Source organism: Cibotium barometz, chromosome 46, assembly GCF_041138505.1.
Source record: "Cibotium barometz isolate CiBa-2024 chromosome 46, ASM4113850v1, whole genome shotgun sequence".
Classification (NCBI taxonomy): domain Eukaryota; kingdom Viridiplantae; phylum Streptophyta; class Polypodiopsida; order Cyatheales; family Cibotiaceae; genus Cibotium; species Cibotium barometz.
In genome coordinates, this window is record NC_141091.1 from 32,362,980 (window position 1) to 32,435,068 (window position 72,089).

General features: G+C 41.1%; 1 protein-coding gene and 1 long non-coding RNA gene across 2 annotated transcripts in view; one reads left to right on the forward strand and one right to left on the reverse strand.

Moving 5' to 3' along the window:
* The first annotated feature begins 3,967 nt into the window (after positions 1-3,967).
* EMB1473 (Ribosomal protein L13 family protein) lies at positions 3,968-15,638 on the forward strand. The gene is made up of 4 exons (XM_086784000.1): positions 3,968-4,258; positions 7,750-7,938; positions 14,695-14,865; positions 15,168-15,638. Exons 1-4 carry the CDS (start codon positions 4,025-4,027, stop codon positions 15,282-15,284), a joined length of 711 nt encoding a protein of 236 aa, XP_086640126.1. The 5' UTR covers positions 3,968-4,024; the 3' UTR covers positions 15,285-15,638.
* A 55,369-nt stretch (positions 15,639-71,007) lies between these two features.
* Positions 71,008-72,089, reverse strand: part of LOC147612133 (uncharacterized) — a 51,297-nt gene continuing 50,215 nt past the window's right edge. Inside the window, exon 2 of the long non-coding RNA XR_015263656.1 lies at positions 71,008-71,345. This is a non-coding gene — a long non-coding RNA (uncharacterized LOC147612133). The remainder of the gene's footprint in view (positions 71,346-72,089) is intronic.

The following is a 72,089-nucleotide window of genomic DNA, read 5'->3' on the forward strand; positions in this document are numbered from 1 at the left end:
CAATTTTTGACCATTTTTGTGTCAGTTTAGCTTACTTTTTTGGATCTAGTTGAAACATGAGAGAGGAGAGATGAAAATATCTCATTATTTATGAGTTTAAAACTCCTCCACACATGTGAAATAGGCACCTCCTTCATGAGGAGAGATCCCCACATTGAGGTGTCAAAAATGCATCATTTCCTCTAAATATCTCTTCTTTTTTAACTAATAAACCTTGTCCTTAGTCAACTCTTCATCTTATGTGAGCGTTTACTCATTTTTGGGGGATTTTCTTTTATTCTTCAATTTATCTGCTCCCTACATTTGGATTAATCTTATTGGTCTATAGGAACCTTAATTAGAGCATAATTCAAAAATTTCTGAAAATTTAGACCCTTAGGCTAAGGTCCTTTATACCTATTTTTAATTAATTCCAATTGCACATTGGAAAGTTCTTTTTGAAATTTTGTTTTAAGGGAAACCATTTTAGACACTAGGAGGATTTTTATATCCAAAAATATCTCAATTTTGAATTATCTCTCTCTAGATATTTTCTCTCTCTAGGCCAAAACAGGGTAAAATAGGATTTTTCTTTTATTTTAGAGAGGGGAATAATTATAAGATCAGAAGGGGAGGTTCTTACACTTGCACACCTCAAAAGCCGGAGGGAGGAATCTTACAGATATAATCGATGGCTATGAGTCCCCCACACCCATGTGCCCATGTGAAGGGAGCTTTGATAGCTAATCTATTAATGGTGTGATATAAAAGATGGCTATGACCCCCCACACCCATGTGCCCATGGCTATGAGTCCCCCACACACATGTGCCCATGTGAAGGGAGCTTTGATAGCTAATCTATTAATGGTGTGATATAAAAGATGGCTATGACCCCCCCATACCCATTTGTGCATGTGAAGGGAGCTTTGATAGTTAATCTTGAACTACTCATTTGGAAGGTTGTATGCTAATCGAATCTTAGGTGTAAGAGAAAGTAAGGCACATAATGGGTGAGTGGATTAACTAGAGTGTGACTATGTAAATAAATTTTGTGAGCTACCTTTGCTCTAGGTGGTCCTTCGTAGTAAAGGTGTGGTAGGTGTACGTAATGTTGATTTTGAGCAATAATTTTTGCTTCAGCATCAATCTCAAATCGTTTGGGTGGCCCTATAACCTTGAGCCAAGGTGTCCATGGATAATGAATAAACTCTATGATCATTATAGTAAAGGTGGTCCTTCATAGTAAAGGTGTAGTAGGTGTGGACAATGTCAATCTCAAGCAATAATATTAGCTTTTGCATCAATCCAAAATTATTTGAGTAGACCTATAACCTTAAGCTGCCCATGTGTGGATTGTTATGCGTGTGGCTTATTTTTCAATATGTCAAATCTATTTGAGCCATCTAGCCTCCTAGGGGGCTCTTAGGCCACCATCTTTTGTGGACATGGAAACATTTGGCACGAAATTGCTCATGGCTACTCCTCATAATGGGGAATTTTAAATACATGATGAGCTCGGGTACATGAAGATAGAGTATTGATATTCAACCCTCTTTTGGATTGGGAATGTAGTATTTGTGAAGGTTCAAAATGCAAAGGAGTTCTTGTCTATCACAGTGCATTAGCGTCCATGGGTAAAGTCTATCAAACCCATGTGTGCACCATTATGGCAATAATGGTCCACTCAAGCATTTAGTCTATTTGGTAGCATGCCAAATCTATCTAAGCCATTCTTACACCATCTAGCCTCCTAGGCCACCATCTCAAAGTGGATGTTGGGCACCTCGAGAGACTACTCAACCATGGCTACTCTCCATATATATGAGCTAGCCTGCAGATTACAATACGAGGACAGAGACATGAATACCCTTTTGGATTAAAAAGTTAGTACATTCGTAAAGGCTCTTAATGAAAAGGAATTCTTGTCTATTGTTGTGTATTGGTTGAAAACTAGAGATGATGAACCACTCAAATGAAAGTATGTACCTAAGATGGTTTACAAAGGTCTAAATTGCTGAATTATATACCTACCTTAAGTGTACTTGTGCTTCCAAATGTGGATATCTTATTGTTTGATTTCACACTAACAAAATGTGGTCTTCTTTAAAAATAAAAGAATTGTCACGATCACGTAGAAACTTTGATCGAATACACAGAGTTGACGTTATAGGTCCTCAAGGTTTGGGTCCATAAGTAATGATATTATGTATGCGATAGAGAGCGAAGATAATGAAATGGAAGAGATGTAAATATTATAAGTTTTTGTTTTTTGTAAACAACATATTTTATACATTCCCACAATTTTAATATGAGCATGCGTGCATAACCATGTTACAAATGTGTCATTAGCAAACATAAATTTTAACCAATTATTATTTTTTCATTATTTATATAGTAAATTTATTTATCTTTTTTGAGTTTTTAAAAATGAAAAAGGAGTATACTAGCATATAAAATAATATGCCCCTTTGAAGTAGAATTTTGATTTATTCCATGTCATTTTTCTTACTTCCCACTCAATTCACAATTACATTACAAATTAATAATTTGGCATTAGATTGATTAGCGTCACTTTGGAGTTGATCCCATGGAAAGGTGTAAAGGTGAGGCCTCACTACTATTAAGGCATTGTAAAGGCAGAGAAGGTATGACCAAGATGGTTAATGTTGTTGCCTCCGCCATGAAGGTATGGTTCACTACCAAAATAGGTGCCATACACTTAAGGACTAATACTCACACACAATGACATGGCTAGGACTTAAGGAGTGGTTCATCATATGTTCGAGAGTTGCAAGGCCCACTTGGGGACTAGATAATCCTAAATGGGGCTCAAAGGTCTACCAACACCTTTTACTTTACATGATGGCTATTAGTGGTGGTACTTTGCATCCTAGCACGGTGGACATTTTGAGGGATCAATACAATTTGAACCTATATTCCCTTAGTCTTCCATTAGAGTTTTTTCCTCTCTTTGAACTAGTATCTTATGTATCCCATACAATTTGAACCTATATTCCCTCATTCTTCCATTAGAGTTTTTTCCTCTCTTTGAGCTAGCCTTCGTCATATCGTATATGTATCCCATCTAAGCTCCTATTCGAGGAGCCCCACCCCCACGAATAAAGGCCTCATGTATTGCAATTATTCAGCACATTATAGAATGCATTCAATCTCAATAAGTGAAAGCTCCTTGTGTGTGTGTGTGTGTGTGTGTGTGTGAGAGAGAGAGAGAGAGAGAGAGAGAGAGAGAGAGCAAGTTTGTTGTTACATCGTGCACACTTTGGTCTTCCTTCTTTGGTGAGAAAGCTAGGTTAAGGCGGCTATTTACACTACTGGCAACAAATAGCCGATCTTGAGAATGCTAGGCAGTGTTTGAGAAAAAACATAGGTTTATTTTAACTGCAAGCACACTCAATTTTGAGAAAATCCTTTCAAAAAGATGGGACAACCTCCTTAATTTGTTAAAAAAAAAGGTTATAATTTGATGAAAGTATGAAGAAATTGCTTATTCCCTATGAAAGCCACAAAGGAAGGGAGATGTGCTATAGGGTGTACCACTGAAGCATTAATGGAGGTTTCTATTCTGTTGAATGATAATCATGTGTCTTGGCAACAATCCTCTTTTGTATTGGAGGATGATAGATGGAATCGGTTATGTGAATTGCTAAATAATAGAGAATAGAGATGTGGGGGTAGGGATAGGATGTTGACAAGTGGCTTTATTTTCTTGGTTCGAACCTTCGATGTTTTTCGAAAGAGTTCGAGAGAGTGAGCTAGCCAAGATGGTCTTGCTGCACACGTGGCTTTATTTTGATGTAAAAAGCTTTTTGATGATTATATATATATATATATATAATTATTGGTTAAAAAAAGAAAAAAGAAATTGCTTCATCAATATGACCTCTCTCTCCTCTTCCATCAAAGGTTCAAATTAATTTGATTAATATTTAATTGCCTGTCTAAAGTATTTAATTGATGATAGGCATAAGTATCGAATTATTTGACAAGAAACAAGATAAGGTAAGGCAGGAAGACAGTAGCGGGAATGGCCATGGCAGCGCTCAACTCGGCTCCGGCCAACACCGCATCTCTGCATTCTTCCCTCACAGGGCACCCTCGCTTTCTTCTGCCCTTGAAGAAGAGGGCTGTGGCGGTAGTGCCTGCCTTCTCCACCTCGGGCGGCCCCGCCATCCGCTGCAAATCCGACACCCCCGTCAAGGGCCGCTTCATCCCCGCCGAGCATCGTTGGATGTATGAAGGCATCGAGAAAATGGGCCCTGTATGCTCTCTCTCTCTCTCTCTCTCTCTCTCTCTCACACACACACACACACACACACACACACACACACGCGGCTATGTTGCACAACCTGGATTACGGCCTTGTTTTTTCTGAGAAAATCTCTGATGAGAAGATTCTCAAAAGATTAGGGTTTCGAAGCTTTCTAGATAACTGGATTTTTAACAAATCTAGATATGAGAAGACAAGGGTTTTTACGGTAGGTCCTCTGAAGATATTGTGTGTCTTCAACAACTTATCCCATGCATTTTCCTTGTAGCACACATTGTTTAGGATTAGGCTGCTGGATCAAACCAACCATGTTTACCTGCTTCCACCACATGACTTGTCTGAGTTCTGGTAGAGTGTTTGAAGCATGTAGTGTTTTCTCCGAGTCCAGACTCCAGAGTATATGTGATTTACTCATTTTCCACAGAAGAGAATGACAGTCTGGATGAATGCGTCGTAGCGTTATTATGGTGGTTTAAGATAGGCCATTGCATTAGAGAACTTCATGTCGTTCACCTGTTTCCAGGCAACTGGCATGCTGCTCAGCTTGGAGCCAGTGTCATGGAGTCACTGGACTTATGCGCCTAGCCCATCAACAACCAGGTGCAAGCATACAAATAATATTCATGTCTTTTATAACTTTAATTCTGTAGTAATGTCTCCTTGTCTGGACTGTAAGACTGGGAGATGACTCGCCAACCCCTGGCTACCGATAGCTTTTTGAACTAAGTCATGGAATTGTTTCTATCAGAGTGACACTTTGGTGCTTACCAGTACAGTCATGCGTTACGAATCTTTCTTCAGTATGATGATAAGGTTATGAGGCCAGGAAAGTCCTTAGGGTCTGCATTCACAGCCAGAATGGCAAGCCCGTCCCATTTCCAGGAATGTGGGTCCTAAGGGCATTCCTGCTGGTTGGGCTCATTTTTTTGCTGCTTCATCATTACGAGACAGTATTTTCACCATTTATCCTCGTACAATTTTTATGCTTTTCCCTGTAAGAGAATTGATCATGCAGATCGGACGGTGAATTGATTCAGGCTGAGAAATTCCAGTTTTATCAGAATCCCTATGTAGAAGGTGGGTGTGATGGATAACCAGGATTGGACAACGGGGTGAGTGATTCCATTTTGTGTTAGGATGGCTATGTAGAACGTTGCTGTGCAGGACTGCTCTTAAGCGGACTGACTGTCACTATTGAGTCCAATGGTGCTCCGAAAATGACATGACACTCATATAGTTGGACCTCTGGAAATTCCAAGTGAGATGGAGATATTCTGGTTTGTGTATGTTGATTGTAATGGGCCTTCCCTTGAGGCCACAACCTACTATATAGAAAGGAGAGGCAAATGAAGATTTTTTTTTCTTTTCAAAATAGAAACCATGGTATAGTAATTTGATGACGCACCCCATGTATTATACCCTTGGACCGGGCTGTTTTAAACTTATTGCTATTTGTCTTGCATTCTGCGACAGTGTCAGATTTAGCAATGGACGGAGAATCGCTTAGATTAGGAACAAGGCTTTTTGTGCTGAGAAGTTGGTCCATTTGGACGAGGAAGGGCAGGTCTATGCCAGCGGTTTGGCCTTGCAAATGGCTCAGCCATTGGTGTTGATCGAGAAAAAACAGTAGCTGTGGAAAAAACCAACAGAATCTCTGGAATCAAGTGGATGCGGGTAAATAACTGGTGTTTGACAATTAAGTGGAGGTGGATGAGGAGGCTTGCCACTGGTGCTTGGAGGATGATGCGACATTTCAAATGCCAAATGAAAATTGATCAAGTGATCAACATCTGTTGGTGGTGCATGCCAGGCGGTTTTTTACTTACTTCAAGGAATGCTAATCATGTACCTGGGGGTCTCTGGGTTTGAAACATGTTTCAGCCATTTTCCATCTTCAAATCAGGGCATGTCAGCAGCTCCCTTGACAACAATAGGTTGTCTCCCCTCTGCAATTCTCATTTCAGGTCTGGTGTAATGTCAAATGACTTATTGTTTCTTTTTTTCTTTTCACCCTTCTTTTCTCTTCCCCATTTCCCTCCCTTGCTTGTTTTCCATTTCCATTTTCCTTCAACTTCTTTCCTTCCATTTTCTTTTTTTCTTTTCACCCTCCTTCGTTCTTCTTCGTTCCCTTGCTTTCCTCTTCCATTTCCTTCCAACTTCAAGTTAGTAGGAGTGCTCTTCATGGAAAAGGTCTTCCAGTATTATGGATTTTAAGGACTAAAGGTAGTGGTCCTCTTTGCAGCCATTTGTCCTGGTTAGTTGGGTATATGGATAAGGATTGTGGCATGGCTGCTCCATTGTTAGAACTTAGATTCTCCTCAAAGGTGAGAAGACTTGCAAACAGAAGATGCATGTTATGGAGAAGCAGTGGAGGCTTTCGACAATCTGAAGGCTATGGCTACAGACAATAACTTGCCATTTAGAATGCTAGATTAATGCAGAATATATTCAACAGCTTGGCGGGGTAATTGGTTCAGGAGAACGTTGTCTCACTATTCATGAAAGGCTAGCCTGGTAGTATGCATTTAAACAAGGCGTGAATACGATGATCTCTTTTTGGCTACGATGGGGTCTATGCATGTTGTGATGGATGGATATCTTTCAAACATTTTCTACCAATAGAGATACGGGGGTATGTAAGGGGTCTTGGTGAAGCCAGAGCTCAAAGCTCAAGTACTTTGGTATCATCATGTGTCCTCACTGCCAACGCTCCGACGTTTATTCATTTATCCTAGTGGTTCCGCTTCTGTTGAGTAAGTAAGTTTGGGATTTTTTTGTCTTACTTCTTAGTGCCTCACTGTAATTGAATGGTTTATCAAGCAAAGGCAATGTAATAGCAGAAGAGAACAAAAACGTTTTTGCTTTATTGCTCTGTTAAGTTGATCTCAAGCAAAGGCAATGTAATAGCAGAAGAGAACAAAAACGTTTTTGCTTTATTGCTATTGCATTGCAAGGATACTCCTTCCTTGCAAGTGAGGCAGCTCAACTTGGGGGCCTTCATATGCAGTAAATGTATTGTTTGTAGTAAGTTGGATGCAGGCTGATCTGCCCCTTTCCTGTCCGTCATTACTTTTTTCTTCAGGAGCAGCCTTTAGCTTTCCATGAAGGCCTTGATCCAGCCAAGAGAGCTGCTTAAAGAACGCCAGCATGCCCTCTGTGCATCCCCTTAAAATTCATTTTTTTCAAAGCGTGCCTGCACTCAAGTAGGGTGCTTGTAAATGATTGCATTGTAGGTGGTACATAGCAAGGCATCTCTAGTGAGCATTGTCCTTGGAATGATACCTGATGTGTGAAATATAATTGCGGGGGGAAACTCTAGCTCTTGTTAGTTTTGGTTCCACTAATATTATGTGGCTTATGATTGATCTTTATTTGCTTAAATAGTAGTGTTTGTTTTTCTTCTCTTTTTTTTTTTGTTTTTTCCTTTTTTTTTTGGGTTCTATAAACACCTCAATGTGCTAACTCTTCTTTCACATGGACAGGATATTTGGAATGAAAAGACATGGTATCCTAAGGCTGAAGATCATGTGAATGCTGAGAAGGAATGGTTTGTTGTAGATGCTACTGACAAGAGGTTGGGGAGACTGGCATCCACTATAGCTATCCATATCCGTGGGAAAAACCTTGCCACGTACACACCCAGTGTTGACATGGGTGCATTTGTCATTGTGGTATGATGCTTTCTCTGACTCGTATATTTGAAGTGTTTACTGAAATGCTTCAGATTTGCAAGGTGACTATGCCTGCTGGTGCTATGAATACTCTTTTAGGGTTAAATTTGATTGAGGTGGTTATGAAGCCCTTTTTAGAGAGTTAAAGTTGTTTGAAGGCCTTTGAAGTTTGCACACAATGAAGTCCGGCAGCCAATCTATTCCTTTTTGAAAGCCTTCCATACAGAAGGGGCTGGCTCTCTATCCCGCCTGGACCGCTGCATATATCCATTAACCCCTAATTGTCACCCCATCTCCCCTCTAGTGTTATTCCACATAATGGACTGCCTGTCTTATCTCATCCTTAATGCTTAGAATTGACTGCTGCAGATGGGATCTAAGCCTGCGTCGTGATGAAAGAAGCAAAGACAGGGAGGACATCCCAATATCTGCTTCAATGAAGGTTTTTTTAGGTAGCTTTCTCACTTTCCATGCCCATCAAGCTTGGGACTTGAAGGTTGTCTGGACGCCTCAGGGGTGGCACCAGTTATGGTGGAGGGAGGACCGAGGTAGCCTTGCCCAATAGTAAGACGTTGAGGTGCTTGGTTAGTGCTAGCCTTATAATATGGGATTACGAGTTTTCTATGGCAGAAGCAAGGCTAATTTTAATAGCCTTGCCCAATAGTAAGACATTGAGGTGCTTGGTTAGTGCTAGCCTAATTTTACCAGTTAGCTATTGCAGAAGCAAGGCTAATATCCCACTTCATTCAATGCATTGTGGGAGGCAAGAATTGGGCATAGAACCTCTCCTTGAACTCTTCCCATGATCTAACAGGATTCGGTGAGAGCTTCTCCCCGTAAGCCACCAATGGGTAGCAATGCCTTTCATGAACATGCTTACATGCTGGATCATGGATTCCCGAGTGAAATCGTTATCACCAAAAGCAATATCAAATTGGGCAATAAAAGCAAGTGCCTTTGATGCATCATATTTCCCATGATATGCGTCAAACTTCACAGATTTGTCTCCGGCTTTAAAGTCATGAGACTTTGATGCATTAGCCTACATCTCAACATGTTTTCTTGCATGTTTGTCCATTGGGACAGCCCTTGTGACTAGCATCATTTTAGGAACAAAAGGTGATGTATTAGGCATAGATACATGTGTCCACTATTGGGCACTGATGACATTAGTGATACAGAGAGCATATCTTGATACAGAGTTCTACACTCACTATTGGGCATTGATGACGTTAGTGGGGATGTCGTAGTATCTAGTCCGTACTATGTATAATGGAGTTGATAGTTATATAGTCTTGTGGGTTGACTACCATGAGTATATAACATGCACGTTCCTAAAAGGTGAATTTGGGTATGTTCTTGGATTCATCTAGGTATATAATTCAACCGTAATAGCGGACATGCAGATTTCACATTGTGAAGTTTTCGTCCGAGTTGCGGCCAGTTGATATTGTGCTTATTCTTTCTATCTTTAGCGGTGCATTTGTCCTATCAAACATATTTGCTGTACTAATTCTTTCTATTTGCTACTTCCCTTAGTGCTAGGCTTCATCATGGCTGAGTTTGCCCTGCATCTCTGGAGGTTTGATAGAAACTCAGTACAAAGGGCTTTGTGTGAATATATGCTCTTATGTGTGTGTGTGTGTGTGTGTTGTGTGTGGAGTGTGTGTGTGAGAGCATATCTCGATACAGTGTTCTATACCCACTATTGGGCACTGATGACGTTAGTGGAGATGTCGTAGTATCTAGTCTATACTATGCATAATGGAGTTGATAGTTATATGGTCTTGTGGGTTGACTACCATGAGTATATAACATGCACGTTCCTAAAAGGTGAATTTGGGCATGTTTCTGGTTTCATTTAGGTATATAGATACATGTGCCTTGTAAGCATGAGGCATGGCTGGCCCTTCAACACACATTGGTGCATTTTCACCCATAGCTTCTCTCACGAGCACACTCGAGGGCATGATTGCATGAGAGATACACGAAATACCTGCACCAACAAAAAATTGCAGCCCATGTTGCATGTGTTGTGCATGCATATTTTTAGCTGGCAATGGCATTTGACATACATTTTTACCACCATTGCCATAAATCTTGTATCCTTCACGGGCTACATAAGGTACTCCTACATGGCGTGAAGTTGCCGATGATTCCTCTCCAATAGCATGAGGATTCATCCTCTTAGACATAAGTTCTTGTTCGGGCACTTGTGGGGATACCAAGGCACGCGGGATGGTTGCCTTTTCTTCATAGGCATCCTTGGTACGAGCCAAGTAAGCACGTGCTGCATCCCTCGGTTGCATGTGCAACTCTTGAGCAATCATTGCCATTGTATGAACCATGTAAGATTTAGCTTTCTTGGCCTTCAAATGATCATGTCCCAATGGATTCTTGCGGTGGTAGAGCTTCAATTCTTCTTGTTGTGCATAAAGAAGAGCTTGCATACGAGTAAGTTCAGCCCTTAAGGCTATGGACTCTTCTTCCTGCATTTTCTCTTTGCCACGGGACGGCTGTCCCTCTTTTAGGAACGTGCATGTTATATACTCATGGTAGTCAACCACAAGACTATACAACTATCAACTCCATTATGCATAGTATGGACTAGATACTACTACATCTCCACTAACGTCATCAGTGGGTGTAGAACTCTGTATAAAGATATGCTCTCACACGCGCACTCCACACACACACACACACACACACACACACATAAGAGCATATATTCACACAAAGCCCTTCGTACTAAGTTTCCGTCAAACCTTCGAAGATGCAGGGCAAACTCAGCCATAATGAAGCCTAGCACTAAGGGAAGTAGCAAATAGAAAAAATTAGTTCAGTAAATAAGTAGTTCATAGAGCAAATGCACCGCTAAAGATAGAAAGAATAAGCACAATATCAACTGGCCGCAACTCGGACGAAAACTTCACAATGTGAAATCTGCATGTCCGCTAATACGGCTGAATTATATACCTAGCTGAATCCAAGAACATGCCCAAATTCACCTTTTAGAAACGTGCATGTTATATACTCATGGTAGTCAACCCATAAGACTATATAACTATCAACTCCATTATGCATAGTATGGACTAGATACTACGACATCCCCACTAACATCATCAATGCCCATGACACTATATACTTGATTCTCCCAAGATCAATATACTTTATTTGAGGGAGGGGCCAGCCGTTCCGGCCCATTGTGCGTCTCTTGTCAATTTAGCAAATTACTTCTTGTATTAATCATGTTGTCCATTAAATCTTGGTATATTTAAGTGTATTGATTAGGATTGTGTTCAACCAAGTTACATTGGTATTAGAGCATACGGTTCTCTTTCACTTCTATTGTGAAAGACGATAACCGTGAACACTACCTATCTCTACACTTAGAACACTATGGACAGCCATAGCATACAGTGAATGTTGGAGATGCTCATACAAGAGGCGAGGACAATGAAATGCATGCTTCCAATGCTTTATAGAATGAGCAAACTCATGTGGTGCACATTAGGGAACAAGAACATGTTGAATTTGGGCATGTTCTTGGATTCATCTAGGTGTATATATAGTGTCATGGGCATTTTTGACCAGATTTCCATACCAATGCATATGAATACATTATTGCAAACAATGTGGTTGTTGGTGTAGACTTGCAACTCACTCTACCCTCTCAAGTGCCCATGTTCCCTACCCTCTGCTCTCTATTGTTCCACCAACACATGGTAGCAACAATATGCAAGAGAGCACGTAAGACAAGAGAACACTATACAGGGTATGTGAACATGGAGCCTAGTTCCTCCCTTTTACTACTTGCTTCCATATTTAAGCATCAAAGCTTACCAATTGCAAGTAGAGTTGATGACAGCGGAAGTCTTCACAATGGAAGCGCTTGGAGTGTTGAAATCTTCGATTTGTCGCGATCTTTCACAAGACAAAAATCTTCAAGAGGATGAAGGGGAACCTTGGGAAAGCTTTCCCTATGGTTCAACTTGAGAAAGGAAGGCTGAAATTAGGGTTTTCAGTAAAAAGACCGACATCAGTGTGTGTGAACATAGGACTGGTCATAACTTATAAGTGAGGTTTGGTTGCCCAAAACTTAATGAAGTGTGTACACACTTACTTATAAATTAGTGCTAATTCCTAAGGCTAGGTTTTTGACCAATACTTATCTCCTGTCACATGCCACATAACCATGTCAGTAGACAGTTTCACACGCACGGTTCACGGGCGGGCGCCTCCTTACCCGGAACTACATGTTGGTCAAGCAAGCATGAAAACAACATGCAATTTCAATTGCAAGCAAGCACATAAAGATGCTATGCAATACAACGTTGGTATGGACAATTCCCGTTCATGAAACTAGACCAAAATAGACGTGCTCCAAGAAAGTACCAAAATAGACGTGCTCCAAGAAAGTACACAAGGTACCAGACCCAATGGAACACCCATTCTCCAGGCATTTCCGGCATGTACACACAAGCACAAGTCCTAATGGAAGTCCACAGTGTGGCATCAATCCACGACATATGCAACTGCCATGGATGCCAGTCCAATGTACATACATAATGAGAAAGCACATGTGGACCAATTGGGTAGCCAAATGGTGACATTGCGGTAGCGTGAAGTAGCTTGGTTACATAAGCTACTTGGAGATTTGGGGCTGCAAATCCGAGCACATATCTATGATCAACATCATGAAAACGTCATGCTACATCACTCCGTGTTGGCTTTCTAGCTACTTCATCAGGGCAGCCCTTGTGGGTGCCACATCTTTGCTGCTGTTTGGCCTTCGTGTGCTGCCCCAATCTGCCCATGCTGCTGGACAGCCTGTTTTGAGCTGGTCAAGCCATTCCAGGGGCTGGTTGTGCTGATTTGACGCTGTTGTAGGCGTCCATAGTGCCTGTTTGTGCCTGTGGGCGGTGCTCGTGACCAATCTTTTGAAGTTTACGTGACATAAATTCATCAACAACGTCACTATTGCTTGAATTCGTGTGTTTTTTGCTTTCCCACGTTGAGGGGACAAGAAGCGAGGTGCTAGTATGGGCACACTAGTTTCGTGTGTGGACTTGCCGGAACACTAGGGACGTGTTTGCTTCTATCCAGTGAGTAACGGAGAATTTTTGAGTCTTTCCCGACAGAAACATTTTCTATATGTGCACGATTTCAAGGTTCGCATTGATCATTAGGCTTTGCGCTAGCTTTAGACGATGCCAAGTGTGCAATGGAGTGACCGTCAGCACCGCTAGAGCCAAATTTTCAAGCAATTCGGTGGCATGATTGAGTATCTTCTAGGCAAGGCCAACCTAATGGCCGATGCATTAAGCATGAAAGGAACGGTTTTCTACATCCAATCCACATGGATGGAGCTTGTTGGTGCGGTACTAGAAGAGATGAAGCACAGGTACGTTGATTTTGATGAATTTGGTACTTAGTGGGAACATGCATTGGACGCTAGAAGACCATGCCATCTGTTGATACGTGGTGGTTGGTTTTTCTACAAAAGTCAACTCTGTGTCTTGAAGCAGTTTAGGGCAACTGTTCCCCATAATGCCATCACTGGTGGACACAGGGGCATGAACTCAATGTTGGAGGAAATTGAGAGGCAATTCTTCTAGCCCAAAATGAGGCGGCAATTTGTCAAAAGGTGAGCGTCTCATGGGAAGAAAGTGGGTTTGTTAGAACCACGGCAAATTTTTGATGGTTTTTTTCAAGATATCTCTATGGATTTTGTGACAAATCTACCTCCCAGTCTAGATAAGCATAACACGCAGTGTTTTTAAAGGTTGTTGATTGTTTTAGCAAGTTCGTTATGCTTATTCCTTGCAAGACTAATCCTTAGTTTTGGCATGATTAGGAGCGTTTTTAGGCATTAACTAACTTTTTATGGGAATTTTAGTATTTATCTGTCCAAGGACCTAGCTGACAACAATTGGGTAGTTGTAGGGGCAATTTCATGAGCCTAAAAATAGCAAGGGCCAGCTTAGTCATTAGTCATTTGATTCCTTGTAGGTGGGACAGATCATAGGCATAGATTGTTACCTTTTGGAGGCCATACTGGCTTGGATCTATTCTTAGGCATTAACCAACTTTTTGTGGCATTTTTGGTATTTATTTGTACAAGGACCTGGCCAACAGCTGTCGGGGGTAGTTTGTAGGGGAGCCTGTAAATAGCAAGGGCCAGTTCAGTCATTAATCATGTGATTTCTCGAAGGTGGGACAGGTCATAGGCATAGATGTTACCTTTTGGAGGCCATGTTGGCTAGGATCTATCTTGATACATATATACAGAAAACACTGTTTCGGCAACATCTCTCTCTTCTCTCTGTTCATCTTTACGTTTTGCACAATTCTTAAGACAGGTAGTTCTTCCACATGTTAGATGTAGTGGGAGGTACTGGTGCATGTGAAGCAATCCTAGAGAAGAGCAAAATATCCATCCCAGTTGAGATGCCGTTGTTTCAGTCCTTTTTAAGTCTTTATGTATGGAATCATGGCTTCAGTGGCTTGAGGGAATTTTTACTTTAGAATGGTGGATTCAATGGAATTTCACAATGGAAGGGTGAATATGAGGAGAGACTTGTGTCCCGGGAGGGTCGACATGCGAGTACTTACAAGGCTCAGCTGTATTGCATCTTGTTAGTCCAAGCAAATGCTTTTGACAGTGACAGTATGTATCACTGTCTTTATTTCACTGAAAGGCTGCAAGTGTTCAATGAGTGTGTGAGAGCCACTTGTTTGCTTTGCTTTTTGAAGGTGAATGCTGAGAAAGTTGCGGTGACTGGTAAAAAGCGAAGTCAAAAACTTTATCGAAGACATTCTGGAAGACCTGGAGGAATGAAAGTGGAAACATTTGACCAGCTGCAGCAACGGATTCCCGAAAGGATAGTGGAACATGCTGTACGAGGCATGCTTCCTAAAGGCCGGGTAAGTAATCAAGTTTTCATGTTTTATGGCAATAAACATTTTTTCTTTTATTGACGCACTTGAATTCGAATATTTATCTCTGGAGCATGCTTCCTGAACATCAAGATTTTCTTTAGGAAGGCACACATGCATTCAGCATACCACAGGTACATATGCTTGCCTGCACATGCACACAGCATACATCGCATGTGCATGTGCACACACTATGAGAGAGAGAGAGGATATCAATTTTTTACTACAACCTTTTAATTATAGAATAGGGTCTTACATGTCCTTTTCTCGTACGTGGATCTGACTGGCAGTTGGGAAGGCGGCTATTCACCCATTTGAAAGTTTACAAAGGTCCTGAACATCCACACGAAGCTCAAAAGCCTGAGCCGCTTCCTATAGTAGACAAAAGAATTCTCTTTGAAAAGTAAACAATGATCAAAATCTTTGCAGTCAAGGATATCAGAGTTTCATTGGATGGCCTCTTCGAACAAGAAGTTATGAGCTCAGAAAAGGATGGTTTTGCCTCATGGTCAAAAAGCCTAGGCATACATATTCTCTTTCTTTTGGGGGTTTTGCTTCATTTGGATTAGTTTTGTTATTTTCTGTAATCCTTCAGAGCAAGAATTGAAACACAGCACTGCTGCAGATTGTATTCACGTTTGTCCTTAAGAATGTCGATGCTGCTGATCAAACTTGCTGCTCTAGCCTTGAAGAGCTGAGAGAATTTCTCAGAAGTTGGTGCTTTTTTTTTTGTGGCATGTGAATTAACTTCCATTGTATCCCATATGTCTCTCCTATTAAGGTGTGCATCCGCCCTGCAAGTAAGAACTAAAGTCTAATAAAAAGTAGGAATGCCTCATCCATCATGCATACACCTTCAGATGGAAAAGCTGTGAATCATTAAAATGACAAATTTGAACTTCTATCATGAATGAGGTGCGGAGCGGAAAAAAATGTTGTCATTGATAAAGGTATGCATAATTATTGATCTTTAATAAGCCTATCTGTTATCATCTTTGTCATGAGTAAAGTGTACAGATGCAGTCATTGATAAAATGGGGAGCAGAGCCTGCCCGAAAGATGATGCTGTCATTGAAGGAGTAAGTTACTACAGCTTTACTATTCAAACCTCAACGTCTATTGAAAACCCTCTAGTAAAGGATAGTCGTGGCTGGATTCAGTATACCTCATGCAGTAAGGAGAGTCAAAACTACATGTGAAGAGTGCTCCAAAAAAATGTTTTTTTCAACCCTTAAAATTAAAGGCAATTCTTAGGCTGAACCGGGATTTAAACTTGAAAATCACTAGAAATCATACAAATGTCGGGATCTATAACTAAAATGTACAAACTTCAACCCCTAAAATTAAAACCAATATCGAATTTCAATCAAGATTTTTGAATTTCAACCTAGAAAACTACATTACGAACTGGGTTATGTGAGCATTGTACGTGAAGAGAATAGAATCTCCCTCGATTCTCAAGAGATCACCATGCAATTGAAAAAGTAGTGATCCTTGGTCTTAACCTCTTTAATAGAGCAGAGTATATAAATCATGTTGTCTGTTGCATTATGATCTGCCTTTCTTGTGTTTCTTGATGGTGGGATGAAACTTGAATTTTTTTTAATTGTATTTAGCATGGCACCTGACGTGTCCGCGAATATAGTCTAGCTCTTAAGTGGAGCCATCATCTCTTATTTATAGGAAGTGTTTCTAGTTAATGTGGAGATTCATGGGACTCCACCTCTTTTGTGTTTTCTCAATTAAACCTACCACTTGTAGATCATCAAGCTTTGCTTTACCTTGTGAACAAGCCATGTGCAACCGGAAGGATTGTACGTTGGTTTGTTATTCTACTTGAGTTTGAATTTGAAGTAACGGTAAAGAAGGAAAAAATGCACCAGTGGGCTGATCATCTTTCCAGGATAACTTCAGGAGAAGCACCCATTGGTGTAGATGATGATATTCTTGACGCTACTCTATTCTTGGTTGAGACAGCACCAAGATGGGCAGAACCCGTCTCATTCAAGTTTTAACGACAGGATTTGTTAACTCCATTAGTCCCACCAATGAAAAGATAATGACCTTAGAGTATTGTGCTCCTTATAAGCTTCTTTCTGGATGATTGTATAAATTGGGAAAAGATGGAATACTCCGTCTATGCCTTGACCCTGATCAATATGATGAGATTATCTCATGTGTTCATGTGAGCTTAGGAGGCAAACATGTCTCTGGAAAGGATACGGTTAAAAGAGTTTTGTGGGAAGGCTATTGGTGGCCAACACTTCATGCTGATACAGAAGAGTACGTACAAAATTGTAAAACTTGTCAACAAAGGAAACCCATTCCTCATGTGACTCTGTTTTAAGAAATTAGATTATCGATAATTTAAAAAATAACAAAAAACTTAGAGCATAAGCACTCATAAAATAAAAAATAAATGTGTACTTCCACAATTCCAACAATATTTCAATGATTTAGCTTGCTTGTTAATCATGGTAGTTTTTTTTTTCAGTGCTAAATGATAGCAAAATCTCTCTCTAAGGCTCGCACATAATTCAAAAATAGGATCTATTACCTAAAATGGAAAGGTTTATAAATAAATTAATCTCTGTATGTGTAGATTTTTAACCTTAGTTTTAGAAAGCTCAAGTTGACATTAAACTTTTTTTTTCTGTTTCTCATAAAAAAACTCATTTTTGAAAAACATTACATTTCGTTCTTCTTTTCTTTTTTCTTGTGTAAAAGAGAAATTATGGTTTTTTAAATGTTTAGTGGTCATTTTTTCAAAAAAAATCCATTCTTCGAGCATCATCATCCACCATAGCTCACAATTATCTCTATTAAAGTAGCTTGATATAAAACCTTAATATTCTAAGCACAATACAAATCCTAGTTGACTTGGTTGTTTGTGGATAATGACCACAACAAATTTGCATCTTCAATCAAATATCGAAGATTTAATGAAACTTGTGCAAGACGTAGAGAATAAGAACAAAGAGAATGGGATACAAATCAAGAAACAAGAGAATGAATCAAATAATCTTAGAGACAATTATGTCATTTGAAAAAAAACCCAATCGATGCAAGGGAATACCAAACGAAGCTATAAAAAATTGATAGCCTTGCGATAGGCGATGGTGCTAGAAAAAGGAGAATCATGGCTATAAGGTAAATAATTGAGTGCTGATTGAATAATTTACATTAGAGCTCCACAACAAACACTTTTCTTCAATGGTTGTATTTCAGGAATTATTTGATGGATGCATCATGGCTATAAGGTTAATAATTGAGTGTCGAATAGTTTACATAAGAGCTCTATAACTAACACTTTTCTTCAATGGTTGTATTTCAAGAATTATTTTATGGATGCATCGGGGAATGCTCAAACTTGTGCCCATAGTCTTTTGAAAGCTTGCATTAGGAAGAAAGACATCTTGGTCATTGTTCTCGTGATCCCAATTACAGGGGAATTCATGATATTTCATGAAAGAAATCATGAACGACATTGAGGGCTTTTAAGTACAAATGATATTTAAAATTCTTCTGATGAAGTTGGTATCAGTCTCACAAGGGCCATTGTGAAAGAGGTTCTTCACAAGCGAGGGATTGCAAGCCACTTTTTTCCACCTCCATACAAAGTTTCATTGGCAAAGAAGATACATAATGTAGAAGTAAGATCCCTTATCGGTAAGGATTTTTATATAGAGGGAACAAAAGCTTTGAAGGACAAATCAAAGTAGTATATGATGCCTTCAATAACATTTTCATGGATTTAAAGACGCTTTAATAAGTAATGATCTAATTTTACAAAGTGTCTCATGAAAGTATGATTTTAACTTTCCTATTGATCATGAAAAATCAAATAACATGTATTTCTAATAATGTGTTGCTCCCTAATCATAGAGTCTATGGGATTTGTCTTTTTTGTATTGAAGCTAGATAAGTGCCAAATTGTAAAAGGACATAGATTGGAAATAATTGGGATTACACTAAACGAGGCAATGGCACATGCAAAGGACAAGGACCATGTGCCTTCTTTTAGTGTTCAATTCGAAAAAGATAATTGGTGGGTTATAGGAGCTTTTGAGGTGTTGAAGGAGAATAATGAAATATTGGATTGGATGAATGGTGGTGAATAACTTGAAGTTTGAGGTATGGGTGCCTTTGCAAATCGATTGGCATTTAGGAGGAGATTTGGCATTTAGGAGGAGATTTGAAAACAATTAAATGTATGCTTGGTTGTGACACAAGTGCTACCTCCTTCCTTGAAGTTCTAGGTGTGGTTACCTTTGCAATGGATTGGCATTTAGGGGGAGATTTGAAAACAATCAATTGTATGCTTGGTTGTGACACAGTGCTACCTCCTCACTTCCTTTTTCTCTATGCATTAAGAAATCAAAGTATAAGTGCAAGAAGAAAGACTCACTGTGCGATGGATTGTTGGAGTTATGTCATGCAACTTGGAAGCACCACCAGATAGGGACACCAAGGATCTTACATGGAACCCCAACCCCATAGTTCCATCCATGTGTGAAAAAATGCACTTCTGCACATTACATGTCATGAGATGAGAATATTTGATAAGTTACTCAAGTTGCACATTGAATTTGCATTCACTCTATGAAGTCGGCTGCTCGATCCATGGAAGCAATTTCCAAAGTGGAGAACCTTCTCAACTCTCTAGGGGTGCATGGAGGCAACATCAAAATACTGAAAGACACAAAGATGTCCGAGAAAAATCACATTGTGGCATAACAAGCATCAATGAGTGGAGCATTGAAGGCTAGGTGTTTTTTTGCACAATATGTTGGGGAGAAGCTCTAAATTAAGGTGGGAGTTATGGAAAGAGCTATGCAAGTGTACTATTGATTGTGATAAGAATGCAAGTCTTCATAATAAGTGCACAAAGGTTTGGTCTTGTTTTGACAAGGTTTCATAATAAGTGCACAAAGGTTTGAGCTTATTTTGACAAGGTTTCATAATAAGTGCACAAAGGTTTGGGCTTGTTTTGAGAAGGTCATGTCAAGGTTCCATAATAAGCGCACAAAGGTTTCATAATAAGAGCACAAAGGTTTGGGCTTGTTTTGACAAGGTCATGTCAAGGTTTCATAATAAGCACACAAAGGTTTGGACTTGTTTTGTGACAAGGTCATGTCAAGGTTTCATAATAAGTGCAAAAAAGTTTGGGCTTGTTTTGACAAGGTCATGTTAATCATGATCTTAAGTACTATTAGCACAATGAAGCATATTCAAAGATCATGATGTGAGCCATTTTGAAATTAATAGGTTTGAAATATATTTTTTTTAAAAGAGAGGAAATAATATGATGTTGGTGGTATCTATGATTTTTTCTTGGGTCTTGTTGATATGCACCCCATAGCCCCCCTTGCCATAAATGTCCTTCAAGTATTTTTTTTGGCACTAAAATGTTTAATTAAGAAAACATTAGAGAAAAATATTTTTTAGATCTTTAAGTATTTTTTTGGACACATTGTTGGGCCTTCAAGCTCTTGCCAAGGTCTCAGGGGGTTGGATGGGCTAAGAAGAGCCCAGGCCAGCACGGGGTGACCTAGGCCCAGATAGGGGTCCCTATCTAGGCCCAGATAGGGGTCACCCTGTGATCTCTACTGGACCCATCCAACTCCCCTGAGGCCTTCGAGAGGGCTTCGAGGATCAATAATACGTCCAAAAAATGATTTGAAGCATGAAATATTAGATTAAGTTTATCATTACAAGAAAATAAAAAATGGGTCAAAATATTCTTCAAATATGTTTTTTTAAAGAATATTTCATTTACTTCACCATTACAAGATTAAGACATCAAAAGATTAATTTAATTTAAAATAGCTGGAATAATATTTCTATAAAGAACTTGATACAATATCAGTTTAGATTGAAAATTAGAACTACACTCTACTGTGATAAGAGGTCTTGTGTGGAACTTAATGTATCTTTTGAGAGAGAAATTGGTCACTAACATGTTTAATTAAGAAAAAAAACTAGGCATGGCTAGATAAGAGGCCTTGTGTGTGGCACTGGATCAATGTAGATGTTACTGAATTTAGAGAGAAATTGGGAACTAAAATGTTTAATCAAGAGAAAAATAAGGGTAAAATAATTATGATCATAAATTTGGGCACAATTTTTAACCCAAATTTTAGGCCTTAAAATATTTTCTCCTCCCTCTCCCATTGGTCCAAGCTTGATCAAAGAGGTCATTAAAATTAATCCTAAAGGGCCATATTTTCTCTAATGTATTCTGGCTTCATATGAATAGAATGTGCACTCCCCCCTCTCCCATTGGTCAAAGCTTGATCAAAGGTCATTAAAATTAATCCTAAAGGGCCATATTTTCCCTAATGTATTCTGGCTTCGTATGAATCTATGTCACTAGCTCTGAGCTTATAGATCTCCATATCTTTTGTTGCATCCACTGCATCTATTCTACTTTGCAAGGTCTAGAGTCTGGTGGCTCTAGCTACATGTTGTCCCATGGCAAAGAGATATTACTCCATAAGTTTTTGGAATTTTAACTCTAAACTTGTAAACTAATGTTGGAAGTTTAGGATCTCTTCCTACATTTGGGCTTTGTCAATATTAGCATGCATACAACATCTTCTTGGAGATCTTCAAATATCTACCGCAAAGCCGCATGATCTATTGTCAAGGTTGCCACCTTGCTCCAAATTTTTGGTAATTTCATCAGCTTAGGTCTGGATCTATCAAGTTCATTTTAAAAAGATTCCTTTTGAGTTGCCCTACACTGCATTGTTTGTATCTACTACACATTTCAAAATGTAATTGTTACAGGCAGCTTGTAGTATGGTAACATTCAACTTGTAGTAGGGCAATATCGAGTTGTCGATCTAAAAAGGTTACAAATTTTGAATCTCCGACCTACTAGGAGTTGAAGCCTACAGATCTTTAGTTATAATGAGAGTTTTTAGAGGGTCCTCTTGATTGACTTTTGATGACACCCTCTTATCCAACTCTTTTGTCACTTCAGGGTGCCTTCTCCTTTTTTTTTCCCTTTGTATGATAACTCTTCTTTAGCTTATTCCTTCTCCATTTTCTTATGAAACTATAGCTTTTTTGTGCCGCACCTAAAGCTTTTGTAATAGGTGTTGAGATTACAGTTAGCATACCCGGATACAAGAAATACACATATTGCCCAATTTTATCTTTGAATTTGGGTAAATTCTCTTGAGCTCCCCTTGCTCATTGATACAACAATATGCTTGCCCATGAAACTGACTTTCTTGGAGAAAATGAATAATACATATACAACCCTAGATCCTTCTTAGACATATATGAAACCTTAAGAGTGAGGATAATTATCTCAATGATGAGCTTAAAATGCAACCGAATATGGGCCTTTGTGTGATCGTGCAATTTATACTCCTTGCTGGACCCCTTGGTGCCAAAATAGAGCTCCATGTCTTCTTCTGTTTCAAAAGGGAGGTATATGGCTCCCTCTAAAGGCAGATGCAACACTTTAGCCACATAGTCTGAAGTGAAGATATATGCACACTGCATGGCTATCTTGACCACATCATCCTTCTGCAACTCAATTAACTACTCATTAACATCAGGGTTAAGTGGCATAGGGCTCCACGGTAGAGATGTAAACTACACATACCTACTTTTTGAGGGCTAAGTGTCATAGGGCTCCACGACAGAGATGCGGATAGACCTACTTTTCCAACCATCTGTAGTTAAAGGTTATGTTGATGTATCCAGAACTGCCAACCCCTATTAGATTTATGGGTTTCTTAAATTTCGTGTCAGTCTGTGCTTTCCCCATATCCCTCTAGCTTTTTGAATTTCAAACTTTATGCAATTTTCCCTCTAGCCTAGAGTTTTTGGAGTCTAGAGAATTTTTGTCTATAGGTAGACTATTCTTTGCATACTTTGTGCTCTCTACCTAGAGGGAGTTACCCAGCTACGTTCTACAGCTTTAACTCTGCTACTACCCAGATGCTCCAAATAGGTAGGTTCTCACTCACTCACTCACTCACTCACTCTCTCTCTCTCTCTCTCTCTCTATGTCATGTATAGATGAAATTTCTCTCTCTCCCTCTCTCCCTCTCCCTCCCTCTCTCTCTCTTTCTCTCTCTCTCATGCATAGATGAAAATTTTGATTGTAATCTCTCTCTCTCTCTCTCTCTCACACACACACACACACACACACACACACACACACACACACACACACACACACACACACACACACACACACACACACAAGCTCATTTGAATGCATGAACAAATAGGTGGTGCAGTATGTTGACCCCCAAGAAATCTGGTTGGTGTGCTCAGAAAAAGTTTGAATCAAAGGGTTTTGAAGGGAAAAGCTCATGTTCATTCTAGCCTAATAATACCCATAGGGTAATAAAATCAATTGGAACTTCTTCCTTTGAGCTAAACCTGATATATATCCACAAATGAAGTAGTGAATGATCGACACATGGGGCGACCTAGATAAGGTTAGTCAATGTGGCTATCACATCAGCAATCTAAAAGGTTGCTGGAAGGAGAAGTTCATGCAACTGTATGCCAGGATCTACCACTTAATGTCAATATTGAATAACGAAGTGGGAAAAATACTTGCCCGTGCCTTTGCTGCATATACAAGCATGGGATAGAGGTAGACTGGGGTGACTTTTCCCACAATAGAGATTCGAGGGCAGTCAACCAAGACAATTCAAGAGTGAAAGAGGAGCAGGATGGTGGGAAAAAGGCAGCCTTAAAAAGGTAGACTGGGATGACTTTTCCCACCATAGAGATTCTAGGGCATCATTCAGATAGTTGAGGTGTGAAAGAGGAGTAGGATGTTACCCCCAACATAGGGCTGACGGTGGGAAAAAGACAGTTTTAAACAAGTGCAACCAAGGAGCAATAGATGATCGTGTCCAATTGGAAGCAACAGCTTGAGAGTAGAAATGTAGCATTGAAGATAGAGCTTGAGGCTGCAAAAACTATAGAGTTAGACATAGCGAAGAAAGTGGCCTCATTACAATTGACATTAGAGTGGGTCAAAAATAAGATTCACAGTACTTAGTAGACCTCAAGTGCCACAAGAGCAGCAATGCAATTGGAATTGATGAAGGACTTGGTTGGCTTCGAGGAAGAATTGAAAATAGACACAACGATAGCCTAGACCAAGCTACAAGAGGCCATATATGCTTTAAAGAGAAGCTCACTGACACAATTAGATCTATGCAAAATTTGGACCAAACAATCCAAGGACTCGATGAAGTGTGGCCTACCGAGCGATAGTTCTAACACCTACTTCTATGAAAAATGTTATTGTCAAGATAGACATGCAAGAATTTGACTGTGTCTTTGTTGAGAAATGTGGTGCCATTGAGCACAAGGAAGAGATAGGGAGTAAGTTGAGTAAGCCAAATAAGATATTGTCTAGCAAGAAGACATTGAGAAAAGCTAAATTATCCCACATTGAGCTAGCAAAACAAAGGTGTACCTCACCCATATAAAAAGGGGCCATTTCAAGCCTTGAGGAATTCACTTTCCATAGAAATGGGATGTCACTTTCATGCATGAAACTCATAAAAACCCCCTATTTAAGTTTCTCAAAAAATAAACTATACCTCTTTCTAAGCATATGAGTCCCAATTATGAAATTCAAGTACCCCCTATTTAAGGTTTAAAAGTCAAATAGCAGATATTGATGGTTCCGAAAGGCGTGGACGCTGATGAAGATTGATGGATGTCGTTCTTTGAAATTTATGTAGAACTCTATCTATACACTTAATCAAGAAAAAAGGGTTATCTATATAGATGTTTCTGTAAAGGAATGCATAACTATGAAGATGATAAAAGTGAATAGATAGGAATTCTCTAGTGCTATACTCTTTAGTACTAAGTATTATTAGTACTATTAAACAATAATAATAGTACTATTTAATAATAATAAATGAAACAACAATAGGACAAGTAAAAGTAAAATTTATACTTTTAGTACTACTATCATAATTTAGTACTAATAGTATAATTTTGTACTAATAGAATAACTCAACAAATAGCATAATTTAGTACTAAAGGTATTTATTAGTACTATTTAGTACTGTTGTTAGTGGAGTGGCATATGAAACAACAATAAGACAAGTTGTAGTACTGATTATACTATTGGTTCTATTAGTGTAATTTAGTACTAATAGAATAAATTAGTACTAATAGATTTATTTAATAGTTAAATTTAGTATTAATAGTATAATGAAGTACTAATTAGGATTGGTCATATGGTAATATTTAGGACTGTGTAAGTGGTGTGGTGACATGTGAAACAACAAGAGGAAAAGTTTAAGTACTAATTAGTATAATTTCATACTGTGTAAGTTATATGATATGTAAGTTTTACGTACTAATTGATACTATTTAGTATTATATAGGTGGTATACATGTCACATGTATGATACAACAAAAGGACAAGTTTAAGTACTAGTTCGTACTATTGAGCACTAGTACTATAGAGTATTTTATAAGTGGTTTATGGCATGTGAAAGAAAAACAAGATAAGTTAAGTACTAATTAGAACTATTTAGTACTATTAGAACTTGTGATATACATGTAGGTATACTGTAGTTGGAAGGATCTCTGTGAGCTCCAAGAAATGGAGAGGATGGACTTCAAATTATTTCGTGCCAATCCACTTCGTGAAAATGCCTTTCTTATTTAGAGACTCCCTAGTATCCTCTTTCCAAAAATGTACAACACATTGAAAAACCTCAGGACTCAATCAGTCATTCTTGCACTTCCGAGACCACCAAAAGCCCATTTGAAATATGCTGCCTTTATGTCAACATGGTGTTTCTTCATATTACTCAAATGAATACGAAGAGATTTTGTGTAAGGTTCCTCCCTTTAAGAATGGGAGAAACACTTAAGATAGTCCGCTAAGTCTTATCTTGGGAAAAATTTCCTATTCATTGACACCTTGACCCTATAGAGATTCAAGGATACGATTCATAGGTATGACCTAGCTCTATCCCGCAGGGGGAGCGTGATTTCTTAAACATCAAATCACCCATAGGGCAATTGATCAAAAATTGGGCAACTACTAGACTTGATGTCTAGAGACAACGCTTTTTTCCTCATCTTATGCAAGGCACAGCCGCTGACCTAGTTTTCTAGAATAGAGTTGCCCAAGAATAGAGTTGCCCAAGAACCTAACTATCTAACGTAGGGCTTTCACTTAATCTATTGGAAAGCTACCCGACTAATCGGGTCCACCCATCTGTAGGATGGTGCCGTCAGGGCATTCCATCCTCCCACTTTCCACCCTACTCACGCATCAATTTGTTTTCTAATTAATACTACCACACTGTTTGACATAAATAAACATATTCCTTAATTAGGACCCTTCTTCACAAGGTTCGTTATAACAGCCTTCTTACACAATACAATCATACCAAAGACAAGATGCAATTATATAAAAAGTTTATACATGAATCCATTTCCATACAAGCCAATCCGGCTCTCTTATTCTTATTCTGCCGATGATCTAGAATTCGGCCTTCCAGCCTCTACATGCTGGGCAAAACCCTACGGGACCATACACCTCATCGTCGGCCGCTGGCGAGGACTCAAGCCGGCCTGTCGCCCTCTCAGGCTCCATCGCTCGATCCTCCCGCCCCTCAGAGGGATGTCTGCGCACTAGGGTGGGCTTATTTACTGCACTAGCCTGGGCCCTCAGGCAGCCTCATAATCTCTCGTCTCAATCGGCGATCCTTATTCTCCCAAAGGTATGAGGGATACCTTGGGCCATTCCCGGGCTTTGCTAATGACGCCGCCCGGCTACACAAGCACGGAACGGAGTTAGCGTTGAAGCCAAAAGAAATCTTGAATTCCAAAGATAACAACTTCAATGCAATTTTCTAAGTATAGCATTCACAATTCATGAAGATAGCAATTTCAACGCAATTTATCGAAAACAACATCACATAATTCGTAATTTCATATAACTTTTATGTCCTCGTTTTAAAAGAAAAAGACACCGTTCATTAATACTAATTTAAGGAAAATTCTCTTCTTTTGAAAATTAACCAAGCTAACCTGGCCACCGTTTCCTTGAGGGACTTGAAAAGGGAGGACTGGAGCCGCATTGGGCACATCTCCCTCCATCTCGTTGTTACGTGCGCCTCTTGAGGCAATATTTTTCCGTCTCCGGGATGAGGCCATCTTAGGCGTCGCCTTGTAGAGCTCGCTGCTGCGATCGAAACGCTTCAGTCGGATCTGAATTCCGACTGACTAATAGATTTATTTAATAGTTAAATTTAGTATTAATAGTATAATGAAGTACTAATTAGGATTGGTCATATGGTAATATTTAGGACTGTGTAAGTGGTGTGGTGACATGTGAAACAACAAGAGGAAAAGTTTAAGTACTAATTAGTATAATTTCATACTGTGTAAGTTATATGATATGTAAGTTTTACGTACTAATTGATACTATTTAGTATTATATAGGTGGTATACATGTCACATGTATGATACAACAAAAGGACAAGTTTAGGTACTAGTTCGTACTATTGAGCACTAGTACTATAGAGTATTTTATAAGTGGTTTATGGCATGTGAAAGAAAAACAAGATAAGTTAAGTACTAATTAGAACTATTTAGTACTATTAGAACTTGTGATATACATGTAGGTATACTGTAGTTGGAAGGATCTCTGTGAGCTCCAAGAAATGGAGAGGATGGACTTCAAATTATTTCGTGCCAATCCACTTCGTGAAAATGCCTTTCTTATTTAGAGACTCCCTAGTATCCTCTTTCCAAAAATGTACAACACATTGAAAAACCTCAGGACGCAATCAGTCATTCTTGCACTTCCGAGACCACCAAAAGCCCATTTGAAATATGCTGCCTTTATGTCAACATGGTGTTTCTTCATATTACTCAAATGAATACGAAGAGATTTTGTGTAAGGTTCCTCCCTTTAAGAATGGGAGAAACACTTAAGATAGTCCGCTAAGTCTTATCTTGGGAAAAATTTCCTATTCATTGACACCTTGACCCTATAGAGATTCAAGGATACGATTCATAGGTATGACCTAGCTCTATCCCGCAGGGGGAGCGTGATTTCTTAAACATCAAATCACCCATAGGGCAATTGATCAAAAATTGGGCAACTACTAGACTTGATGTCTAGAGACAACGCTTTTTTCCTCATCTTATGCAAGGCACAGCCGCTGACCTAGTTTTCTAGAATAGAGTTGCCCAAGAACCTAACTATCTAACGTAGGGCTTTCACTTAATCTATTGGAAAGCTACCCGACTAATCGGGTCCACCCATCCGTAGGATGGTGCCGTCAGGGCATTCCATCCTCCCACTTTCCACCCTACTCACGCATCAATTTGTTTTCTAATTAATACTACCACACTGTTTGACATAAATAAACATATTCCTTAATTAGGACCCTTCTTCACAAGGTTCGTTATAACAGCCTTCTTACACAATACAATCATACCAAAGACAAGATGCAATTATATAAAAAGTTTATACATGAATCCATTTCCATACAAGCCAATCCGGCTCTCTTATTCTTATTCTGCCGATGATCTAGAATTCGGCCTTCCAGCCTCTACATGCTGGGCAAAACCCTACGGGACCATACACCTCATCGTCGGCCGCTGGCGAGGACTCAAGCCGGCCTGTCGCCCTCTCAGGCTCCATCGCTCGATCCTCCCGCCCCTCAGAGGGATGTCTGCGCACTAGGGTGGGCTTATTTACTGCACTAGCCTGGGCCCTCAGGCAGCCTCATAATCTCTCGTCTCAATCGGCGATCCTTATTCTCCCAAAGGTATGAGGGATACCTTGGGCCATTCCCGGGCTTTGCTAATGACGCCGCCCGGCTACACAAGCACGGAACGGAGTTAGCGTTGAAGCCAAAAGAAATCTTGAATTCCAAAGATAACAACTTCAATGCAATTTTCTAAGTATAGCATTCACAATTCATGAAGATAGCAATTTCAACGCAATTTATCGAAAACAACATCACATAATTCGTAATTTCATATAACTTTTATGTCCTCGTTTTAAAAGAAAAAGACACCGTTCATTAATACTAATTTAAGAAAAATTCTCTTCTTTTGAAAATTAACCAAGCTAACCTGGCCACCGTTTCCTTGAGGGACTTGAAAAGGGAGGACTGGAGCCGCATTGGGCACATCTCCCTCCATCTCGTTGTTACGTGCGCCTCTTGAGGCAATATTTTGCCATCTCCGGGATGAGGCCATCTTAGGCGTCGCCTTGTAGAGCTCGCTGCTGCGATCGAAACGCTTCAGTCGGATCTGAATTCCGAGCTCGTTTGCTCACCGTATGAGCAAAAGAATATGGCGCACGAACCCTCGCTTGAGCCAAAAATCCCTTACTAAAGTCTACGCAAATGGGAGGGGGGATTGTGAGATGTCCTTAAGGCCAAAGGCAAAAACGTGGAGAGGGCTGGGAGGGGTTGCTGCAAGCCTCTCTGTAAGTCTATTCACACGGGGGGGGGGGGGGGGGGGGGAGAAGAGTTAAGGACACTGGCCTCTAGCAAGAGGGGGATGGAGGAAAATTGGCTTATCTGAAAAGAGCCAAATGAGGGGGTGTGAGAGGGGTGGCTGCAAGGGCGGCTGTACTTGCAGCAAGTACTCTACGGCGGTACGGACGGCAGCACAACAGGGCATACGCTACACAGAAATGCGTGCCGACCTCGGGGGTTTATATAGCTGAGGGGTGAGGGTACGGGCGCTGCGCAAAGCAGGGACGAAAGGACGGTGTACCTTCAAAGGCTATGGATCAGTGGCCTGCATGGGTCTACGGGAAAGGTACGGTGTCGGTTGTCTGTGAAAGAAGTGGTACGCATGTACATTATCCGGTCTGGGTGTCCACCTAAGGGTGCGCGTGGACCATACAGTGGGCGGCCGTCCTTTGGTTCTTGGGCGGCCATTGTACGGGCGCCCTAGTAAGTGTGTACGGACCAAATTTTGGGGCGGGATACCCAAATTTGGGACGCCCGCCTCGATTTGCGCGCCGGACCGCCCCGGGGGGCGAAATTTTTTTTTTGTCCGGGAGGTTCTCTTGGTCGCAGGGGTTCAGACCGTTCGTCAATCGGACGTGCGGTCGTGCATTTATTAAGGTTTAAAGGTCGCCGTTTTTTAACTAAAATGATTAAAATTAGCGTATAGGCTTGATCCGGTGTCCGTTTTGGATGCTGTAAAATCCTATATTAGGGTAAAATCGCGCGCAAATTCCAAATTTGGGCTCAAAATTTGAAGATTCAAAGTAGAAATGACTCAAATAATAAAATCATTGATATTTATACCATAAAAACTCATAATTACATGGACATTTCTTTATTAGTGAAGATGGGTACGTTACATCCTTCCCCCCTTTAAAGAAATCGAGATGTCCTCATCTCGTCATGAATTGGGGATAATCCTTTAAGAGTGTAGCTTCATCTTCCCAAGTTGCATCCTCTTCAGGGTAATCTTTCCACTGAACTAGATGTTCTACAAGAGTTCTATTTCGGAGTTGCCTTTCCCTAGAATCTATGATGCTACTGGGCTGTAATTCAAGGACTCCTTGAGTTGTTCATCATCAAGAATATGATCGAGACTGGGGACATATGGCTTTAACAAACTTACATGAAATACATTATGGACTTTGATATGGGCTGGGAGTTGGAGTTTATAGGCACTTTTACCTAGACACTTGATAACTGTATAAGGACCACAATACCTAGGGCTGAGCTTCTTATATTTCCCAAGTGATAGAGAACTTCGTTTGGGTCGCACTCGTAGAAGAACTTTGTCTCCTTCTTTGAAGATCCTTTCAGACCTCTTGTTGTCAGCATAATGCTTTTGTCGATCTTGGGCAGCTTTAATATCCTTTTGGATAGCCTTGGTTTGTTCCTCCATCTCTTCGAGCATTTTCCTGGATGCCTCAACTCTTATGGTCGGATCAGAGAAATTTAGAGGAGACAAGCATTCTTGCCCATAGAGTGCTTTGAATGGTGACATTCCTATGCTTTGATGATAAGACGCATTGTAGGCAAATTCTACCAGAGGAAGGTATTGAATCCACCTTCTGGGTTCCCGTCCACAGTATGCTCTGAGAATGTCTTCAATTACTTGATTGACTCTCTCAGTCTGGCCATCGGTCTCTGGATGATAAGCTGTGCTAAAGAAAAGTTGAGTCCCCAGAGCTTGAAATAGAGACTGCCAGAATTTTGAGGTGAAGTCAGAATCCCGATCACTTACTATCCTTTTTGGGAGACCATGAAGTTTGAGGACTTCCTTGATGAATATTCGAGCAACATCAGAAGCTTTGAAGGTCTTTTTTGCAGGTATAAGGTGAGCTACTTTGGTAAGTAAGTCCACTACTACTAGAATGGAGTCATATCCTCCTTGAACAGTGGGGAGACTTGTGACAAAATCCATACTAATGCACTCCCACTTCATTTGGGGAATATCTAAGGGTTGAAGCTTTCCAGGCATCTTGACCCTTTCAGCCTTGATCCTTTGGCATGAGAGACACTGTTTCAAGTACCGAAGCACATCATTTTTCAAGCTTGCCCAATGAAAGCTCCTTCTTACCGCATTTAATGTTTTTGCATAACCTGGGTGTCCTGCAGCAGCAGCAGGGCTATCATGAGCTTCATGGAGAGGATTAGTTTCTTTAAAGCAGGATCCTTAGGGATACATAGCCTGTGATTGAAGTAGAGGCTTCCTTCATGGAGAGGATTAGTTTCTTTAAAGCAGGATCCTTAGGGATACATAGCCTGTGATTGAAGTAGAGGCTTCCTTCATGAGTGGAGTATCCCTTGATTAGATTCTTCTCTTTCTCCGAATGTCCCCCTTCTTCTACTAACTTTATCATCCTCTGATAATCTGGGTCATGAGATGAGACTTCTTCCACCTTGACCAGTATGGGATTATTTGGCATTGAAATTGCATTCAAGAAAGATTTGCGGCTAAGTGCATCAGCTACCACATTATCTTTCCCAGGGCGGAATTTGATGTCGAAATCATATTCTTGTAGAATTTTAATCCATCTCCTTTGCCGCATGTTGAGGTTAGGCTGGGGTGAAGATCCACTTTAGACTTTTGTGGTCAGTTACAAGCTGGAATTTGCCTCCCAAGAGATAATGTCTCCATAATTTGAGGCAATGAACAACTGCTAAGAGTTCCAAATCATGGGTGGCATAGTTTGCTTCATATTGCTTCAGCTTGCGGGAAGTATAAGCGACTGGTCTTCCTTCTTGGCCTAAGACACCACCAAGTGCTAGACTACTAGCATCGGTAACCACTTCAAATTCCTTGGAGAAATCAGGAAGCTTTAAGACTGGGGCAGAAGTAATAATGACTTTCAGCTGATCAAAGCTGTTTTGATGGATTGGCAGCCACACTATTTTGCAATCCTTCTTAAGAAGATCTGTCAAGGGTGCAGCTACCAAGGCATAATCTTTGATAAAAATCCTATACCAACCCGTGATTCCTAAGAACCCACGAACTTCACGAACTGATTTAGGGGGTGGCCATTCTAGAATATCCTTGACCTTGGCAGGGTCTACTGAGATGCCGTCTTTGGAGACGATGAATCCAAGATACTCAATTTGATGAGTAAAGAAGGTACATTTGCTCTTCTTGGCATAGAGTTTGTGTCTGCGTAGCAATTGCAGAACTCTACGCACATGCTCCTCATGCTCTTCCATTGATTTGGAGTAGATTAGGATGTCATCAAAGAAAACAAGCACAAACTCATCCAAGTACGGGCGGAATATATCTTGCATTAGGCGGTTGAAGGTTGCAGGAGCATTGGTTAACCCGAATGACATTACAGTAAACTCATAGTGGCCATAACGGGTATTAAAGGCTGTTTTGGGTATATCTGCTTCCTTGACTTTGATCTGATAGTAACCAGACCTCAAATCTATTTTTGAGAAGACTTTGGCCCCATGAAGCCTGTCAAGAAGTTCATCGATGCGAGGGATAGGATACTTATTCTTGACAGTGACTTGATTTAGCCCTCGATAATCTATGCAGAGGCGGAGAGTCCCGTCCTTCTTTTTTTGGAAAAGAACAGGTGCTCCCCACGGAGAGCTACTGGGGCGTACAAATCCTTGTTCAATGAGTTGGGAAAGTTGCTCCTTAAGTTCAATGGCTTCAGGAAGGGACATTTTATAGGGAGTTTTTGAGACGGGTTGAGCTCCAGGGATCACCTCGATTTCATGGTCGACTTCTCGAGGAGGCGGTAACCCTGTAAGCTCGTCAGGGAAGATGTCAGAGAATTCTTGGAGCCAAGAGGGTTCTGTCTCCATACTAGGTTCAATGACTTTGTTGAGTTTGACTAAGAAAACTTGCTGACCATTACGTGTCCCCTTGAAGTGGCGAGATACTACTTCTTTCCCACTGGCTAACTCTACAATCATTTTTCTAGCTGATTTTTGACTCAAGTTTAATTTTTGCAAGCACCTAGGAGAAAGGAATGAATGAGTACTGCCACAATCAATCAAAAGCTGAAATGGCTTACCGTGATGAGTGGCGGGGGCTTGGATTACACCAAATTGTTTATTCGGACCTTGGTGTTCTACTGCCGCATGGACGGTGGCGCGCTCTTCTTCAGCCTCTTCCAAGGTTGGTTCTTCACTTATAACACAGGCAGTTCTAGCAACTGTTCCTCCGCGGCCTCTGCCACGACCACTGCCTCTTGCACCTTGGTGGGTAGGGGTTCCACGGCCTTGATTTCCTCTGTTACCTTGGGGAAATGATGTTGCCATCTTGGGATAGTTGGCTCTAAAGTGTCCCGGCTCATTGCACTCAAAACACAGAGGGCCTTCTCTGGAAGAAGCAGCATACGAGCGGGGGGCAAAAGAGTTGCCTTGTCACCCTCTGTTGTAGTAGGGAAAATTCTGTTGAGGTTTCTTGTAGGGTTGATCTCTAAGGTTTGCCTCAGGGTAAGATCTCTTTTGATTCTTCGGTTTGTTAGCCTTCATTTCTTTCACAAGGGGCTTAGCTCGTATGAGAGCATCCTGTAATGTGCTTGGCCTCATTGCTTCAAGGCGGGAATCTAGGGGTTCATTTAGCCCTTGGCAGAAACGAGCCACTTGCTGGGAAGTAGTCATAGCTGGGGCATACTTCCGAAGGGTAATGAATTTGGAATAGTAGTCCTCAAGAGTTAAGCTGCACTGTCTAAGACTAAAGAACTCATTCATCTTTATGGATTCATGGGATGGAGGAAGATATCTTTCCTTCACTGCCTGCTTGATGTCTTCCCACGTTTGAGAATGCTCGGTGACTTCCTTGTCACGGCACCACTGTTTCCACCAGAGTTTAGCATCTCCAGTGAGGCGAAACCGTGCGAGCATAGACTGATTTGCTACTCCAGTACCGGCAGCAGAGAAATCATCGTCCATCGCCTCAATCCAGACTTCAGCATCCTTCTCAACCTTTGAACCTTCTCCTTTAAAGGAGGGAGGTTGCATTTGCTTGAGCAGGAGCTTCTTCTCCTGGGTATCGGTATAAAGCGCATTGGGAAGTGGAGGGTGGTCATCCTGGCCATCATCGTAAAAACAATTTTTAAGATTACAAGATTCATGTTTGCACAACGCTTAATTTTTGGAGAGCAAAACCATTGAAATTATTTTATTTCCAAATATTTACAAGGACAAGTTTTATTACAAAGATCTGAGACTAATATAATTAGTCTTATTTGACATCAAGGGAAATTCCTAGGCTTCACTGTGACATAAGGGTAGAGCGGTCCACATATGTGAAATATGGGGGTTCCGCTGTAGTTTCTAAGACTCTAAAAACTGATGGTAAGGGTGGTAAACTCTGGATTGGGGTAGGTCCCAACACTGCTACTCTATCAGCAGGTAAGACCTGCATCACTTTGTCATACACCCAACGATCCTGAGGTATGCGAACCCCATCTATAGTCACCGAGGTGTCGGCCCTGGGGGTACCGACGAACCAAAATAAGCGGATCATCTTCAGCTTCTCAATCCAACGAATCCGCTTAAGGTCAGTGGTAAGGTTCCCAATCTGATCTGCTCGGATGATGAAGTATCTCGGGCCACGACTCCAGAAATCTCTACCCCATCCTCTCTGAATACGAGAGAAATAAGGGAGGGATATCTTTTCTAATATCTGCACCATGGTGTCGCGGAACTCGAAATTCGAGGAGTGACTAGCAGTCTCGAAGATGCATTGGAAAACTAGAAATTTGGAGTAGGCATCTTCCTCTTCCTACAATCATTCAAACATCGATTTAATTTATTTGTTTTAGTAGGATGTCTTTACTAATTAGCATTATGTTAGGTAAAACATTTATTACAAAACAGTCCTTAAACTGCAATTCCTAGGAGCCAAACTTGCTCTGATACCAATTGTAAGGTTCCTCCCTTTAAGAATGGGAGAAACACTTAAGATAGTCCGCTAAGTCTTATCTTGGGAAAAATTTCCTATTCATCGACACCTTGACCCTGTAGAGATTCAAGGATACGATTCATAGGTATGACCTAGCTCTATCCCGCAGGGGGAGCGTGATTTCTTAAACATCAAATCACCCATAGGGCAATTGATCAAAAATTGGGCAACTACTAGACTTGATGTCTAGAGACAACGCTTTTTTCCTCATCTTATGCAAGGCACAGCCGCTGACCTAGTTTTCTAGAATAGAGTTGCCCAAGAATAGAGTTGCCCAAGAACCTAACTATCTAACGTAGGGCTTTCACTTAATCTATTGGAAAGCTACCCGACTAATCGGGTCCACCCATCTGTAGGATGGTGCCGTCAGGGCATTCCATCCTCCCACTTTCCACCCTACTCACGCATCAATTTGTTTTCTAATTAATACTACCACACTGTTTGACATAAATAAACATATTCCTTAATTAGGACCCTTCTTCACAAGGTTCGTTATAACAGCCTTCTTACACAATACAATCATACCAAAGACAAGATGCAATTATATAAAAAGTTTATACATGAATCCATTTCCATACAAGCCAATCCGGCTCTCTTATTCTTATTCTGCCGATGATCTAGAATTCGGCCTTCCAGCCTCTACATGCTGGGCAAAACCCTACGGGACCATACACCTCATCGTCGGCCGCTGGCGAGGACTCAAGCCGGCCTGTCGCCCTCTCAGGCTCCATCGCTCGATCCTCCCGCCCCTCAGAGGGATGTCTGCGCACTAGGGTGGGCTTATTTACTGCACTAGCCTGGGCCCTCAGGCAGCCTCATAATCTCTCGTCTCAATCGGCGATCCTTATTCTCCCAAAGGTATGAGGGATACCTTGGGCCATTCCCGGGCTTTGCTAATGACGCCGCCCGGCTACACAAGCACGGAACGGAGTTAGCGTTGAAGCCAAAAGAAATCTTGAATTCTAAAGATAACAACTTCAATGCAATTTTCTAAGTATAGCATTCACAATTCATGAAGATAGCAATTTCAACGCAATTTATCGAAAACAACATCACATAATTCGTAATTTCATATAACTTTTATGTCCTCGTTTTAAAAGAAAAAGACACCGTTCATTAATACTAATTTAAGGAAAATTCTCTTCTTTTGAAAATTAACCAAGCTAACCTGGCCACCGTTTCCTTGAGGGACTTGAAAAGGGAGGACTGGAGCCGCATTGGGCGCATCTCCCTCCATCTCGTTGTTACGTGCGCCTCTTGAGGTAATATTTTTTCGTCTCCGGGATGAGGCCATCTTAGGCGTCGCCTTGTAGAGCTCGCTGCTGCGATCGAAACGCTTCAGTCGGATCTGAATTCCGAGCTCGTTTGCTCACCGTATGAGCAAAAGAATATGGCGCAAGAACCCTCGCTTGAGCCAAAAATCCCTTACTAAAGTCTACGCAAATGGGGAGAGGGGGAATTGTGAGATGTCCTTAAGGCCAAAGGCAAAAACGTGGAGAGGGCTAGGAGGGGTTGCTGCAAGCCTCTCTGTAAGTCTATTCACACGGGGGGGGAGGGGGGGGAGAAGAGTTAAGGACACTGGCCTCTAGCAAGAGGAGGATGGAGGAAAATTGGCTTATCTGAAAAGAGCCAAATGAGGGGGTGTGAGAGGGGTGGCTGCAAGGGCGGCTGTACTTGCAGCAAGTACGCTACGGCGGTACGGACGGCAGCACAACAGGGCATACGCTACACAGAAATGCGTGCCGACTGAGGAGTACCCCGGGGGTTTATATAGCTGAGGGGTGAGGGTACGGGCGCTGTGCAAAGCAGGGACGAAAGGACGGTGTACCTTCAAAGGCTATGGATCAGTGGCCTGCATGGGTCTACGGGAAAGGTACGGTGTCGGTTGTTTGTGAAAGGAGTGGTACGCATGTACCTTATCCGGTCTGGGTGTAAGGGTGCGCGTGGACCATACAGTGGGCGGCCGTCCTTTGGTTCTTGGGCGGCCATTGTACGGGTGCCCTAGTAAGTGTATACGGACCAAATTTTGGGGCGGGGTACCCAAATCCGCCTCGATTTGCGTGCCGGACCGCCTCGGGGGGCAAAATTTTTTTTTGTCCGGGAGGTTCTCTTGGTCGCAGGGGTTCAGACCGTTCGTCAATCGGACGTGCGGTCGTGCATTTATTAAGGTTTAAAGGTCGCCGTTTTTTAACTAAAATGATTAAAATTAGCGTATAGGCTTGATCCGGTGTCCGTTTTGGATGCTGTAAAATCTTATATAAGGGTAAAATCGCGCGCAGATTCCAAATTTGGGCTCAGAATTTGAAGATTCTAAGTAGAAATGACTCAAATAATAAAATCATTGATATTTATACCATAAAAACTCATAATTACATGGACATTTCTTTATTAGTGAAGATGGGTACGTTACATTTTGTGACTTTATTGTTACTAATTTGTTTTTTATTACTGCTGTTGGCAATCATGTGTAATGCTACTCTCTTTGTAGCCTACTTATTAGCACTATGCACTCCTTTGACATGACCTAGAGACCTCTTCATATTCTCCACAATCATTGTCAATACCATATGATTGTTAACCCCCATATTTACCCTTAGTTATAGTTATTTGCTGAATAGTTATGCATTTATCCTTAATTATTATTCAATCGGCATACTAGAAGTGTGTGTCGCTTTGTATCACAACTGTTAACATCTTATGGCACAAAGCACAAGCATATGTGTATGATTCAGAGTAGAAGAAGCAATATACATAGATACTGATGGTTTGCTAATTACTTGTCTTTTGTGATGTTATTCATTTATGTTCTTTGTCTATAATATGTTAATATGAATAATGATGCACGTTGGCTTTCTGCCAACACCTTGGCATGACCCTGCTGTGTTTGATTTCCTTTTGATTCTCTTGGTTTTTCTTTGTTTGCTAGCATGTTCTTTTCCATGAATGGATTTGTCATTGGTTGAGGAATTACCTCTCCCAATTAAGCGTACAATTGTTTATGGTCTTTTAAAGTTCAAAAATGTGGAAATCATTCATCGCAATGTGGCATCAATCATGTGTGCCATTCCCGTTTATGTTTGGTTATGGTCATCGATGCCTATGCACTCTCTTACATTGATTATTGTCCCGCTGAGTTCACGGCTATTCAGTTAGCCAGTCATTGGGACATAGTTGATCACATTGATATGATCTTATTTGATGATTCTCTAGGTTCACATGATATTGATCTTCATGCTGATCATGATGATGATGTAGTGATTATGTAGTTTTTGCTTTCTCTTGATCATCATGCTGATGATGTTTCCCATGTTGTTTCTTGTGATATGATATTCATGATATTTTTATGCATGATGGGATCCATGTTGATGGATTTTTCCATGTGATAGAGGGTCTATTCCATTGTTTTATGAGGCATGATGAGGCTGGTTTGCCTATCCATGCTATGGTTTCTTATTCTAACCATGGTGGGGATGCCTATTCTTTCCATGCTTATGTTTGTAATGGGAGATGTGTTCTCAAGGAAGATATGCATATGATTCTTGATGATACTAAGGCTTACAATGGAAGAGATCTTATGGAGTATAGCTTACACATGGATGTGGTATTCTTATGGATTTCTTATGGCACCATGATGTGGATGTGCATTCTTATATGCCCTTGGAGTGATGATTTTCTCCACATATGGTTTTATGTGTTCATTTTATTTGATGAGGATGATCTCATGCTTCAAGATGTATTTCTCGAAGGTCCTCCTTGTTGTGATATGCAGCGCATAGGAAGAAGACAAGATTTATGATATCACTTTGATTGGTGACACACATGTTCTTCACGAGGATATTTATGTGGAGCATAGTCAAGAATGATCATGATGATCATTCTTTTGATGATGATAGCTATTATGATCCTATATCCAAGTTAGAGTATTATGATGCTCTAGATGATATTCTAGTGGAGGATTATACTCTTGATCTAGTAACTTTGGTGGATCATTTTCTAATATGATTATATTCTCTTTGAAGGATGATCCGACCATCCATGCTTTCTTGTCCGTAGTTTTTGCTGAGATCCTATTTGGCTTGGTTTTATGGTGATGATCTTTCACCATGTGCTTCATCGACTTATTCTTTTGGTGGTGAAAAGATGGAGGGGAGAAGAGATCTTGAGCTCTTGCAAGCACAAACACACTCACACAAACCCTAGAAGAGAACACACAAGGTGAGAGGCTGAAAATTCCTCTTCTTCTTCACACAACAAAAGAGGTCTACAAAAAAGATAAAGTGACTAACACACATAATAGAGTATATACAAGCGGTCCATAATGTGAACATGCTAAGAGGAGTGGGTAGGTGTGGACTAGTTGGTGTATTCCAGCTATAGAATCTCTGGCGAAGATATGTCGATGCCAGCTACTACCAAACCCGCCAGTAATGTAAATGTTTAACGGTCATACAGGTGCCTCGTGAGTGTCAGCTCATGTTGAGCTTGACATCTCAACACTCTCCCCCTCGTGAGTATCAGCGACCTGATTTTGTGTGCTAACATAGGCCAAGTCAATGTTGCCTATCAAGACTCTCTCGCTGATGAAGTGGTAATGTACCTTAATGTGTTTCGTCTGCGCATGGAAAGCTGAGTTCCTGGCCAACTATATACTTCTAAGATTGCCACAATATATGACAACCTTTCTCTCCACATGTAACTCCAAATCAGCTGTGTGAGGTAGTTTGCAGCGTAACCAAGCTACCTCACACACTGCCACCACAACTCCTCTGTACTCTGCCTTTGTACTCGACAAGGCATCCATGGGATGCTTCTTGCTGCTCCATGTCACATCAGCACTCCCTAATGAAAACATAAATCCACTAGTAGATCTCCTGTTTGAGATGCTTTGCCCAATTTGCATCTGTGTACCCATATAGCTCCAATGGTACACCTACTGCATAAAACAATGCATAATCAACAGTGGCCCTCAAATACCAAAGTATGCATCACACACTGTCAAGATGTGGTTTGCACGGAACCTGCATAAACTAGCTCTCTAAGCCAACAATGTAACTCAAATCTGGCCTGCTGATCGTGACATAGATCAAACTCCCCACAATCTTCCTGTAACATAGTGGGATCCCCCAACACATAACCTACATCTGCACTAAGCTTGCCATTTTGATCTAATGGCATCGAGATTGACTTACAATCAACCATCCCATACTTGGACAACATGTCCAATGCATGCTGTCTTTATGAAAGCCAAATACCCTTAGGTGTGCGAATGACCTCAATTCCCAAAAAGTAGCACAGATCTCTCAAATCCTTCATCTCAAACTTCCTTTTGAGAAGACTTTTCACATGCTCAATCTCATCCAAGTTGTCACCCCCAACAATAAGATCATCTACATAGATGGTGATGATCACAATACCCTTATCACTCTTGCACACATACAAAGAGTGATCTGCATCTGCATAAGAAAACCAATAGCGACAAGAAACTTGGCAATCTTGTCATGCCATGCCCATGGAGCTTGCTACAGCCTATACAAAGCCTTACAAAGCTTACATATATACTCTGGGTGACCTGTATCCTCAAAACTAGGTGGTTGATCCATATACACTTCTTCTTGCAAGTTGCCATGCAAGAACACATTTTTTACATCCATTTGATGTAAAAACTAGCCTTCAGCTGTGCAGCCACATCAATCACAACTCTCAAAGTTTCCATCTTTGCAAGTGGGGCAAATTTCTCCTCATAATCAATCCCATGTGTCTGCGCATATCCTTTGGCTACCAATATAGCCTTGTACCTTCTTATGCTACCATCACTGTTATGTTTCACCTCATACACCCACTTACAGCCAACAACTTTCTTGCCTTCAGGCAATTGCACCAAATCGCAAGTCTCATTTCCATACAATGAATCCATCTCCTCCTTATCCATAGCTTTCTCCCAACACACATTTCCAATAGCCTCATCAAAACATGTGGGTTTTATAACTTGCACAACTTTTTCCATATAAGCATAGTGATGTGCCACATAACCATCATAAGTCAACCTCTGTACAGGGTTTTTGACTTTTTTAGATCTTCGTAACTTTGTATTTATAGCTTCCATAGCCTTCTTCACACCAGGTGTCCTCATTTTTGCTAGAATCCCAAGCTCCTCATCAAGGCTTATCTTTGAGCCACTAGAATCTCCATCAACAAAGAGAATGCCCTGTAGAAATATCAGGTATATCAAGGGGCTCAACCACTTTCTCTTTGCCTTTATGTGATGTATTAACAACATTTCTAGTATTGGTATTATGACACAACTTGCCACTCCATGGTGGTCGATCAACAAAACCACTGGATGAGGACTCTCTTGGTCCACTCAATGACTGTGATTGCTGACTTGCATTATGTGCAACCATGTTTCCACTTACATCAGCCCTAACAACATCTTTTTCAGTAGCATATCAACTACTCATCAAATACATCCCTGCTTACCCTCAATTCACGTGTAGCAGGATTATAGCAACTACTCATCTCATCAAATACATCCCTGCTTACCCTCAATTCACGTGTAGCAGGATTATAGCATCTTTATCCCTTTTTCTCGAGGGAATACCCAATAAACACACATTTTTCTGCCTTTGGATCCAACTTGGTACTACGTAACTCATGTGGCACATGCACATATGCGATACATCCAAAAACTTTCAAGTGAGACAAATCAGGCTTCCTGCCAATAAACTTCTCCTCTGGCGTTACATCATGTAGGAGTATTGTTCATGATATAAATTGATGTAGGCATAGCCTCAGCCCAATAGCTATATGCGATATATTCTTCTCTGCCATCAATGCTCGTGCTATCTCTGCAATGTGCCTGTTTTTTTGCTCAGCAACTCCATTTTGCTGCGAAGTGTATCTACATGTAAATTGTCTTTGAATGTCATTCTTTCACATGAATTAAGAGAACTCGTTGGAGAAGTATTCTCCCCCTCTATCTAACCTTAGGCAGTTCACATGCTTTCCTCTCTGTTTTTTAGCCATCACTCTGAAATTTTGAAAATGAGTGAACACTTCACTCTTCTCCTTCATGAAATACACTCACACTTTCCTCGTGTGGTCATTAATGAATGTTACATAATACCTGCAACCACCCACCATAGACATAGTCTTTGCAGGACCCCATACATCTAAATGCACAACATCTAGTACATTCTTGCTCACATTTTTGTCATGTGGAAATACATGCTTTGTTTGCTTTCCAAATTGACATGCTTCACATACTTTCTGCATACCTTCAACTTTAAACTTAGGCAGCCTTGTCACAATTTCTTTAGTCTGCATAGACTTCATTCTTTTGCACATTTACATGTCCAATTCTCTTTTGCCAAATAACTATATTTGCAACAACTCATGAACCATTTGCAAACATTGCAATACTCACTTCAAGCATATGGTTGCACATAATGCAAGTCAGCAATCACAGTCATTGAGTGGACCAGGAGAGTCCTCATGCAGCGGTTCTATTGATAGACTCATGGGATTGATTATGAGGAGATGTTTACCTCGGTTGCAAAGATGGCAACTGTGAGAGCTATGATTGCAATGGCTGTAGCTAAAGGCCAATTTTTACATCAGATGGATGTAAAAAATGCGTTCTTGCAAGGTGACTTGCAAGAAGAAGTGTATACTACGGATCAGCCACCTGGTTTGAGGATACAGGTCACCTAGAGTATGCATGTAAGATTTGTAAGGCCTTGTATGGGGCTGAAGCAAGCTCCATGAGCATGGCATGACAAGATTGCTTAGTATCTTGTCACTATTGATTTTCATATGGAAGATGTAGATCACTCTTTGTATGTGCACAAGAGTGATAAGGATATTGTGATCATCACCATCTATGTAGATGATCTTATTGTTGGGGGTGACAACTTGGAAGAGATTGAGCATGTGAAAAGTCTTCTCAAAAGGAAGTTTGACATGAAGGATTTGGGAGATCTGCGCTGATTTGAGGTCATTCGCACACGTGATGTTATTTGGGTGTCTCATAGAGACAGTATGTATTGGACATGTTGTCCAAGTATGGGATGGCTGGTTGCAAGTCAATCTCGGTGCCATTAGATCAAAATGGCAAGCTCAGTGTTGCAGATGCAGGTTATGTGTTGGAGGACCCCACCATGTACAAGAAGATTGTGGGGAGTTTGATCTATGTCACGATCAGCAAGCCAGATTTGAGTTACATTGTTGGCTTAGAGAGCCAGTTTATGTAAGTTCCGTGCAAACCACATCTTGACAATGTGCAACAGACACTTTGGTATTTGAGGGCCACTATTGACTATGCATTGTTTTATGTAGCAGGTGTACCATTAGATTTATATGGGTACGCAGATGCAGATTAGGTAGGTAGCATCTCAGACAGGAGATCCACTAGTGGATTTATGTTTTCATTGGGGAGTGTTGCTGTGACATGGAGCATCAAGAAGCATCCCATAGTTGCCTTGTTGAGTACAAAGGCAGAGTACAGAGGAGCTGCGGTGGCAGTGTGTGAGGTAGCTTGGGGATACGCAAGCTACTTGTTGATTTGGAGTTGCATGTGGAGAGAAAGGTTATCATATATTGTGACAATCTTAGCAGTATTTAGTTGGTGAGGAACCCAGTTTTCCATACGCGGACGAAACACATTAAGGTACATTACCACTTCATCAGGAAGAGAGTCTTGACAGGCAACATCGACTTGGCCTATGTCAGCACACAGGATCAGGTCGCTGACATCTTCATGAAGGCCTTGGGAGCTGAGAAGCTCCGCAGATTTTGAGATATGCTTGGGGTTCACGAGTTGGAGTTGAGCTGGAGGATAGAGTGTTGAGATGTCAAGCTCAACATGAGCTGACACTCACGAGGTGCCTGCATGACCATTCGATATTTATATCACTGGTGAGTTTGGTAGTAGCTGGCATCGACATATCTTCGCCCATAGATTCTATAAGTGGACTACACTGACTAGTCCACATCTGCCCACTCTAGTTTAGTGTGTTCACATTATGGACTGCTTGTACATACTCTAGTATGTGTGTCACTTTATCTCCTTTGTAGACCTCTTTTGTTAGAGAAAAAGAAGAACAATTTTCAGCCTCTCATCTTGTGTGTTCTCTTCTAGGGTTTGTGTGAGTGTGTGTGTGCTTGCAAGAGGTCAAGCTCTCTTCCTCCCTGCATCTTTTCAACATGTTTAGGTTCACATATGAGGTTCATGCCTTTAGACTCATGTCTGTAGGCTCACATGTTTAGGTTTACTTATCAGGTTCACACCTCTAGAATTATGTCTGTAGGCTCACATGTCCAGGTTCATGCCTCTAGACTCACCTCTCTATACTCACGTGTCTAGGTTCATGTATCTAGGCTTATGTTTGTAGGCTCACATCTCTAAGCTTGTCTATCCAAGTTTACATCTAGGCTCACATTTTTTTTTAATGAAATTGGCTCACATACTTTCCTTTTGCGTACTTATTTGGTAATAATTATACTTTATATTTTCAATAATTACAAAGGACAATAATTTTCCTTAGAATTTGTAGGTACTGTGGTACAAATTATTTGACGAGAAAATCTTCCAAGGACATGAGTAGTTATATTTGTATGAGTCTTTAAGGTAGTAATAGTTAGTCAGTATAATGTCAGGTATAACTACCTTTAGAGTCACATCTCTAGGCTCATGTCTTCAAGCTCATGTGTTTAGACTCACATCTCATATATCCAAGGTCACGGGTCACATTTTTGGACTTTCGTCATGTGTGGGGCTATGGGCTTATATCCCCAAACCGAGAGCTAGTTTGGCCTTTTTGGTGGTTTTTTAGTTTTGTACACTTGATGGGGTATGAGTAATGGTCCTAATCCTAATCAATGGTTTTCATACAAGAAATTAAATGTTTTTTGATGTATTTGTGTGCTTCTAAGCTACCAATTCAAATAATGAAAAACTTACTCTTAATCACTATTTCTAAGCTATTGCTTGGCTCAAAGCAATGAAATCTAAGTCTCTTAGGCTCCAATTTTGTGTAGATCACCAATGAAATCAAGGTTTTTCCCTTCTAATAGATGAAATTAGAATGCCCTAATGCAAACAAAATTCAAATCAAAGTTAAAAACAACAACTAAACATATTTAATGATTCCAAAACCGTATGTTTTTTGGAGTGTGACCTCCTAATTAACAATGAGTAATATTGGCTAATCCCAATAGCTTACAATGGATGGATAGTCAAAGCTATCCTAGGATAGCCCCCTACAAAGTGGTGTCAAATATGTTCAAGTCAAGAGCTTACCTTAGCCTTGTTGAAGCATGTGTTATTAGGTCTTGGCTTAGAGGCGCAAATTGTAACTTCCCTATGTGGGTGTGCTCATCCAACATTGCATCCTCACTCTGTTGTCACATAGGAATGCCCCTTTTCCAAAGGGATAAAGGGAGAGCTCTCCATGCCTAGATGGAGGCAATGAAAGATGATCCTCCATGATGGTTCTCTCTCACAAAAGGTAAGGAATGGAGGGAAGCTAATGCAAGAAGGCAACCTATAACCAAACCTATGTAGCATGCAGTAAAGCAAGATTTAATGGCATACAACCAAGCAAAAAAAGGAATGAGGAGAGCTCAAAAGTAAACTATTGCAAGGGAATGATTTTGTATCTCTTATCATAAAAAATGACTTATATATAAATGATTAGTTTTCACACTAGGCTAGCCATACTTAAAAATAATTTGGCCTTTTTATTACTAGAGTTAAGAAACTATGTACATGGAGTTCATTAACTTTCCCTATTTGACATATGGTAAGGCATGTTCAAGCGGGTAAGATATGGTAGGTCGGCTAAGCAAAACCAAGTGGTTAATAGGCCGTGTAAAAGAGACCAAGTGAAGGTGAGTGCCTTTGGTCTCATGATGGAGGGTAAAGGAGGGTAGTGGTTTTGTTCATAAACCCAAGGACAAGGTGGACTTTAATATGCGTCTAAAGAGTGATTTCATGGTCAGGTACTCCCACAATGAATCTTCTTGAACCCTTTGGGTTTAAGTAGGTTTATTCTTAAAGAGTGTTTTCATGGTCGGGTACTGCCAATGAACCTGCTTGAACCCTTTGGGTTTAGAAGGAATTAATCCATGACTACATCAATCGGGTGCAATACCTCCACTCACGCTACACTAATAACTAAAGGGGCAAAAAGTTCTCCAATAAGACGCTAACTAGGAGATTCTTGGAAGGTCTATGAGATGTCACATTACACAAAATTCTTTATATTCCCAAAGACATAAGTCTTTTATGAGTAGCAAAAGTCCTATCGATTTTGATATCAACTTTGATGATGACTTCATGGGAACTCATGCACATAATCTCCTAGAAGGGATACCATCATAGGCATATTTTGGCACTAAAGCTATCATAAAAGGGAAAGATCCATTGGTGGCAGTAGAGCTTGCTACAGCTCTCATGCATCAGATGATCAAACAATTTGGAGAATTGGGATGAGAAGAGACAATACAAGACAACCACATCTTTACCCTAGATGCAAGTTGGTCCGGTGTCCTATTTACCATGCTAATAACATTAATACTACAAAATTCTCAAAATTGAGACCAATATAAAGACCTATTACATGATGAGATTTGGGAGAACCACTATATATGACTCATTGTTGCTCTTACTCTTGCACGAGCAAGAGCAAGACAACATCTGATTTCCTTACTTGCTAATGTAGTACAACCCTTGGTATTGGCTTTGCCACAACAACAGGGTAGTAGGTAAAGGACCTTGATAAGTGTACCTCACGAGGAGTATGACATGCTCCAAAGAGTATCAAGGATGGCCTTTCCCACCCCAAGTGGACCAATTGACTAACCAAAATTCTTGAGGGAGGAGGTTGAGGAGGGTGAAGGGTAAGAGATTATCTATATTGATCCTTAGAAGCTCAAGCTCTCTAGTCTACTAGCTTAAATCCTTAGAAGATCAGAGGTTGCTAGCCCACTAGCTCAATCCTAATCCATTATGTCTCAGAATGGTAACTTATACCTTGAATACCAAGCCATAGTGCAATAAAGGGTAGACATATAAAGAAAGAAATGATATCATTGCAAAGGAACTCACCATCATGTGGTTGAATGTTCCATCAATAAAGACATAGCTAGTGCTCACAAGCAACAAACTTCCCTAACTCACCATGTGGCTGAGTGTTCCATTAAGAAAGGCCTGGCTAGTGCTCCACAAAAAAATCTGCTTTGCATGGGTCAATCACATGTATAAGTACTACCCCTTTCTTCAAGCCCACCCCAATTGCAAAAGCAAAATCCATTAGCAAGCCTCAACTTGCTAATTTTAAGACATGGGTGCATTCAAACAATCCCTCAACTTGCTAATTTTAAGAGATGGGTGCATTCAAACATTCAGTGGAGCGAATGGATGCAAATTGGAGATCAGATGCTCATGGAGCAAAGGGTTTAAGGATAAGCTCAAGTTTTACCATGTGATAAAGTTCTAAAGATGCGTGAGTCACCCCAAAGACTCATAGGCGATGAGAAAGTTTAGAAAGGGGGAGGACTGAGTGCAATCTAAAGTGGCTCATGCAAGGATATTGCCTCAAATGTTTTATCATCATCCTCTGAGGAGAAAATGATTTTGAAGTTTATCTCATAGAGCTAGATAAATTTTCTCTTTGACCTAATAACTTGCTAATGTACTTGGCAAAGCATCCTAACCCTATCGATGAGGAGAAGAGTAGACTCAAAGCTACTCATTTGGTAAAAGATATCCAAGGGTAGATTGAGGGAGAAGCTCCAATAGAGCAATCATAAATAGTCCTAATTACACAAGTAGTTCCCATTCTTGACACCAACTTAACCATATTGAAGAAAAGACTACATAAAGAACCAATTCTTTATATAGTTAGGGTGTGTGGTCAAGAAGGAGCCACCACCCCTGTTTGAGAATTCAATTAGGCTTATACCCCCCACATTGGGGATGAGTCTTGACACAATTGTTGTCTTAATGTTCTAGGGAGAAAATCTTAGAGTTTCCCTCTAAAAAAGGCCCACGCATATCTTGTATACTATTGTAAACTCATACAGCTACTAAAGTGAGAGCATTTACACTCCACTTTCCTATCTTCTCAATTCATCCAAATCCTCCCCAACCTTGACTCCTTTCTTCAAGGTAGCCCAAGCTTATGGAAGGAATTAAAAGACTCAATGGATGGGAGGCTTACAGCATGCATGGGTGGGTTTTGAAAGACAAGACATGCATGAGAAGTTAAGAAATCAAAGAACATGTTGGAGAAGTTAAGAAATCAAAGACTCTCCCAAAAGTTTTGGAAGACAAGAGCATGTTGGAGAAGTTTTGAGAAAGATAAGAGCATGTTGGAGAAGTTAAGGAATAAAAAACTCTCCCAAAAGTTCCCATAAATAAATTGGGTTACTACTTTGAGAGTGATAACGTGACTATAAGAACATAGCACAAGGGAAAGATAGATAACAAAACAAAGTGTAATAAATAATGCAATAGATAGAATTTAAAATTTTGAGATAGATATGTGATGATGCTATCCACCCATATGCTCTCAAGTAGAGCTTAGATGGTTGATCTAAGACTCTGGGGGGATAGAGGACGTACTAAGTGTAGAGGGTGTTGATACTCACAAGCAGCATTGGATACCCTTTGCTTATAATAACTATGTCCATATAGAGTGCTACAGGTGGTGTGGTAGTAGGTGCATATACAACATGGGTGGTTATGCATCATAAACATGGTCATCGCCCTCAAAATGAAACCAACCAACCACCAATAATGAACCCATACTATTGGGCCAATTACTAATGCTCAAACCCCTGTGACCATCTCCTGACCATCTCAATGGTTACAAAATGGCCCCATCGACATCTAAGTCCGAATTCCTACCAAAGGCACATGCACCAATAGCTTCTCCTCATAATGGGGGCCTTTACAAATGTGCACCAAACATAGATGTGAGCTACATGTTGAGAGGCGAGCATTGAGATACATGTTGAGAGGCAAGCATTGAGTGTATACTAACAGCCCCCCTCAATGTCCACCCTCGAAGACATATTATGTTCTTGGCCCAATGCCAAGTTAATGAAGATGCCAATTGAGCTAGTTCAAGAGCCTTCTGAAGATGTCGGCACAGTTTTGGTATGTAGAATAGTACTCTAGCTCCACTATCTCATCCTCAATTAGCTCTCATATATAATGATATTTAATCTCAATGTGCTTCTTGGTAATAGCCATGCAACTTTGGTTTGCATTACAAGGTTCTAGCCCTACTAATTTGAACTCCCATGTCCACTAAAATTATCCTTAGCCATACTACTTCACAAGTAGCAAAACAAGTTGCCTTCTTGTACTCAGCTTTTATAGAAGAAATTGCCAATGTAGGTTGCTTCTTGTGCTGGTCCAAGAGAAGGCACCGAGAAACCAAGCAAAAAACAATATCCAGAAACTGATTTCCTGGAATTGCAATCTCCTACCTAATCTAAATCATAGTAACCCATAAAAGTGTCACCTCCTCTAATATACCAAAGTTCTTGCATCCCTTTCTTCTAATGACTCTTTTGTTTGGCTTGTTGGAAAACCTTCTCAAAGCACCAACTGTGAAACCTTGAGACTAGATATATTACTTACAACCATAAAAACTCCCCATGAGAGAATCCATGGTGGGGGGTAACTGAACTATTGAGAAAATACAAAAGGAACATTTCTTTATTCGGAATAATTGAGTGATCTTATTGTATCCATTAGCTAACCATTAAATTAATCAAGGTAATGCTCTAACCATTAAATTAATCAAGATAATGCTGATTGCCAAGGCATAATTGTGGATAAGGGATTGTCCATACTAATTTTAATAGGTGGATAGGAGACATGGGAGTCAAGAATCAGTCAAGGACCTTTGTGATGGATTGCAAGTATGCCTATCCATGAGATATATGTTTGGTTTGTAAACAACACATTTGGGAACCTTTGATGGCCATAGGTTTTCAATTGTGAAATGGATTTGACCATGTGGCATTGCTGAGTGACGATGTGTAAATAGTTAAAAACCATAGGATTCAAAGAGCAAGATCACCAAAGGAAACACCTACTAAGGGGTGATGCTTTCTTGTGTGACTTGGGCATTGACACTAGCAATCCTTATAAAGAAGTTGCCCTAGTCACTCAAATGAGAGCTAGCTAGGGTTTGTCATTATATACTAAAAGTAGATGCCAATACCTCCTCCTTGGGAGGGTGGTAGGAACCCACCACCTCTTTTTGGGGAGGCATGGTTGCAAGTGTTTAGAATTAATTACTTATGATATCTCATCCATTCTTAGCATTTGCATTCCAAAACCGCACTCGTGCTTGTACTCTAACCTCGCAACCACTAATTTTGCAGCTTTAGTCCAAGTAGGAACAAGAGTATAGAAAAGAAAGAAGCTATTTTGAGTAGATACAATCACTGGAGGCAAATGAGTAGAGGAAGGTGGAAGAATCACTTACTAGATTTGAGTTAGTAGATTTGAGACCAATCTTAGTGTCACCAATTGGCCGACCATTTGGTCCATCTCCACATTTGTGTCTCGTTCACTTGAGGCCAGGCCGGTGTCTCATGTGAAGGGGCCAGTATTTTTGCTTAACATGGATGGGAGCCAGACTGGTGCCACCCGTGTGTTAGCAGGATGGTGTCATATGGACGCGAGCCAGGCTGGTGCCACCCGTGTATGACCTAGACTATGTTCTATCCATGGGATTGTCACACCATGGAAGAGCCAGTATTTGTGCCGTGTCTTGCCTATGGGAGTGTCACTCCATAGGGAGGCTCGTGCCTGGATCTGTATCTTACCTATGGGAATGTAACTCCATAGGAAGACCGAGATTTATGTTTTCTATCGTGCCATTTTTGTGCCCGACAGATGTTTTGTACTTGTTCCATGAACGGGAGATATGTCCATGATACTATTTGCACATGCATTCATGTTTTGCATGTTTGAAACTGTTTTCGCATGACTTGTATTAATGTTTGAAACTGTTTTCGTATGACTTGTATTCTTGTGTTTGCCTGTTTGACGTGCCACTTACTGAGCGGGGATGCCTGCCAGTGAGTTGTGAAGTTTGCTCTGTCTTCTGAGACGAGTTTTGTTGCATGTAAACAGGTGGTAAGTGTATTGCATTTGTTTGTCTAACCTTTATTTTTATAAGGTTATAAGTTCACATTCATTTAAAAGTGGGCACTCATTATGGGCACCCACGTGTGGGCCAAGGTGGGGAGGGAAACCCCACTCTTAACCCTTTGTGTGTGGGGGTGGGTGCATGGCCACCTACCCACACCCCACCTTGAAACTGGCCGCCCCCATGCAAGCTTGGGGAGCCGGCCAGCTGTGGTCGTGTTCTCTCTCTCCAGCATCTACAAAGGAGCTCTCAAACAGCTACACACAAGGCATCTCTCCGCCTTCCTCAGGTTTCTACATGCTGGTGTGTTGTTCTCTCTCTACGCAGTGGCGGTGCCTTTCCATAGCAAGCCACGCTTGCTCTCCAGCAAGCGTATGTACTCCTTTCCATAGGCGGCTGCTCCCTCTACCTTGCAGGCAGCTACAGCCAAGTTTCCTCTCCACTCTGCGGGTGCTGCGCTTCCCTTCCATAGGCGGCTGCACCCTCCTCTACAGGCTACGTGGGGCTGCCCTCTCCTCTACAGGCGGCCATAGCAGGCGGCTGCACAGCTAGGCAGCTTCTACACCCCTCAGGCGACTGCGCTTGCTCTCCAGCAAGTTGCGCCCTGCTGCACAGCAGGCGGCTGTGCTCCCTTGCAGGCGGCTGCCCCTTCTCCACAACAGGCGGCTTTTGCACCCTCAGGCGGCTGTGCTCTACTAGCAGGCTGCACTCCTCCTCCATAGCAGGCGGCTGTGTTCCTTTGCAGGCGGTTGCGCCTCCCTTCCATAGGCGGCTACTACAGGCGGCTCTGCACCTCCCCTCTTCACGTGGCTACACCTTCTACACATATAGCTCCTCCTCCTTCTCGGGAGGCTGCTGCGCCCTGGTGTCCATCTCTAGTAGTTGCACACAGACGCCTCAGGTATTTGTCTTCCATTAGTGAGCTACAAGTAAGTGGATTCAGATTTAAGTAAAGGATTTTGTTGTAAATCTGATAAAGGATTCTCTCTACCGCTAACACTCGTTCGGTGCCGGGTAGTCCAAGCTATTGGAGAACCACGGTCCATGGGTGCCGAGATCGGGAGAGCCAGGCGTTAGTACGGGAGCGCCTGTTTGTGCGTGGTCCTGGAACACCAGTGGGGTGCTCTCCACGGATTCCAGTGAAGGCACAGGACCGTAGAGACTTGATCACTCAAGTGGATCGCACTCCTTCGAACGTCTACTTCTCGAGTCTCTTGTTTGGTACTGTATTCATCTCAGTTGTACATGGACATCATCTGGTTCATTGAACCCATGGAGCATTGTATTTGTTAAATACTCCCAATAATATATCATATATTGAGGGGGGGTCGGCCCGTTCCGACCCCAGTGCTGGTGTCCATTGTTCAACATTTTATTTCATTTTAATTTTCAGTTGTTGTCCATTAAAATTGTGATATTTAAGTTGTGCTATTACGCGTGTGGGTGTCCAATGGAATCTATTTCCACTTGACGGGATCGGTTTCATTGGTATCAGAGCACGGTTATTTCCCTCTTCTTAGTGAGGAAACGAACCTGTGTATTGGACAACCCGCTTCTAGCACACTTAACACAATGGATAGCCATGGCAACCCTTTGGAAGTGCCTAATTCGAGGGGCCCATCAAGTGCCTCGCGTGGTTCTGATGCTTTACAAGGAAGGCACAAGTCCCTTGATGAGAGGGTAAATGATAGTGATTCAGGGGACAACTGTCTCGAGGAAAGACAGTCATGTAAGAAGAAGAGTCTGATGCAATGAGGGCTGAATTGGAGCATATGAGAAAGCTTTTGCAGGCACAAGAGCAAGAGCTGAAATTTTTGCATGAAGATCCCCATGTGCAAAGTGCCATTGAAGCAAGGAAAGCAGATGCAATGGTAGATGTGACTTTTGAGTCCATGGCACAGGAAGTGGGCAAGAAGCCAAGGGAGTTGGCACTTTCCTACCTCCTCCACAAAGGTGACATCAAAGAGGGGGAAGATGGAGAGCTGAAATTCAGAAATCCACCCCGTTTGAAGCATGGAGATCCCGTATCTCAAAGGTTGAGGTCATTTATGCAAAGGGAAGAGGTGACAGTCACATCTCGTCATGCATCTTCTCCACAAGGCACAAAGCCTGATAGGTATATGTATGCTAGTGCTCATGGAGGGCATGATGGTCACATGCATTCAAGACATGTATCCCATGGAAGAGGTGACAGGTCTGTCACTAGAAGAGCTTTGCCTACTGAGTTGTCTCATGGAGAGACATTGCCTTATGCAGGAAGGTCACATGCATCTAATTCTCAAGTTCGTGGAGCACATGCCACCGTGCTTCATGAAACTTCCATGATGGCCCATGGAGCCCATGCAGATAGGGCTGCCCCGTTGGATAAAGGGAAAAGAAAAAGAGAGGACCATGAGCCTCATGCTAGAAAGCTCAAGGAATTTGAAGCAGGTGACAAGTCCGTTAAGTTTGATGTTTTTCATGGAGAGCATGATGCTTCCAAAGTGTTAGCATTTGTGGCACAATTTGACATTGCTTTTAGCGATGAGGACTTCACTGAGAAGTCTAAAGTACGCCATGCTAGCATGTTTTTGAAGGGGACCGCTGCTCATTTGGTGGATCACTGAAAAGATCACCAAAGACTCCATTTGCACCTGGAAAGAGTTTAAGGTCAGATTTTATGCTCAGTTCTTGCCACCGAATGCGGAGCAAACTCTCACCCCAAAAGTGGGATAGACTTGAGCAAAGAGATAATGAAAGTGTGCAATAGTATGTCAACGAGTTTTGGAAAGTGTTGCTTGAGGTAACTCCTTTTATGCAAACATTAGGGAAAAAGGGAGCTCATTTTGGGGCCCTGTAAGAAATTCACTATTTTTCGATTTATTTCTCTCCTAAAAGATCTCAAAAATAATAAAATATGGAAACGTGGCTCAGAACTGTCAGTAAGGACTACTGAACTGTCAGTTCAGAAAAGAATAAGATAATCTTTTGTCTAACTAACACGATTTTGCATTAAATATCTCCTTAATTTTTTTTGTTTCTCGAAGATTCTGCATCTCTTTTGACGACGTGTGCAGGCCTCTCATAAAGGATCCATCACTGAACTTAATGATTGTATGGATACCGCCACACTTCCACAATTCATGTTACAAAAAGACTATGAGATTGACAAGCCAACTTTGCAACCTCAGAAGCACAAAAAATGGCCGATACTAGTGAGTTACAATCTCAGAAGAAGCGATTATACCATCTTCACATCGACTTAGAAGAACAATATGCTCCAGCACAAAAAAGACGAAAGGATACGGTGCTGAATGCTCAACGGGAAAATATGAGAAGAGAAGGGCTCCAACATATTGACTTATGGTGTGATGGAAGTATATATCCAAAATGTCTAGTAAAAAACTCTACACCTCCATTTGTCAATCCAACCACACTACTGAGGTTTGCGGGCGATGGACAAAATGGACTTCTTGGTTATATTTCAGCACAGTCTGCATTTGCAAAAACATATAAAACAATGTACCTACAAGAAAAGGGGGCCAGGATTCAAGAGATAGCTATTCGTGCAAAATTGGAGCAGCAGTTTGCAGAATGAAATTGAGGAGCATTCAAAGAGTAAAAAAGAGTTGACAAGATCAAGAAGGAAGAGAACCGTGCTTGGAGACAGACAACGAAGCAGGAATATTAAAAACATTGCAAATTTGAAGGCTGGTACTGGTGGATGCAAGCGAAGAATTCAGGAAGCAAGATTAGTTTGTAATTTTTTATTTTTTATACTAAAAAATGCTCTCAAATGACTATATCTATTTTGTCCATTAACGCAAAACAGGATTAGAAGTGTTGAATAATATAGGCATATTGTGTTGTTACTATAGGAAACTATTGGAGCCTGCAAAAGAAAATATGGATCCCAATCTTCTTCCAGTTAAACAAATGAAAGGATTGCTTTCTTGTGGTGTAGCAAAAGGTTTGATTGAAGAAAAAAATACAAAACAATCAAACGCAATGTTGTAGAGGACTTTATATCCAATAATCAAGTTGATAGTACTACAATCCAAGAGGCTCTTGATGTTAGTGGAGTTAGCAGGAAGGGATATAGTTCGATTTTCCATGCGATATTCTCAACTTTGAGAGATCAAAGGATTAAACGAGTTTTACTGCCAAATCCAGCAACAGTGTGGAAGATAAGAGGTCATTTGAATGAAAGTATAGATGAGTTTATTGGACCATATATCCATATTGAAGAAATATTTCATGTGCTAAAGGAACCACTGTGTATGACCCTTGGAACAATATATTTGTAGATCTACAACAACTTCAAAGAAGAATGGTCGAGTTTTATGGAATAACATTTGAAGAGTGCAAAGGCATTTAGAAATTTGTTATCAAACTAGATGAGTGTGAGGTTGTAAAGGAAAAGAAAATGGAAAGGATTACTATCACATTGATGAAGGAGCACTTGATACATCATTGACTGAAGCGAGTTCAAAGTATTTTAGTGTGCAGTCAAAGAAACACATATGGTGGTTGGGCTCGTTCCAGGTATGATCATTTTTTATTTCGTACTTGATTTTAGTCAGTGTTTTCAAATCTTTTATAGTAAGACTTTTGTTTTGTATAATCACAGGTAAAGACAGAAGACCATGAAACACTAGATTGGGTGTTTCACCACACGGAAATACCAAGAATAATTAAAAGACAAGTACAAGGAGAGAATCTCCATGTTGCAGGAAAAGGTGATTTTCAAGTAGAGTGGCACATGGCGGGGGATCTTAAAACACTTAAGTGCATGTATAACGTTAGTAAAGGAGGTAACTCAAAGTCTCCTTGTCTTTACTGCAAAGAATCAGCTCAAGTAATCTCCATGTTGCAGGAAAAGGTGATTTTCAAGTAGAGTGGCACATGGCGGGGGATCTTAAAACACTTAAGTGCATGTATAACGTTAGTAAAGGAGGTAACTCAAAGTCTCCTTGTCTTTACTGCAAAGAATCAGCTCAAGTAATGGATTCCAAATGGTGGAAGAGAGCACCTAATAGAGATAAAGTTGACCCTGACTTCAAGGCCATTCTTGACATTCCACTATGTAATGTTCACATATGCACATTGCATGCTCTATGTCGAATTATTGAGAAATTGGTATTTTTGTATATTGGATTTGCTTGGAAACTCCGTCCCGAAAGAAATAGAAAGGATGCTCTTCATGCATTGGAAAAAGTGTTATCCGATATAGGTCTGCATGGAGGTGATGTTCATATCACAAAGGATTTTAAAAAGTCTACCAATGGCAAGGAGGTACCAATCAAGCCCTCTATTGGTGGTGTTAAGGCAAGAAGATTCTTGTCTCGACCCAAACACAGTAGTAAGCAAGTAAGGCAAGGTAGAACAGTTTCAAGGATTAGTTATGGATTGTGGAAGCAAGTCCATAATGCTGTGAAAGATCATGAGGCAGATGGGGAAGCACGAAATGTGAAGGCAGAGGTGTGGAGGTCTCTTGATCAACTCTTCATGTTCTGTGACAATGTAACATAGACAAAGAGTAATTACAAGAACTTTGAAGAGGCAATTAAACATTTTGGGAAGTCAATGAAAGACGCGTGGATAGCCTGCAATATAACTCACTACATGGTAAAGTGATGTCTTCTTCTTTTACTTAAGTGTGATCCTCTTTTCTAACTTACTATGCATTCTTGTGTCTCTATGAAAACAGCATATCATCTACAACCACCTTCCCTATTTTCTCAAAAAGTATGGATGCCCAGCAATTTGGTCTACCACCCAAGGCATGGAGAAGTCTCACTACATGGCACGTAATGCATTTTTCAAACACACACAACACTATGGAGGGAGTCAAAAGGCAAATAGTCTGAAGGAAGTCTTCCAATGGTTTTACCGAGGCATTCTACAAAGGCTGCATGCTAAAAGAAAAGTTGCTAGTTCCAAAGTCAAGCTTGCTTTTATTCTAGCCCAAAAGCAAAGACGAAGATAAACTTTGGACAATTCAATGGCAGCAGAGAGACATAGACAATGGAGGGATTCGAACATATTTAGAAACCATAAATGGACAAGTAAACATGAATAGCAGTTTGTAACTTATTGGTGTTATGTCCACATGTTTTCAAACTCAATCAATAGATTTTTATTCTATGGAACAAGTGACTCTTGGTGTTATGCCTATATGTTTTGAGACTCCATCAAAAGTATTTCTTTTGTGAAACATGTGATCTATATTAACAAGCATCAATACATCCATGAGCTACACACAAAAATTCAATCAATACTACTTAATTATGCTAGACACACTATTGATCCTTACCAATAAGGTACTGAGTGTCAAACGCTTTTAGAAGCTACTGAGTGTGGGAAGAGTACTAAAGTGTCGTACGGTGATGGGACAAATGCAAAAGGGTACTGATCGTCCGTACAGACAAGGAACTGATGAGGATCAAAGACTTTGTACAAATCAGTTCAACTTCAACATAATGTTTGTGCTATATTTGATGACTAAATCCTATTACTCCCAAGGCCTGCGAGTCGGAACTCTCTTTTTGAACTTGATTGGACTCTTTTTCTTCCTTGTTGGCTTGATGTCGACTTTCTGTTTATCAATGCTTGTCTCTGTTGCTTGTCTGAGAGGGGTCCTTGCCTCTGTTGCTTGTCTGAGAGGGATCCTTGCCTCTGTTGCTTGTCTGAGAGGGGTCCTTGTCTTCAGCTATCTCCACGTGTTCTTCTTCTTGGATTGTGTGGCCTGATGCAATCATGGGTGGCTCTCGAAACCTTATGAGCTTGTGTTTTCCATAGCCCTCTAGACATTTGGGCTCCTTAACACCACATGCTAATGCATAAGAAGTGTAAGACAAAAAGTAAGAGACCCTAGAGGCTTATTCACATAATCCCCAAATATATCTATGGCGGACAACCTCTCTATTAAAATGATCTTTTCCTTTTGCCATGGAAGATCATGTCCACCTAAAACCCTAGACAAACATTTAAAGAAGTAAACAATGGCTTCTCCATTGTTGCTCAACTGCCTATGGTAAATCAAGATCTTAGCACTGCCTAGATCATGAATATAATGAGCTAGGCTTGACATTTTGCCAAACCCAGCTGGCCTGCTTCCACTTGTTCTCTGGAGGAATGTGTCATCCTCAATTTGTAGCTGCCATGTATCAAAAGATTGGAGTGAGACAATAATACATAACTACAAAACATTTAAACACAAGATAAAGTATTTGATTTGAAGTAATAATATCATACCTTCTCATTTTCATCAGCAACAAGAAGTTCATCTTTCCAAAGATTTATTCCTCTCCCCTCCAGTCCAGCCTCTTCTTTAAGCTTTTCCTTATGAAGTGCTGAGAGATTCATAGCTTCCTGGGTGAGCTGGAAGGCAGCTTCATCTGGCTCTTGAAAATTTTCAGCCTCTTTGAAACAAATAGTAAGGGCCTCTGCAGGATCAAAAGTTGTTTCCAAAGCTAGCAGTGAATGGTCATCCTCTATTGCCAACCTCCTTGTCAAGCCTTGAAGCCTGGGCAATAAGGAAAATGGCATAGTCCTCCCTCAAATTGAATATACACTCTATATCATGGAGGAAAACATAATCTTTACCACCAATCAAGACACCTGGAAGCATGGGCACTGCATAGTTGCTGCTCTGAACATCAAAATCTTCAACTGGCTGTGCTGCCCTAAGAGTTTCAGTCCTCAGTTGAACAAGGTCAAGAGCAGCCACTTGCAGCCCCTCATCCTCGAGGTTGATATCTTCTTCCTGCTCTGCCATATCTGTTGCCACAAGAATATCCTCTTTTACCTCCGCTACAGATATATCTTCTTCTTCAGTCTCCTACCCTTGCTCTTCTAGAGATTGCTGTTGGAAGACAATGTACATAAGGAATGCCATGTTTTCCTCAAGCACTCTACACTTTCTGGTGTGCAAGTTACAGCTGAATTTATATTCCTCAGCAGGCAGGCTGTCAAACCTTCTATTCACATGGTACCTCAGCCTGTCAATGGAGACAATATGATTTAAATGCACAAAAACCTTTTCACCTTCCACAATCTTTCCTGCCTCTGTCAGTTGTTTGAAGGTATCCCAATGGTCTGAAAGAAAATCTCTGTGATGCTCCAAAACAGAGCTCATAGTGAACTCCCTGTTGAAAATACTGTGGTATATGTGGAAGTTCCTCTGAGCCTTGCACTTGTGAAGAAAGTCAAATAGGAGAAAATCTGGAGATTTATCCTCTTCTGGTTCCCTTTCTTTTGAAAGGGAAGACTCACCTTTCTGCTCTAGTCTCTTGCTTTTGCCTGAACAAAAATTTATATACCATGAATTCTATATGCTGACATATGCAATCAGGTAATGTATAGGATATCACCAAACAACTCTCTTCATGAGCACACATGAATCACCTAGTGATTGCTGTGGTCTGAGTATAGCAGCAAAAAAGTCCAGCTTCCTCTTGAAAGGAGGGGCCTGAGAATCAACTGTTCCAAAGCAAAAACTTTTCTCATCATCAAGAAAGAAATCCCCAGGGACATAGAAAGCAAAACAATGAGGAAACAGTGAAAACCAAAAGGGACACAAGAATTTGCAACAAAACACGATGCAGAACCATTTGAAAAATGTCAAGTGCTCTCCTCGCATTTTGTTGCAAATTCTACATTTCTATTGATATCCATCTCCAATCAAAAGCTAGGGACATCTCACAATGTTCTGGACAGTAAATGGCACTAGGAGGAATTCCCCAGGGCAAAAGAGAGAAAAACAAAGAGGAAGAAATAAAAACTCAAACTAATATCAAAATTTGTAGGAAAACGCGATTTGGAGCATTTGGAAAATGTAAAGCACTCTCCTCGCATTTTGTTGCAAAATTCTAAGTCCTATTCATATCCATCTCTAATCAAATCCTAGGGTGATCTACCAGATTCCTAAGCACTGAGAATCAAGAATTCTATAGATGGAAGAAATATATATCAGAAAACATTGAAAAGGGTATAGATCTTTGACCTTTCTTTTCCTCTTCCATACTGTTGGAGTTGCCCTGGTGATTCTCTTGCTCTCTTCCAAACTTGAGCTGCAGCACAGGTAACCTGGAGATCTGGCAGTGGTAGTAGTCTTCAGAAAGGTTGCAGAGTGGATGGAGTGTGTTGGGTAGGAAGTGATCAGAGTGGGAAGGAAAAGGATGATGGGAGGGTGCTGGCAGGGATGGAAGACAGGGAGGGAAGAGTGTTAATGGATCTGATTATGAAATCATGATTGGCACAATTTCCAAGGCAAAAAGTGACTTTCACACGTGTCAAATTTCAAATTCCAAAAGATCTGGGTGGGACCCACACGTGTTAAAAAATGACTATATTTCACACGTGTGGTATTTAATAGCTCCCTTATTTGTATTTTGCAATAATCTACTCTCCTAACTCAGTTCTCTTGCATCTCTACCTTCCTACTCTACACCATCAGCATCCAGACCAGCAGCAGAGGTTCATCCCCAGCACATGATACTCATCATCAGCACAGCACACCTACAGATAGCTTCCAGGTCAATAAGACAATCTATTTCCTTCTCTTCTTGTTTAATAGTATATTAGGGTAAGGTACTGATTGATGTGATGTAGGTTAGATATTATGATAGATATATATGCATTTCTTAGATTTTTTCCACTGCATGTAGAAGCAGGAAGACTTTTTATTTGGGCTTGTTGAGTGAGAGCTTGATCACTTCTTGCTTTCTATAGGCTCAATCCATGTTGCACCAAGCTGTATACACACTGAAATGACTAAAGGCATGCTCAAGTATGCTGCCTCAAGAATTTACAGTAAAACGCGAGGAGAGGGCTTTAGAAATCTCAAACAGCCCAAATCGCATTTTGTTGCAAATTTGAAAATGCTTCTTCATCCACCCCTTTCATTGTGATTTTATATCTTTCTAGGCTATTCAAGGCTGCATACTCCTTGCATAAACTCAATACATATTGTTTATAGTTGAAGAGACAGAGAATTCACTGTAAGAATGAAATAGCATGTTGTTTCAAGTATTTGCAGAAAAATGCGATGATGAGCTGTTAGAAATTTCAAATTATCATAATCGTGTTTTGTTACAAATTGTTCAATTTTGCTTTATCCAATTTGTCATTACCTTCTTTTATCATTCCATGTTCTCCATGGTTGTAATCTTTTTCCATTGCTTTGTATGCAGCTTTTCAGAGTGATGGCAAGAACCAAGGCAACTGCAAGGAGGTCTGGCAAGGGGCCAGGGCTTGCAGCAGCAGCAGCTGGGGCTGATATCAAGGAATCTAGTGTGCCTCCAAAGGGAAGAGTTGCACATGGCAGGAAGGGGAAGCCAATGAGCATGCTGCAGCAAAAGTCCAAGAGGTTAAAACATTCTGCAGATGTGCTAAAGGAGATCAGGAAACAACAAAAAGCTATAGGCTTTGCAATTCCCAAGGCACCTTTTCAGAGGCTAGTGAGAGAAATTTGTGATAGCTGGCACCTTGGTTTCAGGTGGAACAGGACTGCCATTCTTTCCTTATTTTTACAAGAAATGGCAGAGGATTACTTGGAGAAGTACTTTGAAGATGCAATGCTTGTAGCAGCCCATGCTCACAGGGTAACTCTGATGACCAAGGACTTCAACACATTGTCCAGAGTGAGATGGAGGTATGACAAGCTGGTCCATCCTGTGGAATGGCAGGACATAAAAATGAGAGACATATTATTAATTCCACCTACAAGAAAATTGAAGGCAGACAAGGTGAAGGTTGTTGAAGTGACCCACACAAAGAGCACCAGAGGGAAAGCTGCTTATGAGGAGTCACTGAAGCAGCAAATAGAAGAATCCAAATCTGCTATAGATGTGGAGACTGTACAGATGGAGCTGCAGATACAGAGAAGATTGCAGGAGCTGGGCCCTAACATAGTTGTCCATATTGAAGATGATTTTTCAGAGAATAATTTTGACTTGACAAAAGCATGCTTGGCAGCATTGGCTCATAAGAATGAGTATTGCTCAGATACTATCATTCTTGCAATGCTCTAGTAAGTGTCTTTTATTTTACATTTGTTTGCAAAACAATCCTTATTGTACCTCCTCCCTCTTACACCTTACCCTAATTATTGTTTTGTCCAATGTAGCATGATGAGAAGCTGGCCGAACCATGCTGTACAGCATACAGTTCATATTATTGATCCTGCAATTTCCTTCAAGTTAAGAGATCCAAAGGAAACTCCCATGGATATTTTCAATTAGTTCAGACACTGTGATTTTGATCATGTTGATATTTTGCTACTTCCATACCATAACAAGTATGTGGGTGGCTGCTTCTTTCGAGATTTTTCTTCAAGATTGAGTACTCTTGTAGCCTTTGATTTCTTAATGCTTTTTTCCTTATGCAGTGACCACTGGAGCTTTGCTTCTATTGACATCCAGCAGAAGCAATGCTTTTTATTCAACTCTCTTAGAAACACACACAGAGAGGTGACATTGTAAGTGGTTTGTGCCTATATGCCTCTGTAACACTAAAATGTGGGAGAGGCCAATCCACTGAATTCCATGCCGGAAGGTCTTGTTTTCTTAACACACCATGTGTGTTTGCATTGTCCAGCAACTGATAAAAATGATCAGTAAAAAATATACAGGATTGAGCTAGCTCTGTTGCACATCGACCTTGGTATTGTTGTTCTCCTATCGATCCATGCAAAACATCTATAAATCCCATAATACAATCGATGTTTTGCCATGTCTCATACGATGAAGGGTATAAATCTGAAATAAAATAATACAAGAATGTCAATAAACAAAGAAAGAAAGCTTTGTCTTAAAATCCATACACCTCATAAAGAACAAAACCACAATAGAAAAATATACAATTAGGCCTGTGTTGCGGAAGATCATTTGGATAGTCTCGCAAGACAAGTTCTTTATGCATGTACACATACTGAATCAAAACTTCTTTCACCGATATCTTCCCTCTGGTGATTTTAAAATCTCGTACTCTTCCCTTCCATGATGCCAAGAAAATGTTTTTTGTCTGGGGTCTCTTTCTTTTGCTAGGTTGCATGAGCACCCATGCTCCTTTCGAAACAGTAAACCTTTCCCAAGTTCCTTCCGTTTTGACTGTACTTGAATTCTCTACCGAAGAAATAGAAGAAGCAGGTCGACGGGGTAAGGATGTGTGGTATAATTCTGCCTTCATAGCATTATCATCCACAGAGCGTCTTCCACAAGAACGGCCATAGTTTTTATTCACCATGGAGACCTTGTGAATCTGTAACCACAGCAAAGTAATGTAAACAAGATAACAAAGTGAAGTTTCAAGAAAGAGAAAGTGGGCAGACAGATAGTTGACAAGAAACATCTTACTCTAAGCCAAACAGGATCAAGAGAGCAGTTTTGGAAAAGAAGAGGCTGCTGCACAATGAGGCAGTGGTGTAGAATGGTAGACCTTTCGAAGGAAAGGCAGCACAACATTTCAAAGTTCAAAGGAAGGTGGAAGCGAGAAGGCCCTTGTCAGAGAAAATGTCAGACTAGATTCTATCTTCATGTCCAAAGATCTTGTGAGAATAAAAAACCAATCTCCACATTAATGTAGCACGCTTGTACCTACATAAAATATTATTTTTTAAATCTATTTTCTCTTATTTTTGTGAATTTCCAACGTAACGTTGGCCCTCTGTTCATTGGTTGAGAGCTTATTTTTCCAAACCGTAAAAGGCCCCAAAATGAGCTCCCTTTTTCCCTAATGTCACTGAGGATGAAAGAAAGAGGAAGTTTCGCTCCGGATTGCAACCAGCTTATCGTTCGGGCATTCAATCGCACCCGAAACATACTTTGCAACAACTTACAGTCTCTGCTCTTGCTACGGAGCAATTGGTGCTCAAAATTAAGCAAGATCAAGGCGGTTTAAAGGACAAAGACAAGGCTGTCCCAAATCTGCAAAAAGGTGGACAGCCACCTAAAAGAACTTCCGGGAGACACAACAAGGCAGGTAAAGCTGAAAATACCTCATCTAAAGATCAGGGCCCAAAGAAGAACAAATTTGGCTTGACCCCCGAGCAAAGAGAGCAATATGCCAAGGAGGAAAAATGTTTTTCTTGCTGCAGCAAAGAGCACATGTTTTGACAATGCCCTGACCGCAAACCAAAGCACGAGGACAAGCAGACCAAGGCTAATGTGCATACAGTTCTCGATGTGCAGGGAAACACAAAACATGATGCAAAAGAGCAGATGGTATGCAAAGCTTGGGGTCAAATCGAGGATCAGCCCGCCTTATTCATGTTTGATGATTGTGCAACCGATAACTTCATCTCTATACAAACGGCCGCTGCCTTGGGTATTGAGGTTGAGAACATGGGACCTTAGATTGAAGCAAAAGCTGCCTTTGTTGGTAAAGAGGTGCAGGTTACCCCACTAATAGGGAAGTTGTGCATACATATCCAGGGCTACCTTGATAATGAGCGTTTCTTAGTTGCACCACTAAATGGATGTGATGTATTGCTGGGCAAGCCATGGCATCATAGGCTTGAGCCCCGCAAAGAGTACAAGACCAACATGATTTCTTTTATGCATAAAGGCCGCATGCATTTCATTGATGCTGGCAAAGAAGAGGATTCCATCCCACTTGTATCTCACATCCAGATTAATAAAGCAATGAAAAAGAGTCTTTCTGCGTACTTGGTTTTTGTTCGTGATAGCAATGTACCAAGTCATCAAAATGTGGATGCTATGACTTACGATAGGCTGAATTTTCTTCATGCATTCAATGATTGTTTTGCTGATGCATTGCCAGGTGAATTACCTCCTCAAAGGCCCGAGGATCATCGCATAGATCTTGTGCCAGGTAGTTCACCTAACAAACCCGCATACCATGTGAGTGCCGCTCAACAAGAAGAGATCATGAAGCAGGTAAATGAGCTTTTAGAGAAAGGTTTGGTTCAGCCTAGTTCCTCACCTTATTGCTCTCCTGTGCTTCTTGTTCAAAAGAAAGACGGGCCATTCCGCATGTGTGTGGACTATAGAGCTTTAAACAAGCTTACCATCAAGAATAGATTCCCAATTCAGCGTATTAATGACATTTTGGATAAGCTTGATGGTTCGGCTTATTTCAGCCGACTTGATTTGAAGAGTGGTTATCACCAAATACGAGTGGTGCCACAAGATGTCCATAAAACTGCATTTAGGACAGCTTTTGGATTATATGAATTTTTGGTGATGCCCTTCGGTCTCACCAATGCTCTGGCCACATTTAATCGTATGATGGATAGAATATTCCGACCCCATCGTAAATTCACAGGTGTATTCTTTGATGACATCTTGGTTTTCTCCAAGAATGAGCAGGAAAATAGAACTCATTTGGTCACAGTGTTCGAAGAGTTGCGGAAGCATAAACTTTTCATTAATGCCAAGAAAAGTGAGTTCTTCCTTTCCGAGGTACATTATTTAGGTCACATTGTATCCAAGGATGGAGTAACAATGGATCCTGCAAAGATAGAAACCATTCGGAATTGGCCAGAATTGCAAAACGTACATCAAGTACGTAGTTTTCTGGGATTATGTTCATATTATAGGTGTTTCATAAGGCATTTTGCTATGATAGCCACCCCTCTACTACATGATCTCACAAAGAAGAAAACCACTTTCAAATGGACTTCAAAAGAACAGGATGCTTTCTTGCAACTCAAGCGTACTATCATACAGGACCCGTATTAATTGTTCCTGACTTGCAAAGATCATTCGCAGTAGAATGTGATGCTTGTGGTGATTGTATAGGGGCTGTCCTAAATCAAGAAGGGCATGCAGTTGCATACGAGAGCCGTCGTTTGCATGATGCTGAGCTTCATATGGATATCTATGAGAAAGAGCTCTTGGCTGTAATTCATGCCTTAAAGATATGGAAACATTATCTTCTTGGGACTGAATTTGTAGTCAAGACAGATCATCAAAGCTTGAGATACTTTCTATCTCAAACAAAACTTTCGGAGAAACAAATGAGAATGGCAAACTTTCTTTCCATGTTTCATTTTCAGATTGTGCATACTCTGGGAAAGAAAAATGTGGCGGCCGATGCATTATCTAGGAGGCCTTATGTGGCTGCAGTCTCAGTGGCCTCTCATGGGGACTTATCTGTTATGCATGATTTGTGTCATTTGGATGCTGAATTTTGCCATATATGGACTGATTTGATGGCTGGTCACTCACAGGCCTCTTATGTTATCAACGAGGGTTATCTTATGAAGTATAACTGCCTATGTGTGGTGAAGGATTTGCGTCCAAAGGTTATGGAGGAATGTCACGCTCCACCTTCTGCTGGTCATAGAGGTATCATGCCCACTACACGCATGATTGAGAGATATTTCTTTTGGCCAAGCATGCGTAAAGACATTGAGGCATATGTATGTGCATGTATTACTTACCAAAAGGTGAAATTTAACAAGCAAAAACCTCCAGGTTTGCTTCAGCCATTGCCTATTCCCTCACAACCTTGGGAAAGTATTACTATGGATTTTATTATGGACTTGCCTAGATCCCAACATATGGGAATGATGCTATTTGGACCATTGTGGACAGATTTAGCAAGCAAGCTCATTTCTTTCCCGTCAAGAAAACCATTAAAGTTGATCATATGGTCAAGCTTTTTCTTGCTAATATTTTCAAGCATCATGGTATGCCTAAATCCATTGTTGGGGATAGAGATCCCAAGACTACGAGCCTCTTTTGGAGGGCTTTATTTGATAACATGGGCACTAAACTTGAGTTTTCATCAGCTTATCATTCCCAAACGGATGGCCAAAATGAAGCTGCAAATTCAGCTGTGTTGGATTTGTTGAAGTGTTATGTGGTAGATCAAAAGATTGCATGGGAGAAGTATCTTCCACTTGTTGAGTTTGCCTACAACAATACGATCCATGCCTCCACGGGAAAGGCCCCGTTTGAGTTTATTTATGGCAGAGTGGTTTTGCCACCCATCCTTCGTACAAAGGATGAGATTTTTGCTGATGAATATGTTCGTGACTTGGATGTAGCCTTTGCTCAGGTACGGACAGCCATTGCAAGGTCACAAGATAAGCATAAAATGGCTGTTGACAAGCATAGAAGGGACATGCAAGTCAAAGAAGGTGATTGGGTTTTGCTGAAATTTGAGAAGGCTAGGCTTCAGAAGAGGCTAGGATGAGAAGGATCATATCCTAAGCTTTCTCCTCGCTATTATGGACCCTTCAAGGTGATTCAAAAGATCAATGAAGTGTCATACAGGCTTGCTTTACCTAGTCATTGGAAGATTCACAACGCATTTTATGTGAGTCTTTTTCGAAAATATGTGGGGCCAAATCTTGACGAGCCTGTCACATAAGCTCCGCCAGAGATTGATGAGCTTGAGGAGATCCTCCAACCAGAACAGATTGTCTTTCACAAGGAGCGAAAGCTACCTGCAAGAAAGCTTTTCAAGAGATACCTTGTGAAGTTCAAAAATTATTTGCCCATTGATGCAAAGTGGGTAAATGAGGATTATTTTATTGACTACCCACAGTTGTTGCAGGCATATCCTTGAGGCTTTTCAGTTGAGGACAACTCTTTAGAAGCCCGGGGGGTGTCACCAATTGGCCGACCATTTGGTTCATCTCCAGATTTGTGTCTCGTTCACTTGAGGCCAGGCCGGTGTCTCATGTGAAGGGGCCAGTATTTTTGCTTAACATGGACGGGAGCCAAACTAGTGCCACCCATGTGTATGACCTGGATTGTGTTCTATCCATGGGATTGTCACGCCATGGAAGAGCCAGTATTTGTGCCGTCTTGCCTATGGGACTGTCACTCCATAGGGAGGCTCGTGCTTAGATCTGTATCTTACCTATGGGACTGTCACTCCATAGGAAGACCGGGATTTATGTTTTCTGTTGTGCCATTTTTGTGCCCGACAGATGTTTTGTACTTGTTCCATGAACGGGAGATATGTCCATGATACTATTTGCACATGCATTCATGTTTTGCATGTTTGAAACTGTTTTCGCATGACTTGTATTCTTGTGTTTGCCTGTTTGACGTGCCACTTACTGAGCGGGGACGCCTGCCAGTGAGTCGTGAAGTTTGTTCTGTCTTCTGACGAGTTTTGGTGCGTGTGAACAGGTGGTAAGTGTATTGCACTTGTTTGTTTAAAAGCTTTCTTTCTAACCTTTATTTTTATAAGGTTGTAAGTTCACATTCATTTAAAAGTGGGCACCCATTATGGGCACTCACGTGTGGGCCAAGGTGGGGAGGGAAACCCCACTCTTAACCCTTTGTGTGTGGGGGTGGATGCATGGCCACCTACCCACACCCCACCTTGAAACTGGCCGCCCCCATGCAAGCTTGGGAAGCCGGCCAGTTGTGGTCGTGTTCTCTCTCTCCAACATCTACAAAGGAGCTCTCAAACAACTGCACACAAGGCATCTCTCCGCCTTAGGTTGCTGCACGCTGGTGGGCTGTTCTCTCTCTACGCAGGTGGCGACGCCTTTCCACAACATGCCATGCTTGCTCTCCAGCAGGCGGTTGTACTCCTTTCCATAGGCGGCTGCTCCCTCTACCTTGCAGGCGGCTACGCCACCCCACAAGCGACTGCAGCCAGGTTTCCTCTCCACTCTGCAGGGTGCTGCACTTTCCTTCCATAGGCTGCGTGGGGCTGCCCTCTCCTCTGCAAGCGACCATGGCAGGTAGCTGCAGCCAGGCGGCTTCTACACCCCTCAGGCGGCTACGCTTGCTCTCCAGTAGGCCACGCTTGCTCTCCAGCAAGCTGCGCCCTGCACAGCAAGCGACTGTGCTCCCTTGCAGAGGCGGCTGCCCCTTCTCCACAACAACAGGCAACTTCTGCACCCTCAGGCGACTGTGCTCTACTAGCAGGCTGCACTCCTCCATAGCAGGCGGCTGTGTTCCTGTGCAGGCAGCTGCGCCTCCCTTCCATAAGTGGCTACAGGCGACTCTGCACCTTCCCTCTTCAGGTGGCTACACCTTCTACACAAGCACCTCCTCCTCCTCCTCCTCGACAGGCTGCTGCGCCCTGGTGTACATCTCTAGTAGCTGCACATAGACGCCTCGGGTATTTGTCTTCCTTGAGCGAGCTACAAGTAAGTGGATTCAAATTTAAGTAAAGGATTTTGTTGTAAAACTGATAAAAGATTCTCTCTACCGCTAACACCCGTTCGGTGCCGGGTATAGTCCAAGCTGTTGGAGAACCATGGTCCATGGGTGCTCAGATCGGGAGAGCCAGGCATTAGTACAAGAGCGCCTGTTTGTGCGTGGTCCTGGAACACCAGTGGGGCGCTCTCCGCGGATTCCAGTGAAGGCACAAGACCGTAGAGACTTGACCACTCAAGTATGTCGCACTCCTTCAAACGTCTAATTCGAGTCTCTTGTTTGGTACTGTATTCATCTCAATTGTACATGGACATTATCTGGTTCATTGAACCCATGGAGCATTGTATTTGTTAAATACTCCCAATAATATATCATATATTGAGGGGGAGTCGGCCCATTCCGGCGCCAGTGCTGGTGTCCATTGTTCAACATTTTATTTCATTTTAATTTTCAATTGTTATTAAGTTGTCCATTCAAATTGTGATATTTAAGTTGTGCTATTATGCATGTGGGTGTCCAACGGAGTCTATTCCCACTTGACAGGATCGGTTTCACTTAGAGGGAATAAAAGGCTTTTTCACTCATGCTTTAGTGACTTGTGTAAAACAAAACTAGACATCATTAATCAAGATGTGAACCAATGAGGAAGTATGTTTGATGCCAAGTGGCACTACATAAAGAAAAGAGGAATGATAATGTTGCTTCTTGCCTATGAAAACAAAGACACTGTTTATGCTACATTGTACCACATCATAAATCAATCATCTATGAGCTTGAAATATGATAGAGGAGCTTTAGTTTATTGTTGTATTCGCCCCCTTCTACCTACTAAAACTAGAACACTTAAGTTGTGTGATGAATCAAAACATTGAATTGATGCAACACGTTGCACCAAGACATACCTTAATTGTGCTCACACATTCTTGTAAGAAACAAAACTTATCTTAGGTATGAACAAAACAATACAAAAAGCATGGCCAAAGGCCCATCAAAGATCATCCCAAAAGACTAGGTGTGCATAGCCAGTCTGGTATTTGAGCTGTGAAATTTGTGAGCTGCATAATAACAATGTTCAAAGAGAGCAATATGTACTAGGTAATTATATCCCTCTTTACAGAAAAGAATTTGAGTGATATCACTATTCTTGAGCTACATTCACAAGATCCACTTACTATATTTCAATCCAGACAGTGAAAAAGGAAAAGGTGCACAAGAAAAACATTCTTCATTGTTGCTTCTGTGCTGAATGATCTTTGGCAAAAGCCAAGGCATTCATGAAAGATATATGAAAGTGTGAACCAAAAACATGAAGGATTTGGTACTGGCTTGATAGGCAGATGTGTGCTTTTTGTAAAAGATAAACAATTGGCATACACCTGCGAACATATGTCAATAGCAAAGCAGTATGCATTTACATGAAAACATTCATGTATCAGAAACCAAGCACTTTGGTTGGTGTATTGCAGAAACGGGTGAATACCCATGCATTAAGAAGGCAGCCTATGATGGATTTGCCAAGTAAAGTTGTGTACATACTACATGAATGAATAAAAAGAAAGATATTAACGCATAATTCCAAAAGGCTATTTGCTTCATGCACTCTTTAGTGTTTTGAGCACAACAAAGACATGCACTGTGAAATTGTGCAAATTAGTCTCATGATGTGGAAAGTAATGAGGCAAGGCCCACTCCTCCGTTACAAGGCACGAACTTAGTGCAACTTTCCATTGGTTTGGGCATATACTGAGAAGGCGGTTTGGGATCAGACATCACCAGTTTAAAGCTGTTATCTGAACCCCTGTTCATTAAACAGGACAACAAGTAACTAAAACTATATTAACAACTGCCAAATCTACCACAATTTGCTAAAGGGGTATTGAAAAGATAGCATAAGCTACCATGCAGCAGGCTGCAGGGCACATACACCTGTTTCAAATTCTGCTCAACCAAAAAACTGCATGATATACTACAGAACCTGGTGGTAAAACCAAAGTAAACAGGGGGCAGAATACTTGCAAGCTATCGAATAACTACAGCTTTGCATTTAGAGACTCTTGAATTCAGTTACTAATGGCACCCGGACTTGTATGAACCAAGCAAAAGGATTTGATATATGATAAAAAGATAACGTGGACACCTAAATCTTAAGTACCCATACTTCGGATGGCCTGTTTGATGTGACTACAGTGCAAATGAAATTTAGAGACAGTGGAATCTCTTGGTGAAAGCCTGGTAGCAAGCTTGAAGGGCAAGCACATCTTCATCTCTTTTTTTGCAGATCTCCATTCCTTCTGCAAGCCGTCCCTAACCATCCATGCTGGGCTGGCTGCTGGGTTGCTGGAGCAGCTGGGGATGGGGCAGAGGATGACCGCATCTGCTGAACATGTCCAGAGCTTAGGCTTTGACCAAAGGCACTGCTAAAATTATTTTTCTTGTGGAAGGTTTCCAGGCAAGAACCCGTAAGAGCCACCCACTTGATCATAGTGGATGGTCTGATTGACCTCCTGTAGACTCGTTGAGCCGCCCACTATGGAAGAGCAAT

What these genes read in the sequence shown, in the direction of transcription:
- EMB1473 (XM_086784000.1), top strand. Translation starts at nt 4,025, where the DNA reads ATGGCCATGGCAGCGCTCAACTCGGCTCCGGCCAACACCGCATCTCTG. An exon ending in GCATCGAGAAAATGGGCCCT is followed by an intron (nt 4,259 to 7,749) that starts GTATGCTCTCTC and finishes TCACATGGACAG; the next exon opens with GATATTTGGAATGAAAAGAC. An exon ending in TGGGTGCATTTGTCATTGTG is followed by an intron (nt 7,939 to 14,694) that starts GTATGATGCTTT and finishes TGCTTTTTGAAG; the next exon opens with GTGAATGCTGAGAAAGTTGC.